Below are 72,089 nucleotides of genomic sequence, written 5' to 3'. Positions count from 1 at the left end.
AATGCTAGCGTTGTCCTTCTGGGCTTCCTTGATCTGACCAACCAAGGTGGGTTGTAGTTCTATGCTAGCTAGGAATCCTTCACTCACAAGTTCAAGTCTGAACTGTTCAAACTCTTGGTGCAAACTGGGCTGTTCGGTTGCGAGCATGGAGTTCAACTGGCACGGCAGTCGACTCAAAGCATCCGCTACCACATTAGCCTTGCCGGGGTGGTAGTGAATCTCCATGTCGTAATCCTTGATCAATTCGATCCATCGGCGTTGTCTCATGTTCAACTCTTTCTGGGTGAAAATATATTTGAGGCTTTTGTGGTCGGAGTAGATCTCGCATCGATTACCCATGAGGTAATGACGCCAAACTTTCAGGGCTAAGACCACGGCTGCAAGCTCGAGGTCATGGGTTGGGTAATTCTGTTCATGTTGCTTGAGTTGTCTTGAAAGGTAGGACACAACCTTGCCTTCTTGCATGAGCACGCATCCAAGTCCAGTCTTGGAGGCGTCGCAATATACATCAAAGGGCTTTGCGATATCCGGCATGATCAGGATTGGGGCTGTTGTCAGTCTACTCTTGAGCTGTTGAAAGCTCTCTTCACATTTGTCGGTCCACTCAAACTTTCTGTCCTTTTTCAACAGTTGGGTCATTGGTCGAGCGATGCTCGAAAAACCTTCTACAAATCTGCGGTAATATCCGGCTAATCCAAGAAAAGCGCGGACCTCGGTTTGTGTGGTTGGGGCTTTCCATTCCATAACAGTTTTGATCTTGGCGGGATCTACGGCAATCCCTCCTGCAGACAAGATATGTCCGAGGAATCCAACTTCTTCCAGCCAAAACTCACACTTGCTAAACTTGGCATACAACTTGTGCTGTCTAAGGGTTTCTAGAACAATCTCCAAATGCTGTTCATGTTCCTCTTCGGACTTGGAGTAGACGAGGATGTCGTCGATGAAAACAACGACAAACTTGTCCAAAAAGTTCATGAAGATCTTATTCATGAGATTCATGAAATAAGCGGGGGCATTGGTCAGTCCAAACGACATGACGTTGTACTCATACAACCCATATCTGGTGGTAAAGGCAGTTTTTGGAATGTCGGTGGCTCGGATCTTCAGTTGGTGGTTGATCCGGGGATTTGAACTATCATAACATGCTTCAAACTGAGGGGTTGAATTTTACTTGTTGATGCAAAATCTTCGGTGACAAAGGAATGAGATGCTCCAGAATCAAACAACACTCTAGCAGGGGTGTGGTTGACAGAAAACATACCCAGCACAACATCTGGTGCTTCCTGGGCTTCTTCGGCGTTCATGTGGTAGAGGCGGCCGTTGCGGTTGTTGGGGTTGTTGGGGGCGAACTTCTTGCCGGTGGAGACACGGCGTTGCTGCTGTGCAGGGGCAGCGGTGTTGCCGGCGAGCTTGGCAAGACGCTTGGGGCACTCGTTGGAGTAGTGTCCCACTACACCACACTCGTAGCAAGTGATAGTGCTCTTGTCCTGCTTGTTCGCAACGGGAATGGCATTGCTTCCGGTTCTGGGGGTGGTGTTGGTGTTGTTGTTGTTAGGGGCTCGGGGTGGAGCGCGGTTGTAGTAGTTGTTGTTGTTATAGTTGTTGTTGTAGCCTCCTGGCTTGGAGTTTCCTCCACTCCGGTTCTGATAACCGGGGTGAGAGTTCTGCATCTGGGGTTTGTTGTTTCTCGGAGTGAATCCTCCGCTTGAGCTAGGGCGAAACTTTTGGGGGTGGCTTGATCCACTCTGACTTGCCCTACGGCGCTTGCGGTTCTCATTTGCTTGGTTTAACTTGCCCTCCATCTGGATGGCGGAGTCAACAAGGGCTTCGAGGTCGGCGAAGGGAATGTTGACGAGGACAGTCTGCATCTCATCATGCAGTCCGTTCAGGAATCTCTCCTTCCTCTTCTCAACGGTGTCGGTCTCATCAGGGGCATACCTTGACAAAGTGAGAAATTTGTCGCGGTATTCAACCACCGTCATGCGACCTTGTTTCAGCTCACGGAATTCATCCCTCATCTTCTTGATAAGACCCGGGGGTACATGGTACTTGCTGAACTTGAGTTTGAAATCTTCCCAAGTCATGAATTGACCTCCGTTCATGGCACGGGTGCTTGTCCACCAAGCGCGAGCTGGTCCAGCGAGATAGTGAGTGGCGAACAACACCTTCTCGTTGGCTTCCACTCCAGCTACTTCCAGATTGTTCTCCATAGTCTGGAGCCAATCGTCGGCGTCGAGGGGCTCCTCGGTCTTGCTAAACACCGGAGGGTTGGTGTTTTGGAAGTTCTTGAGCTTGGATCCGGGATGGTCATGATTTCCATGGCCTTGGTTGGCGATGTTCTGCAAGGCGATGAGGTTGGCTTGGCGCTCGGCTCTTTCGGTTTCCCGGTCTGCAATCAGGGTTTGCAGAAGTTGCAGCATCGCGTCGTTGGTGCGATTTGGAGGGGCCATCTGAAGATGTAGAAGATTATGAGATAAGAGGGAACATTCTATGGTTCATTTTGGGTTAAGTTTGAAAAACATTTGAAAACTTGTAATCTTTTCATGACAACATAACATTCATTCATTCATGCAACACATAGTACAAACTACACACATACTCCAATAGTTTTAAGAACCGTTCTCATGCTACGATACAAGGGACGGGATACAACTCACACCTACTATAAGTGGAACTAGTGCAACTACTCCTCATCATCAATATCGATAGGGACGTAGTCATCGGGTCCTGCCTCCAGGAACTCGTAGTCCTCCTCCTCGGTGTTCTCGTCCTCCTCAAAGTCGTCGTCATCGCTCAGAAAGGCGTCTCCTCCCTGAATGTCGATGCCTCCATCGTCATCCTCCAGCTGACGAATCTGATCCTCCTGGGCCTTGACAGTGGCCTCAAGTGACGCGATCCGGGCGCGAAGGCGGCGAATCATAGCGTCCTTCTTGGCACGCTGCTGGCGGAGGCTCCTGCGGTCGTTGTTGAGTAGCTTGATCGCCTCACCCTGCTCGGTGATGTGAGCATGGGTCTGGTTCGCGTAAGCGCGAGAGGCGTCGAGGTCCCTCTGAGTCTGATAGAGCATGAAGTCCAAGTGATCCACATGGTGCCTCAACTGGGGGTGTAGTGGCACATCCATGGGTCTTCCGTCAGAGTTACGCCTCGCAAGATGCGCAAAGCGTTCCTCACGAAGTGCTTCTGCATTCTGTCCGCACAGACGAGCAAGTGCTTCCTGAAGAGCACGTGCAAGCCCGTCGAGCCAGTTGCTTTCCCTGAAAGAGAAAAGGATCCTCTCCGAGGTGGGAGGCTCCAGCTTGCCCCTCAAGTCGGCAGTGATAATCCACTGCAGTTCCCCTCCCGGCTGGTCGTCCACCTGAATCCCGTGAAACTCGGGGTGTGGGCGGCCAAGGTGATCCGACAGGGAGTCGAGGTCATGCTCGAAGATCAAGCTTCCTCCGTTTCCAAGCTGGTAAAACTTGGTGTTGATGGGTTCATTCGGCTCCATCTGAAAGAGAATTGGATGAGTAGGTTAGAGAGTGCAAAGTGTGGCAAAGTTTTAAGTTGATTCAAATAAGATAGAACATGATTCATCAAATTTTGGCAAAGTCTCAAAGACAAGAGTGTAGTAAATTTTCACAAATAATTTCTTTCATTTGATTTCAAAGTTAAATTTTTCAGAACGCCCATTCTAACTAAGGTCTTCTAAGGTCAAACAATGGCTCTGATACCAACTTGTCAACACCCGGATTTTTAAGTCCGAATGCCTATTATGTCATACATCGCAATCCCAGGAATATTGTTGTTGCGAGGCATAATAGTTAAGTATCACAGTCATCATTCATTACAAACCATAAGTCTTACAAATTGGAATCACATGATCCATATTACACGAATAGTTGATCTATTGATCAACGAACAAACACAAGTTCATAGTTCAACATAGCGGAAGCGTAAGATACAAGGACTCTCTAGTCCACAGGCCAACGCTTGACGTCGGAAGGTGCTTAGTTGTCGTAGGCGTCCTGCTGGTCATCTCCTTGGTCATCTTCATACTCTGGCCATTTGAATAGCCAGGGACAAAGCCGTGAGTACGTTGAGTACTCGCAAACTAATACTAAGGTAAGTGCTAGACATTCTAGAATGGTTTGCTAAGCTCTAGTTTATTTGCATAAAGCTAGTTTTAGTTCACAAAGTTTTGGGAAAAAGCTTATCCAAGAGCTAACTAACTCAAGTGGGAACATTAGTGTCATTCCCACCATTCAAGTGGTGATTTCAATTCAATCCACCACAAGTCATTCACCATCATCCTTTTCAACATCATTTTCAAAGATATGACATCGGAAACTGTATGGCCTTTCCAACCGTCCGTAACCGTGGACGCGGCTATTCGAATAGGTTTACACTCTGCAGAGGTTGCACACTTGTGCCACAACATTTGATTTCATCCGTCGGGATTTCCCCGAATCATCGTAACACAGTACGCGGATCATCAACCATAACTTTTCCCTTACGAATCCTAGTATGAGCACCTCTCCCCATGAGCTTGGCCTCCCAGTGAAGACAGACAGTCAGCCTGGGAACTGCACAGGGCTTGGGCCGGACATTCACCTCATTTCGCATCATATCGTATCTTTTCTTTTGTGGTAGAGGCAGCTTTCGGCATAACCCCGATGACGCTTGTTTAGAGGGAACCCATACTAAGACGCATAAACTTCCAGTTAAGCCCTACCCATAATCAGGTATTGTGGGGGTACTTGATAATTGGAAAGGTATCGCATTCAAACCAACATCATGTTTTATCAAAAATCACCATCTTCTCTTGGTCATATTCACCTTCAAAAAATCATTCAATGGAATGCATCTTCATTCCAAGGTTTTAAAAATCCTTTCAAAGTCACATGGTTCCCATCTAGAGTAGTCAAGTTTTAATTCATTAGCACTAGCTCTAATTCATGAGGGGTGCTAACTTGCTTTGCTTGGGGGAAGACTAACTCACTACTCTAGTAATCAACTTGTACTTTGACCAAAGTTAACTATAAAAGTAACTTATTTCGAAAACAAGTAAAAACTTGTAAACCAAAAACTTGGGATGGGTTCATATAAGAAAAGATAAGAATCATGGTGCCTTGCCCCAAGGGGGCTTTGCACTTTGCAAGAATAATAGCTTGCATAGTAATTTAGCTTGCCTTGGTAGTTCTCAAACTGTTCCTCCTCATCCTCCTCTGGGTAGCAACCTTCTTCTTCGGCGTACTCTCCGGTGCTATCGTCTAAATTTGAATACGAGTATAATTACTCACTAATTCAATGGCTATTCCACACATCACAAATAAACACACATACTACTCTATGCACACCAAATAAATAAACTAGGGTGCATGGGTTGTGGGACTTAAATAGAATTTGTATTCCATATGCAAAAGATAGTTTCCATAGGGTTCTTGAGAAATAATTTCCTCTCATTGAAATCTTCTTAAGATTTAATTTCTCCAACAATCATGGATGAACTCATATTGACCTAAGTCAAATGTTCATCATCATCATTTGGGGAAAATGACTTAAATGAGGTGGATCACCTCATACCATTTAAATAACACTACCTTTGATTTAAATCTCAAGTAATTCATATAAGAGAGTTTGGGACCAGGGGTCCAAACATCCCATGAATCCATGTGAGACAAGTTTAAATGAAGTGTAAGACTTCACACACTTTAACTTTAATAGTTTTGGACAATATCAACTAGTTAAACTAGTCAAAATATCCATTCATTAAACCATGGCATGATCATGCAAAGTGACCACACCATTTTATTGCATAAACAATTTGTGTAAGTCAAATGTGAGCTATTAGAGTTGGAATTAACTTAATATCTATTTTGGTTGATTTTTAAGAATTATTTGAATAGGGAAAAGTCCCTGCCTTGTTATTTTTGTCACATTAATTCTACAGAGAAATTGACCATGAGGCCAGTGGCATGTTGTAGAGAATTTCAGTGGCTGTCTAACAATATAAAATTCACCAAATTTGGTTTAGCCAATTTGGAATGGTTGAATTTCAAAGTTTGGGCAGTATTGGAATTTATTTGAAATAATTAAACTGGTTTTGAATTTAACAGGCCGGCGGGAAACTAAACGGGCCAGATTCAATTTAAACGGCCCAAGGCCAGCCCAGCCACGGTCCAGTGCCACGCGGGCTGCCTGGCAGGGTGGGGTCCGCCTGTCAGCGGCTCATCTAACCCGAATCGGTACGTTTTAAAGTGAGGCGTTGGATTAGAAGTGAATCCGACGGTCGAGGTTCATCGTCTTCTCCGACGAGAACCCGACGCTCTGGCGGCGGACCTAGGGGGTCGGAGGGCTAACCAGTGCTCCAGCGAGGGATGGCAGTGTGCGTGGGGAAGTTGTGGACGACGGCGGAGCTCCTGGTACCGGCGGCTCCTCCTGGAACAGCTCCAATCGACGGCGGCGACCTCCGGGTACGGGCGGCGTCGATCTTCAAATTGGAGCAGCTCCGGCGACGATCGAGTGAGTGGAGTGGTGGCGGAGAAGCTGTGAGAGGTGGGGAGCGAGGTGGTGTGCTTGGTTTGGTCCAGGGAACGCTCTATTTATAGGATTGAGCAAGGGGTGTGGGGCAGTGATGCGGGCGACATGGGCGCGGCGTCTCCGGCGAGCTAGTGAGCTAGGCGAGGGCGTGGCGCTGTTCTGCGGTTCCTGGCGATGCTGTTGGCGGCGACAGTTTGGTCGGGCGGCGTCAGAATAGTTCGCGTTGCTTCCATGTCGTGCGGCGGCAGTGGTGGGATCTTCTTCCCCGTCTACGGCGACGGCGGTCCAGGGTCTGGTTGTGGCCATGTCTGGCGGTGTCGTGGTGATGCTCAACGGCTAGTCAGCGGGGCCAGGGCGAACGCGAGATGGTGGCGCGGCGCGTGGCCAGTACGTGTCCGCGGTGTGCACACGCGCGACGCGAGCGGCGTCCAGGGCGCCATGGACGCGTGCTTGTCTGGCCGGTGCGGTGCTCCTCCTCGACAACGGCCGGTGCTAGGCGACGTAGAGGAGCGAGGTGGCGTGATATGGCAGGGTGGGCAGGGCAGAGAAGCAAGGAGAGGAGAGGGAGCTCGACGAGCTCGGCATGTGGCCGGCATGGCCATGCCATGCTTGCTATGCTTCTCCTCCTAGGGTTTTTAGGTTGGTGTTAGTGAGAGAGGGAACCAGGGGACCAATTGGTGTAGGTTGGGGTAGGTTAGTTAGAGTAGAATCACTATAGCAAATAGTGTCTAAATAGTGTTCAAATTTGGAAATTACAAAATTATCCAAATTTGAAATAATTCAAATGGTGAAATTTTTGAAAAGTGAGTGTTGAGATAAGTTGTAAATGACCAGAGGTGATTTGAGGGGGTGGTGGAAAAAGTAGAATTCAAGAATTGGCCAAAATGGCTAAGTGGAGATTGTTGCACTTGTTAAAATGTTGCAACTTTGGATGAGCATAGCTATTGATCAAGGATGAATTTGGCAGGGTGATCTTCATCAAAGTTGTTCACCTTGATGTTGACTTTGAAATGGTGCAAAGAGTTAGCAAGAATTGGTTTGGGAAAATGGAATTGCAGGGGCTCAAAGTGGTGATCAGACTAAATTTGGCAGATTTGGCCATTATCATATGTGAGTGGGAATTGTGTTTGAAATTCATTTGAATTGTGAAACCTTGATTCCAAAAGTTGTAATAAGTTTTTAATAACATTATTCAACTAATGGTGAAGACCAAATAGGTCTAGGGTCAAAATTTATAAAAATGCCATAGGGCATATGTGAGGGTTTTTAGGGTTTTTCAAATACAAGTAGTAACAATCATCATGGCATATCACTCAAATGCACAAGTCCTATGCATGGTACTATATACAAAAGAAAAGTTTTTGTTGGTTTGAAATTTTGCTTTCTGGAATTCTCTAACTTTCTTTTTATTGAAAATTGGGGTGTTACATTCTCACAGGTCCTATGAGAACACCCTAAGATACTACTTAAGTACGATTACAACTCATAACAAATATAAAGAGAGCTCAACAACTTATTTAGGTAAGTTCTACGTTGCTCGGCTCTATGATGCTAGGGTATGTCACTACTCCTCCACCTCCGTGTCATCTGGTCCGTAGACTATCCCATAGTCTACTCCTTCCACTCCGCCGGTAAGATCAGGTTCTTCGTAGACCAGCTCGTAACTTCCTTCTGGTGCTCCATCGTTGATGGCCTCTACTTCCGGATCATAGTCTAGCAAGGGTGTCGAAAGAAAGTGAGTACAGGGGTACTCAACAAGTTCTAAAAGAGTAAAAAGGTGTTTGATGCACTAGCTACGACCATTGATCAGGAAATCGCAGGTCAATGCATGTTTTGAAATCATTTCTTCAAAAGGTTGCTTTTATTATGAAAACTATGCCCGTCAGTCTTCACAGGTTGACTAGAACTTCGTGGAGTTCCTTTCCTGCCGCGTTCGCAGTTCCCTTCCCGGAACAAGGAGTGACAGCCACAATTTGATACACTCTGCAGAGGTGCGTTACTTTTCCCACAAGAGATCTCACCCTTTTTGCCATCCGCAGGGACTTGCCCCCGTTCACACTTCCTTTGGTGTGAGGCCAGGTATAAAGATCCAAGCCCACACCGCCTTCTCCGCGACTGCAAACCCACCCTTTTGTCCAACCGTACACCCCCAGTAGACTTCCCCCGATAATACGGCTTTACTCACGGTGTACTCCGGACAATCCTTCATAGATGGTAGAGCTTAACATCACTAATGGATGGGGATTTAAAAGGATATCCCAACCTATTGCGGCAGTGCCTCCAACACCCCACCGGCTCTACCAATCCGTTGGCGTGCAGAAGGGAAAAGATACGGCTGGCTTCCCCAGCGCCATTATAGATCTCATGGTCAACGCGGTTTGTGCGGCGCTAGAATCACTGGACGGCATTGGTAATTAATCCTAGGGTGATATAACCCATGCAATGGAACCTCCACCATATCAACACATACCATGGTTCCATTGCCAACCACATAGTCATATTCATAGTTGGAAAGTAACATTTTATTTGCGATGCAGGAATGATAAGTATATAGCTTTGCATTAAAGTAGTAGAAAATAATCAAGTTGACATGAGCAAGGGTGAACTTGCCTGTGGACTGCGAGATAGTGCAGTTCAATGCAGTTGATGGAACCTGGACCTCGGGTTCTGTAAGAAGCATCATTGTCCGGTAAGGACAATGTTATAAAATCCAAATAATGCAATCATGGATGTATTATTTTATGTTGAATCCCTTTACCCCGCTGAGTTATAGCAATTTAGGGTTGCGTTTAAGATTTATGTCTTTGACAGTAACTTGCAATTGATTTAAAAGTATAAACCATTTTAATTCACATAAAGTAACATACTTCAAAGTAAAACTACTTGACTTGGTGATTCCCTTAATCATTCCAAAAATAATTTGAAATCATAGAGTTACCTCTATAGTTTTTGGAATAAAAGGAATATAGTATTTTTCTTGGGAAAAATAACCCTTTCAATAGAAATGACTTGGAATAGTAGAATTTCATTTTGAAATGTTTGAAAATAAGTATTTGAACTTATTTGAGATTTTTCCTTGAATTTTAAATACAAGGAAATAATAGTTTAAAATTCCAAGTTATTATTTAAATTCTTAAAATTCATAATTTTGAATTTGTTTCATAAATTCTATTTCATATTTTATTCTTGTTAAGATTTATTTTTCATTTATTAATCCAATTTTTAATGGATTTTTAGAGTTGTATTTTATTTATTAAAAATTGGTGAAATTCTAGCCTTTTCTAAATTGTTAAAAGACCAAAATGCCCCCTGGCCCCTATTGGGCCAGCCCATTAAGGCTTGTCCCTTATGGGTCGGTGGCGCCGAACGGCCCACCTCACTCACTCACTCGGCCCTCTTTCACTCGTTCGTCTCTAACCCTAATCCTCCCGTGACGCCTGTGGCGATGGCGTCGCCGCCATGGCCGCCGCCGCGCTCCGGCCAGCTCCGAGCTCCCCAGTCATAGCCATCTACCAAATCGGGACCGCCACGTGCAGATCTACCGATCTGTCCGCGTGGTTTCCCCCTTCTCTTCCTCTTCTGGCGAATCGCCTCCGCTCTAGATCTCGTGGAGAATCGCCTATGGCGATTGACGAACTCCGGCGATCTCTCGTCCTCGCCGACGATGGGTGCGCCCCTGAGGTTGACTTGGCGCGGGTGCTGCTCGCAGTACTCGTGCCGTCGCCTCAGGTGCTCTGCTACGGTGGTGTTCGTGTTCGTCGGCGTAACGTCATGCTTGTATTAATTAAGTTATGATGAACTGCTTATGCAGTAATGATTTAAATGACTTGCTTGCAAATGATTTGGCTATTCATGATTGTTTAGCAAGCAAATGAATCTGAATCCATTCTTGGATAATGATGTGCTATAGTTGGTTTTCTTTTAATTGGTGCTAAGTGTGATGTGACCTCAGTAGCCTTGCTACTGATTGGTTGCTCACCTATTTAATTGGATCTTGTGGCTACTCAACCTTTGCTTGCATATTTGGGGATCATACTAGATATGAATGCCAATATGCTTGCCTGATGAAAATCTAGGGTTTACTGATGGTTACTAGCTTAGGGTTTACTGTGTAGTCTATATTAGCTGCTAATCCTTGCAATACATCTACTGGTGCTATCTGTGCATCTGATCTGGCTAGTGTGTGCATCTGTGCATGTTTGCTAGCTTCTGTGTACAAGATCTGTATCTAGATGCTTTCCATGTTTAGTGGCTTTTAGACTGGCAGTAATCCTTGGTGAAAACCAAGTGATGATCTACCCATTTGAGCAGCTGCTCAATCCCATGATTATCTCATGCATATATGATGGATCAGATCCATTGGATCTGTCCAGGAACTTGGTATACCTTGTTCCAGCTCCTAGATTGAAATATTTGGTTGTTGCAGACTTGGGGTTTTTGTGCACAGCCCTTCACCTCCAGTTTCTGGTTGAGCTTCTCAGGTCACCATGATTCCTGGGGCTAAGTGGTTGTGTGTTGGTTTCTGTTCTTGAGTATGAACTAGATGAACTGGTGCTGGTTCTAGCTTCACCCTTACATGGTGAATTCTCTATCTGGTCGACTGTCATGGTTCTAGGGTTTGTGTGCTATTTATATGGTCTCTACTTCTACCCTGACCATGACACACAAGGCCTGGTTACTTTATGACTCACCCCTTGCATTGCCTTGCTGTTGCTTGGTTAGCAACAGCCTTCATATGCTGAAACTTGAGCCCACTGTGGCTTGCTCGGTTCTGGTCTGCCTATGCCTATCTTGTGATGTCCAAGAATTTGGACAAGCACAAGTGTGCAGTGACAGTGTGCACTGTCCAAACTGAATCTCTGTGTTGTTTTGCTAACTGTCCAAACTGAATTTCTAACACTTACATTCTGGCTAGTTCTTGTTCTTTGTTTTGCAGGTTTGAATTATGGCCAGAAGATCATCCTCAAGCCACTTAGTCTAGGTTTTAGTTTAGAATAAACTTGTAATTTTCCTCTTTTTATTTCTGTTCATTATTTCTCAATTCTTGTATCAGGAATATTGTAAAGACTTTGTAATTTGTGTTGTATATCAATAAAGCTCAAGTTTTGGTTTATGAGCTTTTGTATGATGTAATGTTTATATTCTTGATTAAATATTGTATTTGATATTCACTTTGAAATTCAAAGTGATTTGAATTTATAACTTGTGTTTGAATTATGAATTCATTGTTTATATTGTGTGATGTTTATAGTTAAATGTTTTAACACTTATCAAATGCAATCATTCCCCAAAGTAACAAGATACAAAAGAGATCATGTCAAAATTTCCCTAACTCACATTGCCTAACCCTAAGTGCAAAATGAGAGAGAACCTCGATCCCTCTTAGGTTTAGTTGCAATAAGGCGCGAAAATTTCCCCCGTTTTGCAATGAAATGCACATCCCATTTCTAAATCTACCCTTCGTTGTTCCTATGTTCTGGGTTATTACACTAACTGAGGCAAATTTCAGTTTGATTCCTCCGTCGTCGCAGAACTTCCGAAACTCTTTCGAGTCGAAGTTAGATCCGTTGTCTGTGACGATACTGTGGGGCATACCGAACCGACAAGTTATTCCTCTGAAAAACTGAACAGCTGTTTCGGCCTTTTGGTTTCGAACGAGCACTGCTTCGATCCACTTGGTGAATTTGTCGACTGCGACCAGTAAATACGTGTGCCCCCCAGGCGACGACCTCGGCAGTGGTCCAACTTGGTCGAGTCCCCACTGAGCAAAGGGCCAGGGTAGAGGTATTGTCATTAGATCTGTTGCGGGGGCATGCGGTTTTGGGGAAAAGCGCTGGAGGGGTCACATTTCATGACTAGGTCTCGAGCATCCGACGCTGCTGTTGGCCAGTAAAATCCTGCCCTGAAGGCTTTTGCTACGAGGGCCCTGCTTCCTGCATGGTGTCCGCAGGTTCCTTCATGTATCTCGCGCAGTAGTGCTTTTCCATCGTCAATGGCAATACACCTTTGGAGGATACCCGAGATGATGCACTTGTAAAGCTCGCCATTGATCACGGTGAAAGCCTTTGACCGCCTGACGATCTGCCTTGCTTCCACAGAATCCTCTGGCAGCTCTTGCTTCGTTAGGTACGCTAGTAAGGGTTTGGTCCATAGCGGCTCAAGAAGGAGGACTGGCTCCGCTGATGATGGTGTAGGCTCTTCGACAGTTTGCTGCTGGCCCGCCGCTGATTCATCAGTCGATGGTTTTGAAGGTTCCGAAGCTTTCTCCTTTATCGATCGCTGGGCAATGACTTCGTAGAACACCCCGTCTGGGATGGGGGAGCACGTGGACCCAATGTTCGCCAGAGTGTCGGCTTCTTCATTGCTAGCTCCGCCGATATGTTTGAGCTCACATCCCTCAAACTTGGCTTCCATATTTTGGTACAACTGTCGATAAGCGATCATGTTGTCGCTGACCGCATCGCATAAGTTCATCGACTGCTGCACCACTAAGTTTGAATCTCCATAAATTTCTAGGCGAGTTGCCCCGCATGCTTTTGCCATCCTCATTCCGTGTAGCAGCGCTTCATACTCCGCTTCATTATTCGTCGGCAGGGGGAAGTTCATACGTAGTATGTATTTCATCTTATCTCCCTGCGGTGATATCAATATCACTCCTGCTCCTGCGCCTGTGCTCCGTTTTGACCCGTCGAAGTACATTGTCCATGATCCCGACATGTCGGGTGCTGCTGGTGTCTGCGACTGGATCCAATCTGCCACAAAATCTGGGAGGGCATTGCCGAGGATGGCGTGATCCTGAGACTCCCAATCGACTACTTTGAACTCGATCTTCTCTTTCCTGAAATTGCTAGGCGTGCCGAAGACCACATCCAATGACGTCTTTCCAAGAGAATAGGCGGGTCGAGTCGGTATAATGCCGTGAAATCCTGTATCAGATTCTCTTAACATATTGACTGTTAAACCCATTGCTCTCATGGTGCTGGCAAACAATAAGTTCAAACCACTTCCTCCATCCATGAAGACTTTGCTCATATTGTATCCTCCGATCTGTGCTTCAAGAACAAGGGCTGCGTGGCCAGGCCTCGGAACAGCTTTCGGGTGATCCGCCCTGCTGAAGGAAATACTCTGATCTGACCAGTCGATGAAGTCGGGTGTGTCGACCATGGCGACCTCCGCGTACTTTACTTCTCGGGAGAATTTCTTGATCTCTCTCTTCGAAAAGTTGGTTTTGTGGATCATGTTGACTTGCCCGCATGGTTCCGGAAACACCTCTGCCGATGTACGCTCGTCCTGAAGCTCATTTTCTCCTGCTGGTACGTACCGCTCTGGTACGTACGGCTCCGGCATAACTGTAAGATCTTGCCCTTCTCTCCATCGCATGAACTCTTGATATGGCCTCGGTTCTGAGGTCATCGCAGAACTGCCGAATCTCCAGAAAATGTCGACAGTTCCTTAGTAGGTGGCTAGACTTCTTGATGACCCACAAGTATAGGGGGTGTATCGTAGTATCTTCGATAAGTAAGAATGTCGATCCCAACGAGGAGCAGAAGGTGTTGATAAGCAGTTTCGATGAAGGATTCACTGTAAATGCTCACAGACAAGTATTCAGGGGGGTTTGATGTAACAGTTGAATAAAGTACGAGTATGTAAAGTGCGAGAGTAATAATTGCAGCGAGTGGCCCAATCCTTTTTAGCACAAAGGACAAGCCGGTTTGTTTACTTATAATGACCAAACGTTCTCGAGGACACACGGGATTTTAGTCTAGTGCTTTCGCTACATACGGCTAAATAATCTTCATTGTTGTGATAAGTGCTGTGTGGGTGAACCTATGCTAATGTACCGCCCTTCCTAGGACTAATACATACTTGTGATTATACCCCTTGCAAGCATCCGCAACTACAAGAAAGTAATTAAGAAATAAATCTAACCACAGCCTTAAACTCTGAGATCCTGCGATCCCTCCTGCATCGATATACCAACGGGGGTTTAGGTTTCTGTCACTCCGGCAACCCCGCAATTGGCAAACGAATACAAGATGCATTCCCCTAGGCCCATAAATGGTGAAGTGTCATGTAGTCGACGTTCACATGACACCACTAGAAGAATAACACCACAACTTAAATATCACACCATTGAATATTACTCATCCATAGTTCACTACTAACATTTAGACTTCACCCATGTCCTCAAGAACTAAACGAACTACTCACGAGACATCATACGGAACATGATCAGAGGTGATATGATGATGAATAACAATCTGAACATAAACTTGGTTCAATGGTTTCACTCAATAGCATCAACAACAAGTAGAAATCGATACCGGGAGAGTTTCCCCTATCAAACAATCAAGATCAAACCCAAATTGCTATGGCGGTGACGGTGTCCAGCGGTGATGACGGCGGTGATGATGGTGGAGATGATGATGATGGTGATGGCGATGATGTCCAGCTCGATGACGGTGACGATGGCGTCGATTTCCCCTCCCGGAGGGGAATTTCCCGGCGGATTCCTGCCCGCCGGAGAGCTCTTTCTCTCTCGGTGTTCTCCGCCCCGCAGAGGCGGCTGTAACTCTTTGCGAGGTACCCTCTGTGGCTTAGGTCTTCGGGACGAAGGGTTTGGCGAAGAAAAGGAGGCGAAAGGGTCGTGGGCCCTCCACACCACAGGCCGGCGCGGCCAGGGCTGGGCCGCGCCGCCCTAGGGTGTGGGCCCACCCCGGCTGCTCCTGGCTCCTCCTTCTGGCTTCCTTCGTCATCTTGAAAAATAGGATTTTTGGTATAATTTCCTTCCAGAGTTGATCTTCCGAAATATTGCTTTCTGACGGTGCTTTTTCCAGCAGAATCCTGGCTCCGGTGTTTGATCCTGCAATAACGATGAAACATGCAAAATAGATGAAATAACATAAGTAATGTGTCCCAATATGAAATATATCAATGAATAACAGCAAATTATGATATAAAATAGTGATGCAAATTGGACGTATCAACTCCCCCAAGCTTAGACTTCGCTTGTCCCCAAGCGAAACTGAGCTCGATAGACATGACCACATGTTTATGGAGTGAAGAGTCGATAAATAAAATACGGACAAGAAGCATCATATTCATTCACACAGGACATTATAGTAGACAACCTCTTATAACTCATATTGAAACAAGTATAGGGTAATCACAAGTAAAGGTGCATGAGAAATCATGATTGGTGATGGCAAACTTCGTTCTTGGTCGTGAGAACAACTAAGATTATATTTATCTTATTGAGCAGCGCTCTCATGTTAGAGTTTATAAGGCACAACTTGCATACTCAATCATAATGGTCTTCTCATGGTCATTGATAACTTGCAAAGCTATATTCATTCAGATAAAACTTGTACTAAACAAGGAAGAATAAAAGACATGATGTAGCAAATCACAATATTATGGTTTGATCACAACTACTCAAATGCTTGCTTGAGATGGAGGGAAATAGGTTTACTGACTCAACATAAAGTAAAAGACAGGCCCTTCGCAGAGGGAAGCAGGGATTAAATCATGTGCTAGAGCTTTTTCAGTTTTGCAATCATATAAAGAGAATAAAAGTAACATTTTGAGAAGTGTTTGTTGTTGTCAACGACTGGTAGCGGGTACTCTAACCCCCTTGCCAGACAACCTCCTAAGAGCGGCTCCCATATTATTTTCATTTTGTGTGGCACTCCTTCCAACCTTTCTTTCACAAACCATGGCTAACCGAATCCTCGGGTGCCTGCCAACAATCTCATACCATGAAGGAGTGCCTTTTTATTTTAGTTTTATTATGATGATGACACTCCCCCCAACCTTTGCTTACACAAGCCATGGCTAACCGAATCCTTCGGGTGCCGTCCATCAATCACATACCATGGAGGAGTGTCTATTTAATTTAATTAATTTGGGACTGGAGATCCCATTGCCAGCTCTTTTTGCAGAATTATTGGATAAGCGGATGAAACCACTAGTCCATTGGTGAAAGTTGCCCAACAAGATTGAAAGATAAAACACCACATACTTCCTCATGAGCTATGAAACATTAACACAAATAAGAGATACTAAGTTTTGAATTGTTTAAAGGTAGCACATGAAGTATTTACTTGGAATGGCAGAAAATACCATGTAGTAGGTAGGTATGGTGGACACAAATGGCATAGGTTTGGGTTAAGGTTTGGATGCACGAGAAGTATTCCCTCTCAGTACAGGTCTTTGGCTAGCAAGGTTAATTAGCAAGCATAAGAGTCGAGGGAAACAAACAAATATACATGTGATAGAAACAATCATGCATCTTCCTTGTAAGCACAAACAATTTTAACTTCAGAATAATAAGCTATGAGCTAACAAGAAAGACAATGAAACATCTACATGTATTTCTCTTTTCTATTTAAACCTTAAAGTGTTGTTGCTATTGACCCATGCTAAGTTTGCCAAAACCAAATAGATTTATTCAATGCTCCCAAAGTGATACCAATACTAACAACAAGGTGAATCATATAGTAAAGATTGCAAACTAAAATAAGATGTGCAATATGTAAATGATAAGACTTCTCATTAATATTCCATAACGATAACTCACACCAAGGGATACATAGACAACCAACTAAAGGAGAGATACTTCCAAACGCAACCCATCTTATATGATAACTTCCCTACTCATGATATGACACTACTTGACAATAAAAGTAAAAGGTAGTGATAATGTGATACCGCGGCACTCCCCCAAGCTTGGAACAAACCAAGGGGATGCCAATACCGATGATGAATTACTCCTTCGGCGATGGTGGTGATGAATTCCTGACAAGCTTCTCAATAAGCTCCTGAAGCTCGTCAATCCTGTGTATGAGATTGCGAATCATCTCTGAGTTGTGCTCGACGCGGTTAAAGAGTCTGTCTGATGGCGAGTCCCAGCTCTTGGAGTTATTTCCCCACTCTTCAGCTTCAGGCTCCTTCTCTCCTGCAGTGTTAGAGCGATCTATATCCCACTGGCTAGGCAATGCTGCCTTGGGAGTCCCTTCAATTTGATTATTGAAAATTAGATTGTGGAAGGGGTGATGAGTGCCTGATGGAGATGTTCTCGGAGCTAGGTAATGACGTGGAACCGCTCCTCCAGTGCGAATTCTTGCGCTCTTGTTTGCACTAAAAGGGTTGTCCATCACCTTGATGCTTGCGATGGTAGCACGCGGGCTTGCGCGCGAGTCTTCCTCCACCTCTTCTTCATCTTCTTCCTTGACGTCCTTGACTTCCTCTTTCCACCCAAGATCTCGATCATCTTCATCCGGAAACTCCTTGCCCTTGTTCTTGGAAACCATGGTGCTTCTAAACCGAAAACAGATCCTGGCAGAAACAGCTCGAAACAAAACACGTCGAAAACACGATATACGGTCCTCCAGGGGTCCGGGAGATTATATAGAAAATATTTTCGCGAAATAAGGAAAATACCAGATCGAACCAGAGTCGGAAAGGAGAGACGGGGCGGCCAAACCATAGGCCGGCGCGGGCCCAGGTCAGGCCGCGCCGCCCTATGGTGGCACCCCCTCGTGCGTCCTTTCCACTCTGTTTCGAACTCGTAATTTCTCATATTTTCGAAAAACAGCAAAAATATAGTTCGGAAGGTAAATTGCGTACTTTTCATTACCAGTACTGTTACCTATTCAAAGTCGAGTTCTGGCGGACTATCAATTTGCCCTTTGATGAAATCTTCCGGTGTCTCCACTTGAATAATATCGACATCAACATTATAGGAATCACCTGAGATATAATGCTTGAGTCTTTGTCCATTCACCACTTGCGTAGCATTGCCTTGGAGAGAGCTAATTTTGATTGCTCCTGAACGATACACCTCCTCGACAACATATGGTCCTTCCCATTTCGAGAGTAATTTCCCTGCAAAGAATCTGAGACGAGACCGATACAATAGGACTTTATCCCCAATATTAAATTCTCTTTTGATAATCCTCCTATCATGCCATTTTTTAACTTTCTCTTTAAAGAGTTTAGCATTTTCATAAGCTTCACTTCTCCATTCATCTAGGGAACTCAATTGCAACAACCTCTTATCACCGGCAAGTTTAGGATCTTTATTTAATTCTCTAACAGCCCAATAAGCTTTGTGCTCTAGTTCTAAAGGTAAATGACAAGCTTTCCCATAAACCATTTTATAAGGTGACATTCCCATGGGATTTTTATAAGCAGTTCTATAAGCCCAAAGTGCATCCTTCAATTTACTAGCCCAATTCTTTCTAGTTTTATTAACGGTCTTTCCCAAAATAGATTTAATCTCTCTATTTGATAATTCTACTTGACCACTAGTTTGAGGATGATAAGCAGAAGCAATTCTATGATTAATACCATACCTAGCAAGAGTTTTTCTAAAACCTCCATGAATGAAATGAGAACCTCCATCAGTCATAATATATCTAGGTACTCCAAATCTAGGAAAAATAATATCTAAGAGCATTCTTAAAGAGGTCTCACCATCAGCACTTTTTGTAGGTATAGCCTCCACCCATTTAGTAACATAATCAACAGCAACAAGTATATGAGTGTTACCTTCAAGACGGAAAAGGTCCCATGAAGTCAAATCCCCAACAATCAAACGGTTCAATAACAAGAGTATAATTCATAGGCATTTCATTGCGTCCGGAGATATTACCAACCCTTTGGCATTCATCACAAGATAAAATAAACTTTCTCGCATCTTTGAAGAGAGTTGGCCAATAAAAACCTGATTGTAGAACCTTTTGCGCGGTTCTTTCTCCGGCGTGATGTCCTCCATAAGCACTACCATGACATTTACTCAATATCTCCTGTTGTTCATATTCGGGAACACATCTTCGCATAATACCATCCACTCCTTCTTTATATAAGTGTGGGTCATCCCAGAAATAATGCCTCAAATCATAAAAGAATTTCCTCCTTTGCTGAACTGAAAAGGTTGGAGGCAAGTACTTGGAAACAATAAAGTTAGCATAATCAGCATACCAAGGACTGTCTCGCGAGCTCACCTTTATTACAGCCAATTGTTCATTTGGAAAACTATCATTAACAGGAACAGGATCATAAGCAATATTTTCCAATCTAGACAAATTATCAGCAACAGGATTATCAGCACCTTTCCTATCTACAATATGTAAATCAAATTCTTGCAAAAGAAGTACCCATCTAATAAGCCTTGGCTTAGCATCTTTCTTTGTCATTAGGTATCTAATTGCAGCATGATCAGTATGAATAGTAACTTTTGAATCAACAATATAAGATCTAAATTTATCACAAGCAAAAACTACAGCTAATAATTCCTTTTCAGTTGTAGCATAATTTCTTTGAGCAGCATCAAGAGTTTTACTAGCATAATGAATAACATTCAGTTTTTTATCTACTCATTGTCCAAGAACAGCGCCTACAAAGCAAAATCACTAGCATCACACATAATTTCAAAGGGTAAATTCCAATCGGGGTTCAACTATAGGAGCAGCTTGTTAAGGCTTTCTTAAGAGTTTCAAACGCTTCCTTACAATCATCATCAAAAACAAATGGTACATCTTTTTGAAGAAGATTAGTAAGAGGCTTTGAAATCTTAGAGAAATCTTTAATAAATCTCCTATAAAACCAAGCATGACCAAGAACACTACGAATACCTTTAACATCCCTCGGATAAGGCATCTTCTCGATTGCTTCAACTTTAGCTCTATCAACTTCAATACCTCTCTCAGAAATTTTATGTCCCAATACAATTCCTTCATTAACCATAAAGTGGCATTTCTCCCAATTAAGAACAAGATTAGTTTCTTCACATCTCGCAAAACTTTATCAAGGTTTCGCAAGCAGCTATCAAAAGAATTCCCATAGACGGAAAAATCATCCATGAATACCTCTACAATACTTTCACAAAAACCATGAAAAATAGCAGACATGCATCTTTGAAAAGTAGCAGGAGCATTACATAAACCAAAAGGCATGCGTCTATAAGCATAAGTTCCATAGGGACAAGTAAAAGTGGTTTTCTCTTGATCTTTAGCTTTAACAAGAATTTGTGAAAACCCGTAATAACCATCAAGAAAGCAAAAATGAGTATTTTTAGATAATCTTTCTAGCATTTGATCAATAAAGGGTAAAGGGTAATGATCTTTTTTAGTAACTTTATTAACTTTTCGAAAATCAATGCACATTCTATACCCTACAACTACTCTTTGAGGAATGAGCTCATCATTATCATTAGGCACAACAGTCATACCTCCTTTCTTGGGAACACAAAGGTACAGACTAACCCATCTACTATCAGCAATAGGATATATAATACCAGCTTCAAGGAGTCGTAGTACCTCATTCCTTACCACTTCCTTCATCTTTGGAATTAGACGACGCTGAGGTTCAACAACAGGCTTTGCATCATCTTCCATATTAATAGCATGTTGGCAAATAGAAGGAGAAATCCCCTTCAAATCATCAAGAGTGTAGCCAATAGCGCCTCGATGCTTCTTCAATATTTCCAATAACCTTTCTTCCTCAATCTCCGAAAGCTTAGAACTAATAATAACAGGATATATTTTCTTATCATCAATATGAGCATATTTAAGATTATCGTAAAGGCTTTAAATCAAAAACAGGATCTTCCTTTGGTGGCGGTGTTGTACCCAAATCTTCCACCGGTAAATCATGCTTGAGAATAGGTTGACGAAGAAAAATTTCCTCAAGCTCATCTCTTTCTTTCCTAAAAATTTCGCTCTCGCTATCCTCCAAATGTTGCTGCAAAGGATTATTAGGAACAAGAACAATAGATGCACATTGCTCCATTTTAAAATCATTACTAGGCAAATCAGCTTTATAAGGAGTTTTAGTAAATTTAGAGAAGTTAAACTCATAAGATTCACCAGCGAATTTAGTCAAGATTTTCTCTTTCTTGCAATCTATAATAGCTCCACAAGTATTTAGAAAAGGTCTACCAAAAATAATAGGACAATATTCACTAGCAGCAGAACCAAGTACCAAAAAGTCAGCAGGATATTTAATCTTACCGCATAAAACTTCCACATCTCGAACAATACCAATTGGAGAAATAGTTTCTCTATTAGCCAGCTGAATAACCACATCAATATCTTCAAGTTCACAAGAATCAATTTCGTGCATAATCTCCGTGTAAAGCTCATACGGAATAGCACTAACACTTGCACCAATATCACATAATCCATAATAGCAATGATCACCAATTCTAACAGATAGCATAGGAACACTAGCTTGTTTGGGTTTATTAGGATGTGAAACAATATTAGAAGCATCTTCACAGAAAATAATATGACCATCCTCCACATTTTCAGTCACAAGATCTTTAACTATTGCAACAACAGGTTCAACTTTTATTTGTTCTTCAGGTTCTACAGGTTTCTTTTCACTTTTATGAACCGCACTATTTATAACAGAGTACTCCTTCATTTTAGCAGGGAAAGGAGTTTTTTCAATATAAGCTTCAGGAATAACATGATCAGTAGTTTCAACTACAACACATTTATTAATAGATGAATCAATTTTATCTTTATATGGTTCATGATACTTATCAAAGTTCTTCTTTGGCAATTCATAATGAGAGGCAAAAGCTTTATAAAGATTTACAGCAACTTGAGAATCAAGACCATATGTAGCACTCATATTACGAAATTTATCAAGATATCCATAAAAGCTTCAATGCATTTATAATCATAAATTATACCTGATTCTCGATCTTTGTCGTTCTCCCATCCTTCAAGTATTTTCTTGGATTCGATCAAGAAGGTCCCTTTTAAACTCTTCTTTGTTGCGTGTAAATGATCCAGAACAAGAAGTATCCAAAGCAAGGTCTTGTCTTGAAAAGAAAGTCTTGCATAGAAATTATCAATAATAACATTACCAGGAAGCTCATGAATGGGGCATTTGAGCATTAAAGACTTCAATCTCCCCCAAGCTTGGGCAATACTCTCTCCATCATGAGGCCAAAAATTATATATGCGATTCCGATCCTTATGAATTTCACTTGGAGGATAGAACTTAGAATAAAACCGGGCACAATATCATTCCATTCAAGAGAATCCCCATTATCCAAAGAATTTATACCAATGCGCCGCTTTACCAGACAGCGATAAAGAGAATAGTTTCTTCCTCACTTCATCCATAGCAATACCTGCACATTTGAATAAACCGCATAATTCATGCAAAAACAGTAAATGATCACCGGGGTGGACAGTTCCATCCCCTTCATAGCGGTTATCCATAACACGTTCAATAATTTTCATAGGTATTTTATATGGTATCTCTTCCTCACCTGGCGCCTCATCCACTACCATTGCAATAGTAGTAGATTTCCCAAATAAAAATTGAAGAGAAGATCTCTCCATAATGACTTATAGCAGCAGCGAGAAATAAAATCAGCACAACAAGAAGGTTTTCCTTACCAATTCCACTTACCAATAGCGCTTCACTCCCCGGCAACGGCGCCAGAAAATAGTCTTGATGACCCACAAGTATAGGGGGTGTATCGTAGTATCTTCGATAAGTAAGAATGTCGATCCCAACGAGGAGCAGAAGGTGTTGATAAGCAGTTTCGATGAAGGATTCACTGTAAATGCTCACAGACAAGTATTCAGGGGGTTTGATGTAACGGTTGAATAAAGTACGAGTATGTAAAGTGCGAGAGTAATAATTGCAGCGAGTGGCCCAATCCTTTTTAGCACAAAGGACAAGCCGGTTTGTTTACTTATAATGACCAAACGTTCTCGAGGACACACGGGATTTTAGTCTAGTGCTTTCGCTACATACGGCTAAATAATCTTCATTGTTGTGATAAGTGCTGTGTGGGTGAACCTATGCTAATGTACCGCCCTTCCTAGGACTAATACATACTTGTGATTATACCCCTTGCAAGCATCCGCAACTACAAGAAAGTAATTAAGAAATAAATCTAACCACAGCCTTAAACTGCGAGATCCTGCGATCCCTCCCGCATCGATATACCAACGGGGGTTTAGGTTTCTGTCACACTCCGGCAACCCCGCAATTGGCAAACGAATACAAGATGCATTCCCCTAGGCCCATAAATGGTGAAGTGTCATGTAGTCGACGTTCACATGACACCACTAGAAGAATAACACCACAACTTAAATATCACACCATTGAATATTACTCATCCATAGTTCACTACTAACATTTAGACTTCACCCATGTCCTCAAGAACTAAACGAACTACTCACGAGACATCATACGGAACATGATCAGAGGTGATATGATGATGAATAACAATCTGAACATAAACTTGGTTCAATGGTTTCACTCAATAGCATCAACAACAAGTAGAAATCGATACCGGGAGAGTTTCCCCTATCAAACAATCAAGATCAAACCCAAATTGCTATGGCGGTGACGGTGTCCAGCGGTGATGACGGCGGTGATGATGGTGGAGATGATGATGATGGTGATGGCGATGATGTCCAGCTCGATGACGGTGACGATGGCGTCGATTTCCCCCTCCCGGAGGGAATTTCCCCGGCGGATTCCTGCCGGCCGGAGGGCTCTGTTCTCTGTGGTGGTCTCGGCCCCGCAGTGGCGGCGGTCACTCTGTGCGTGGTACCCTCGGTGGCTTAGGTCTTCGGGACGCTGGGTGTGGCGACGAAAGGGAGGCGAAAGGGGTCGTGGGCCCTCCACACCACAGGCCGGCGCGGCCAGGGCCTGGGCCGCGCCGCCCTAGGGTGTGGGCCCACCCTGGCTGCTCCTGGCTCCTCCTTCTGGCTTCCTTCGTCATCTTGAAAAATAGGATTTTTGGTATAATTTCCTTCCAGAGTTGATCTTCCGAAATATTGCTTTCTGACGGTGCTTTTTCCAGCAGAATCCTGGCTCCGGTGTTTGATCCTCCAATAACGATGAAACATGCAAAATAGATGAAATAACATAAGTAATGTGTCCCAATATGAAATATATCAATGAATAACAGCAAATTATGATATAAAATAGTGATGCAAATTGGACGTATCACTTCTCTCGACCATCCTTCGGATCGATGTAAGAGTGGAGGTAACATGGTGCCTCGAGCTGTTCTGTAGCCGATAGATACGGTGAGCGTGTGCGTCCCTTGATTGATAACGTATCGTGGTATCCTTGCTCGATCTGCCGAAGGTGAGGTACTGTTCGTCCTTCCTCCCCATGGTGCGAGTCCCTTCGCCTTTTCCTTCGCCCTATTGCAACGTCGAAACTCCCTTGGTGGTTCTCTTGTATGCTCCTGGATGGAATCCTTAGGGTTGCCATTGGAGGAACGCTTTCTGGAACTGCGGCCTTCAGACCGGGTACGCTGGCCCCGGGGAGGCGAAGGAAACCTCCAGAGTCGATGATGAAGTGAACGCCACCGAAAGTAGCATCCATATCGCCAGTCGATCCTGTAGGTATCAAGTGAGACGCTTCGTGGTGCGGCACGGATTCGAAGGATCCGCAGCGGATTGGATCCCCTGGTTCCGCTGGCGTTGGTGACCCGAGTACGAACGCTGCGGAAGTGACTGGTACTGCCGATGACTTGCCTGGTGCTGACAAGTTTCCCACAGACGGCGCCAATTGTCGAGGGTACTCCTCGGCAATGCCCTCCATTTGGGGCTTAGGGTTAGCGGAATCCTGCAAGCTGACACGAGACATCGGTTCACAGACAAGCGGGGAGAGCGATTTACCCAGGTTCGGGGCCCTCGATGAGGTAAAACCCTTACGTCCTGCATGTCTGTTCTTGATTATGATGATAATGGGTTACAATGGGGTGCCGAATAGTTCGGCTGAGATCTCGTCGAGAGGCTAAGTGCTACGGCGACCTAGCTCTAGATTTTCTGGTGGCTACGGTTGCTATGGTTGATTGTGTGTCCCTCGGCTGCCCCTCTCCTGGCCTTTATATAGGAGGCCAGGTCTCAAGAGGTCTAACCGAGTACGACTAGGTTTACAACAGTTTTAGATCCTATCTTTCCTTGTTCGGCTTCTTCCTTGCCTTGCCCGTCAAGGATTCTTCTGGTGCGCCGTCCAGGTGGCCCATCTTGCCTCCAGGTGTCTTCATGGGCCTCCAATTAATCAATACAGGATAGGGCAATGTCGGTTACCCGAAGGGTAATGCCCACGTCAGCAGTAGTACATCAAGTTCAGATGGTATGCACGGCATTCACTTGTATCCCCGGACTTGCTGATGAGATTCTCATGGAATAGCTTGGCAAGCACAAGATAGGAGTAATACATTCTGGAGATAGTGGGAGGACCGGCTGTGGGTTCCGGAGGATAGCAGAAGGAAATGTCCCCATGAGTGAACTTGTTTTGAGAGTAAATCTTGAAACCATGAGCACGGCCACCAGCAAACCCCATGGCTTCACAGAAATCAAGATAGTTGCAAGTATACTTTTCTTGCCCTGTCATCCAAGTCATTGTGCGAGCGGGGTCATCATGAAAGAACACAGTGCAGTGAAATTGCCTCACAAGGATTGGACAATAGTACCCACCACTTTGTGCATCACCAGGCGTCAAGCACATGAGATCAAACAACCCCATCCTTTGCAAGGTATCAACCACAAAGCGATACTTGGTGGCTTGATGCATAGTAAGAACTTCCTTGTTGATGGCCTTGGGCATCACAATAACACCATTCTTCTTGCACTCTGTAGAGTTGTAGTAATCATCCCACAAATGTTGCTGGGTGTTGGTCCAGAAAAACCTATCTCCATGAGTGTAAGTGCGTTCCTCGAATCGATAGGGGTTATCCTCTCGAAGTCTTCTCTAGACACCAACATGTACTGTGCCAACATTGTACATTGGTACTCTCTCAATAAGTTCATCATCTTCAGCTGCACGTTTATCTTTCTTCCTATTGGCAACTGACTTGTTTCGACCCCCAGTTGAGCTACCTGGAACACTGCCCTGAGCTGTTTTGCTGGTTACGCGAGAGCTAGTGCGGCACCTTGGAGGCCTCACAGGCCTACCTCTCTTCGAAGCAGGACCACGACTATCATTACTTGAACCACGTGTGAATGAGAAATAGAGCAAGGATAGCAGTGGGATAAGTGTACATGTCATCAGAAATAAAAAGGTCAAAGAGTATAGCATATATTCAAGTGTTTTGACGGAGTTGTGCGAAGAACTGGGCAATCCGGCGTATGGTCCGGTCCAACCGGACGAGAGACCGGACGGGCCGGTCTGTCATCCGGTCGACCGGGCTACGCGCCGGACCGGCCGGTTGAACAGTCGGTTGACCGGGCCTGGGGCCGGGTGCTGTCGACTTGTTAGGTTTTGCCCAGAAATTCAACCACAAAATCATGCAAAAACTCATAAACTTGAACATATACTATAGCATTGTAGAGTGGGACATGTGCATAGTGATGTGAGACACTCTAATGGCATGAGGACTTACAAACCCTAACCCTAGCACTAAATTTTCTCAACTTTCCTCAAAAATATACAATGTATGAGGAGGACTTAGAAGGAGAGGGAATGGAAGAGGGATTTACCCGAAGACATGGTCCTGCTTGCTCAAAGGAACAAAGAGAACACCTAGAGAGGGCTTGAGGGCCAAATCCTCAAGATCTCCAAATGTGGCTTGAGAGAGACCAAATCCCTTGGTGGAGATGATTCAAATGTCCCGATCTATGGTTTGGTAGTTTGAGAGGATTCTAGTGGTGGGAAGGCCCTAGGAAGAGGTGGGGATGATGGAGGCGACGCCCATGGTGTTTATGGTGGAGGGGGAAGTGAGGAAGAAGACCCAAAAGGGGTAACCTCCTCTCCACTTATCAGACGCGCGACTAGCGCACAGCCCGGTCGACCAGGCCAGTGACCGGGTGGCCCGGCGGTGAGGCCGGTCCAACCGGACCAGTGACCGGCCAACCCCAATTTTGCCTCTTTTTGCCCCTAATCTTTGTGCAATTGTGTGTGTATACTCAGAAGATGACATGTACATATAGCTAGATAGATAGATGTATGATGAGATGAGCATAGACATGGGGTAGGAAACACAAGGTTTTCTAGGCATACCCATTGGAGTGAAATCCAAACAAGATATAAATAGCAACAATGGGCATGATTCGAAATATATCAAGAATCATAAATCATTTTGAAATAGTTTTTGCAATAAGATCATTTAGCCTTGTATAGTCAAATCAATTTGCAATTGAGGCTTAATGAGGGGCGGGGGATTACTCCCCCTATGTGAAAGCGCAAATGTCATGAGACCTCGAAGAGACATGCTTGGGTCCATATAATGACATTGGTCTATTTATGCTACACACATAGGTATGCATCATACCAAGACATGGTAAGATGACTATCCCCATATGTGATGCACCTCTAAGCTAGATAGCTAGGTAAATGCAAGAATATAGTGCAAGAAGTTATTCAATCTAAGTTTTTAGGATCAAGAATACCAAGTTCTCCTCTCAAGTTTACAAACCGGGCTTCATCTAAAGGCTTAGTGAAAATATCCGCAATTGGTACGCTATTCCCACATGAGTGAGATCAATGTCCCCATTGGAGACATGGTCACGTAGGAAGTGAGGGCGAATGTCAATATGTTTGGTGCGATAGCGTTGAACCGGGTTATTGGCGATCTTTATTGCACTTTCGTTGTCACATAGAAGAGGCACCGTACCAAGAGACACACCATAGTCTTTCAAGGTTTGCTTCATCCATAACAACTGAGTGCAACAAGATGTCGTGGATATGTATTTGGCCTCGGCGGTGGATAGGGCGGTGGAGTTTTGTTTCTCAGATGACCAATTCACCAATGATCAACCAATAAATTGGCAAGCCCCGGAGGTAGACTTCCGATCAACCTTATCACCGGCCCAATCGGAATACGAATAGCCAATGAGTTCAAAGGTTGACCCCTTTGGATACCACAACCCGAGAGTAGGAGTAAGAACAAGGTATCTTAGAATCCGTTTGACCATCAAATGGCTCTCCTTAGGAGCAGATTGAAAACGAGCACACATCTCTACACTTAGCATGATATCCGGCCTAGAGGCGCAAAGGTAGAGCAAGGATCCTATCATGGAACGGTATACCTTTATATCCACATCCTTCTCACCATCACATGAGCCAAGCTGCCCCTTTACGGGCATGGGTGTCTTCATTGGGCTTGCATTGGTCATGTTGAACTTCTTGAGCATGTCCTTCACATATTTTTCTTGAGAGATGAAGGTGCCTTTTGAAAGTTGCCTCACTTGGAAGCCTAGAAAGAACTTCAACTCTCCCATCATGGACATCTCAAATTTCCTAGTCATCAATAGATCAAAAGCTTTGTTATGATTGGGGTTAGTTCCGCCAAATATAATATCATCAACATATATTTGACATATAAATAAGCCACCCCCTTTAACCCGTTTGGTGAAAAGGGTGAAATCGATCGTACCCATGCAAAACCCATCATGTAGTAAGAAATCCCTAAGGAACTCATACCAAGCACGTGGAGCTTGCTTGAGACCGTAGAGTGCCTTATGGAGTAAGTACACATGGTTGGGTCCGCCTGGGTCTTCGAAACCCGGGGGTTGAGCTACATATGCAGTTTCTTTTAGGGGACCATTTAAAAATGCACTTTTCACATCCATTTGATATAATTTGAAATTGTGGAAAGATGCGAATGCAAGCAAAATACGAATAGCTTCAAGACGGGCTGCCGGCGCAAAGGTATCCTCAAAATCCATACCTTCTATTTGGGCAAACCCTTGCGTCACTAACCTTGCTTTATTTCTTATAACAATGCCATTCTCATCTGGCTTGTTCTTGAATACCCATTTGGTCCCAATAACATTGATGCGATGATCCTTGGATCTCTCAATTAGAGACCATACTTCATTTCAAGTGAAACACTCCAATTCTTATTGCATGGCAATTACCCAATCCGGATCAACCAGGGCTTCATGTACCTTGAGTGGGCTCAAAACTAGACACAAAAGCATGGTGTTGACAATAAGTGATAAGTAATGCATGGTGTATACGAGTTACCACTCCTTTTGAGATGCTACCAAGGACTTGATCTACTTTCATGTCACTTGCCCTTGTAGCAGCCTTAATCTTCTGAATGGTTCCTTCATGATCAATGAATTCATCTCTTACTAGTACTTGATCATGAGGGACCACTTGAGCTTGATCATGAGTTGAGGATGTTTCTTGATCATCATCATGGTCTTGCTCAGTGGGATGAGCACTTTCTTCTTGTTCTTCGGAATGTGACCCATCTTGAGTGGAGGATGGTTCTTGAGTTGCACTTTATGGTTCAACTTGAGTTGAGCTAGGCTCCACTGGGGCTGAGCTTGATACTTCTATTTTATCATTTTGATCATCAGTATGAACTTCTGTGGGTCGGATGTGTCCAATGCCCATAAGCTTGATGGCATTAGAAGGATCATCATCACCTGCAGCACATGGATCAACTTGCTCCACTTGGGAGCCATTATCCTCCAAGAACACCACGTCACAAGATACGTCAATAGTCCCAGTGGACTTGTTGTAGTATCTATAGGCGTGGGAGTTCTCCGCATATCCAACAAATGTGCCCTCTATAGTTCTAGTTTCAAATTTACCGAGCTTCCCTTTATTATTCTTAACAAGACACTTGCATCCAGAGACACAAATGTACATGACATTAGGCTTGTTACCTGTGAAAAGCTGGTATGGAGTTTTGTTATGGAGGGGGCGGAGGAAGAGCCGATTGGAGTAGTGGAAAGCTGTAGAGATGGATTCTCCCCAAAAGTTGTGGGGTGATTTGAATTCACTCAACATGGTTCTTGCCATCTCAATGATAGTCTGGTTCTTCCTTTCAACAACACCGTTTTGTTGAGGGGTGTACGGAGCTGAAAACTCATGCTTGATGCCCTCATCATCAACAAACTCTTGCATAGTGTAGTTCTTGAACTCAGTGCCATTGTCGGTCCTTATTTCCTTGATCTCAGATTCATACATTCGTTGAGCCTTCTTGGCAAAGGTGATGAACTCTCTATGGGTCTCATCCTTAGACTTGAGGAGAAAGACCCAAGAGTATCTTGAGTAATCATCGACAATGACAAGTCCGTACTTGATCCCACCAAGAGTATCATAATGTGATGGCCCAAAGAGATCCAAATGAAGGAGCTCCAAAGGCCTAGATGTGGGGACGATGCTCTTGATAGGATGTTTCTTCTTAAGTTGCTTTCCTGCTACACATGCACTGCATACATGATATTTCTCAAAATAAATGCCGGTTAGTCCAACAATGTGCTCACCCTTTAGGAGTTGTTTAAGATTTCTCATGTTAACATGACCAAGGCGGGGATGCCACAAACAACCTTCGTCATGCTTGGCCACCATTAGACATGTGGAGGGAGAGGAGCTCTCTTTCGAGAGGTCAACCACGTAAAGGTTGTTCTCCACATATCCAACAAGGAACAATTTGAGATTGTCACTCCTAAAGACTTTCACACAAAAATTTGTAAAATATGAATTGTAACTGGCATCGGCAAGATGATATAAAGAAAGCAAGTTATAGCCAAGGGATTCAACAAGCATGACCGTCTCAAGGCACAAGTTCTTAGAGATTGCCACCTTGTCGTACCCAAGTACCTTTCCCTTTGAGTTGTCACCAAAGGTGATGCTTGACTTCTTGTTGATATCCTCGATGAATTGATCAAGCACACCTCTTCCTCCGGTCATATGATTGTTGCATCCACCATCAAACACCCATTTTGGACCACTAGAGTAATACTCCTACAAAATCAAGTAGAGGATTTAGGAACCCATCGAGTAATGGGTTCCTTTGTAATGGCAACAATATCTTTTGGTACCCAAATTGAGTACCCTCTATAAGCATAGCCATTACGAGGGCCAACATAGTTAGCATAAACATCACCATAGTAATCAACAAATAGTTCATAGTGATTGTTAGGTCCCGTGCGGTCGCCACTAGTGGCTTTGCCAACATTAGTGACCTTCTTGTTCTTCTCTTGAGCGGGCTTCTCCTTCTTGCAGTTGTTCTTTTTGTAGGACTTGGAAACATATCCAAGTCCAAACTTTTGATTGTTTGATCTTTGCTTATTCAAGAGGTCATCCAATCCCATCTTATTCTTGGCGGTGGTGAACTTGGTTCGGACGATAACCGGAAGGTAGATTATTAGTCATAGACGCAGTTGGATTATGTTCTATGTATTATGTTGTAATGCCCAAATGAATCTCATAGTAATCATCTTGTCATGTATGGTCTTTATTCTGTCAATTGCCTAGCTATAATTTGTTCACCCAACATGTTATTTATCTTTATGGTGAGACACCTCTAGTAAACTGTGGGCCCCGCTACTTTCTTTTACACTGATAAAACCATCACGTTCTGTTTACTTACTGCAAACATTCTTCTCTTTAATTTCACTTCAAACAAACATCTCTTTCCACACTATACGGTTAATCCTTTGTTTTCAGCAAAACCGGTGAGATTGACAACCTCACTGTAAGTTGGGGCAAAGTATTTTGGTTGTGTTGAGTGAAGGTTCCACATTGTTGCTGATGCCGGTAGTGCGCCCTGCCAGAAGTCAGATAGAAACACCTTCAAAAGTCACGTCTTTCTCATACTAGTCGATTAAACCTTGATTTCTTACTGAGGAAAAACTTGCTACTGTGATCATCATACCTTCCTCTTGGGGTTCCCCAATGGCGTGCATTTGCGCAACATCAGTGCTGTTGAGGGAAAGCGCTCCGGGAAGAGGGTTCATGCCAAGGTTATGTGGTATGCTCCTATAATACCACGACTGAAACGTTTGTTCACAAATAAAGAGAACGCTAGGTTGTTGCGATGGTAAAAGGAAGACCGTAAGAAAGAGGCGATGTTGAGACACCCTGCTCATGTGTCATAGTGGAGAAAATTTATAGAAAGTACCCGTACTTTGTAGAGGACGCAAGGAAACTTAAGGTTTTGTCTAAGTACAGATGACATGAATCCATTTGGAGAGCAGAGCTGCAGTCATAGTACTTGGCATGTGACTATATATCTATAACCTTCCTCCTTGGTTGTGCATGAAGCGGAACTTCATTATGATGCCAGTGCTCATCCAAGGCCTGAAGCAACCCGGCAACGACATTGATGTTTACCTGAAGCGATTAGTTGAAGAACTTCTAAGTGTGGGCCATAACATGTGTACGTGTGTGGGACGAGCATAAACGGAAGGAATTTGACCTACGAGCGCTGCTTTTCGTAACATCAACGATTGGCGTGCTCTTGGTAACCTTTCAGGACAGTCAAACAAGGGATACAATGCATGCACACACTACTTAGATGAGTCTGGCAATGTATATTTGGATAAATCTAAGAAGACCGTGTACCTGTGGAATCGTCGATTTCTTACGCGTACCCATCCCATAAGAAAGAAAGGCAAGCATTTCAACGGTGAGGCAGATCATCGGAAAAAGCCTACCCACTGTCATGGTGCTGATATATTTGGTATGGTCAAGGATCTGGAAATAATCTTCGGAAAGTGTCCTAGCGGACAGTCTATTCCGAATGACGTTGCCAGATACGCATCCATGTGGAAGAAGAAATCTATATTTTGGGAGCTACCCTATCGGAAAGTCCTAGAGGTTCGCTCTTCAATCGACGTGATGCACCTGATGAAGAATCTTTACGTGAACCTGGTAGACTTCTTGGGCGTGTACGGAAAAACAAAAGATACACCAGAAGCACGGGAGGACCAACAATGTATGAAAGACCCAAGAAAACTGCATGAGACAGATAAAGTACATCATTACTCCAGCTACGCTCTTACAAAAGAAGAGAAGGAAATCTTTTTTGAATGTCTAAGCAGTATCAAGGTCCCGTCTAGCTTCTCCTCTCTAGCAGCTTAAATGATCTCTAGGCTTCCATTACTCATAGTGGATGTCGTTTTTTACCTTCCTGCTAATTTTGTAATGACTGTTATGGTGATGATATATTTTTTTTTCTTTTTCGAAATGGGGAAAAAGCCCCAGCCTCTGCATCAATCGATGCATACAGCTTTTCGAAATGGTGATGATATATTTAGGCTGAGACTTTCCCCTTGCATTATGAAGCGGTCCTGTTTCGGGCACAAGTTCGATCTAAGCATAATAGCACTTGTGTGATCTGAAGTTAGTGGGTGCAGAGATACTGAGCAAGGCGAACTTTGATCTAACAAAAAAATAGTTTGGCTTTCCTCTTTGTAAGTATCGTCCTTGTTTTTGAACTCTAGCTTTAGTGCTTTGGTTAGCAGTCTCGATGGTGTAATGAGCTCGTATGGTTTCTTTTGTAATAAATTGGATCCGGGGACAGGTCCCTGTTCGTCTAAAAAAAAGTAAGATTGGGGAATCTCACTTATGGTCTCAGCTAATAGTGATCCAGGGTATGTACATGTTTCCGATTTGTGTTGTAAAACTAAAATTGCAGATCTTGTTCACACTTGTTTCTAGGAAGATACTGAGCAAGGGAATAAACTGTAGTGGGAGCAACAAAACTTTGTTGTAGGAAAGATTTCTTCAGAAACGTCTTGGGATTTTGCCTCATAAATCTGTGTTTCCTCTGTAGCCTGTGCTGCACTAGTGCAATTTTCTCTGCTAGTTTACGATATTTTGGAAGTATAGTACATGTATCAGCTGTCTTGAAATACCAATGTACCTCTTCTTCCTATCGATGTTGATTAGAGGATTATGGTGGAATGATGAAAAGCAGCGGTGGTGGTGCCGTGGTGGAGAGTTTGTAGATAACCTCAACATGCCCCTCGTATCCATGGACTGCTTTATTTCCTTCTGAACTTATCCCATTCATCTCTCAACGGTGTGCTGTCTGCAACATGTTTCTACTGTAACTGTCTATGTACCTTCTACCCCTAGTAATTAACAGGTCTTTGCTGTGGTTTGTTTTAACCTGCATGCGTGTGCTTAATCTGTAGAATTTGCCATGCATGGGCAGTACATATAACCAATGATTTGGTCGTCATGTTTATGTTATAACCTATCTTATTTCCGATTCTTTGATGAAACCTTCTCTTTCTCTGTTAGGAATTCTTCTCTTCAACCCTGACAAGAATAATACACTCTTTCTCTGTCAGGAATTCTTCTTCTTCAACCTCAACCCTGGCAAGAATAATGCAGTATATAGCCTTTACTAATCACCAACTTTGTAATTGAATTTGACCCATAGAAACAACACATCGTTGAGCTGGCTGTTGCAAAACATGCAGACAAGTAGAACATCAAATATTTTCTTTGTGCAGATAAGCAAAGATCTTAACACAACTCAGGACTAGTTGATGCCAGATAAACCTTAGAAAAACAGAATGGGCTATTTGATTGAACAAAGAACGAAGAGTTACAGTATTCCCATGTACATCAGTTTGGACGACACTCCAGTTCAAAGTCCACAGCGTTCCATACATACACCCAGTACATCACGCTTCACGCAGAGAGGGCTGAACCAAGAAGCGCTAGATGCAGCCAGTTGCTTAGGCATCTCCAACGCCGGCGATCCATCCCGCGTCTGCGCGTTCGGATGGGTCGAAACGGACAAAAACGCGGTCCAGCGCGCGGACCCATCCCAAAAACGGATGGCCGCGGCGGCGTCTGGGAGGACCCAAACCCGACTCAAATCTGGGACGAGTTTGCGTGGCCGTGAACGCCGATGGCTGGCCGCGCGTCCACCCCTGGCCCGCGTGTCATGGACATAACAAATATTTTTCATTAAAAAGTACCCTTTACATTTTTTTTAGCCTACTACTTCTATCCTAATATGTACGTGCCGGCTCGCCGTCGGGGCCGTGGATTTCACTCGACGCGGACGGCCTGTACGCGTGAGGATTCCACTCCAGCTACGAGTTGGGTGGCGCGGCGGAGGACTTCATCCTCCTCCTTTCCGCCCGCGCGCCTCGGGCGCGCTCGCGCTCCGCCTCCTGAGGCGGCACCATCCGCTTCCCGCATAGCTCCAGTTCCTGCAGGGCGGCACGTTCCACAGCGGTGCGCGCCTCCAGGCGGACGCGGCCGGCGGCCTGGGCCTCGTGGTTCCCGTTCCACCGGCGCATGCGCTCTTGTCGGTCGCGCTCCGCCGACGCAGCAGCCTCCCGGGCGCGCCGCTCGGGCGAAGGCATCTCGATGAGGTGGCGAGCTGCTCGAGCAGCTCGTTCTTCTGGCCGAGGAGGTCGCCTAATCGGCGGCGGCCGGCCCGGCAAGTCGCCTCGTGCTCCTTCGTCACGCGCGTGAGGTCGGCGAGACGCTCCTCGATGGCGGCGTTGATGTTGGCCAGCGCGAGGTCCTCCTCGTTCACGGGCTCCTCCTCCGCGGCGGTCGTCCCCTCCTCCGCGTCCTCGTACCAGCCGTCTGCGGTCTCATGCCAGCCGTCCGCGGCCGCCTCCACCATCTCCGCGTCCCCTTCCTTCTTCGCCGCCGCCTCGGCAGCGACGCGGAGCGCGTCGTCGTCGGCGACCCACCGCGCGTTGGCGCGCTCCTCCTCCTCCGTCCGCGGGAACCTGGCCCGAGCGGCGAGGGAGAGCTTGGCCCACGTGGCCTGCAGGGTGCGCGGCATGGCGCCGGAGAAGGTGGAGGGGGAGAGGACAGCGGAGAGGGTGTGATGCGGTCTTTGGCCGCCGCCGTCTTTTATAGCCGGCGGCCTGGCGGGAAACTTGGGCGCGAGCGCACGCCAAAGGGTTTTTCGCGCTCGCCGGAACATTGGTGCGCGCGGGAACTTACCCGTGCGTTCCACCGTCCACCATTGCTGTCCCATCGAGGCCTCCATGGCACAGTGCCGCGCAAGGAAGACGAACCACGTGGCGTCTGTTTGGGTCGCCGCGTTGGGCGCAGCGTGCGACCCAAACGGACACGCGGACGCGGGCCGTTGTCCGCGTGTCCGCTCGGCCACCCAAACGGCCCAAAACAGATGGTCCAGCGCGTCTGTTTGGGTCGCGCGGTTGGAGATGCTCAGTAGAATTCTGACAGAACAACAAACAACCTACTCCGTAACTAAATTCAACAGACACTGAACTATTTCAGGTTCATGGTGAGCTTGAACTATAGAATATATGCTGCCTGAAATTTCGTCGAATAAGCACCTGCTTTGCAACTCTTAGGATTATCTTGAGCTACGAGCAGATACATTGAAGTAGAGGTGAAACAAACTCCATAGCCTTAGCCTAGGACCAGTAAGGCTGGTGCCAACGTGGGCTGGGGCAGGGGCGGTACCGCCCACGACGGGGCGAGAGATGGGCGAGACGGCAGCGCGGGGCGGTGGATCCACCGCCCGGCGATAGCGCCCGCTACCGCCCGGCTGCCGCCCGCGCTGGCGCCGAGAGGGGGGCGAGAGCGCTGGCAGGTCGGGGCGAGAGCGCGGGCGAGAGGGAGGGGGTAACGGCTAGCTAACGTGGCACGATCTGATTCGTCCACGTCAGTTGGCCGTTGGGGTAGCCGTTGCTGGCTCAAAAAATTCGAAAAAAAAGCCAAAAACCCCAAAATTTCATCCCCACCCCCTATAAATACCCCCCATATGGTTTCACTCACTCCACACCCATTTCATCTCATTCATCTCCTTCACTCTCTCAAATCTTCTCCACCATGTCTGGTTGGACTCCAGATTTGACCTCGTTCACGGATCTCTTGCAGCCCGACGGGTCACCAGCCTTACACCTAGATGATGTCTCTCCGACACATCGTCGCTCCAATGTCGGTTCTTCGCCGCTTCCACGAGTTTTATACTCCTCCGGCACACAACCTCCGGGGCCATATGGGCTATACGCTCCACCTCCGGCGCCATATGGTTCATACCATCCGCCTCCGTATCCATACCCCCCACCACCTCCACATGCTCCACCTACAGGTAGCGGGAGTGGGACTGTACCTCCTTACCCACCACCTTTGTACGGTTCATACGCTGCCAAGAGAAGCCGTCTGGGAGTTTCTGGTGAGTATAGCTCTAGCGAGGCGACGATGGAGGAGGAGCGTCCAATGGGCCGCGATAGGGCCAAGGCCGCGGCACGTAAGGATAGGAGGAAGGGGAAGGAATCCTCATCAAGCAGTGAGTGAAGGGATTCGTTGCATAGAAAACAAAAAATTTCCTACTGCGAGAACGCAATCCAAGCCAAGATGCAATCTAGAAGACGGGAGCAACGAGGGGATGAACGAGACTCACCCTTGAAGATTTCCAAAGCCTACAAGATGAGGCTCTTGTTGCTGCGGTAGACGATCACTTGCCGCTTTCAAAAGCGCGTAGAAGATCTTGACGGTGCCACAATCGGGCAGCACCTCCGTACTCGGTCACACGTCCGGTGTTGATGAAGACGACGTCCTTCTACCCGTTCCAGCGGGCAGTAGAAGTAGTAGCTCCTCCTTGAATCCAGCAGCACGACGGCGTGGTGGCGGTGGCGATGGAGATCTCCGGCGGAGCTTCGCTAAGCGTTGCGGAAGAGGGGGAGGAGTGGGGCGGCTAGGGTTTGGGGAGAGGGTGTGGCCGGCCTCCTTGGGGTGCGGCCAAGGTGGTGGTGTTGTGGTGGCCGGCCCCCTCCCCTTGGCCCCTCATTATATAGGTGGAACCCCCAAGTGTTGGACTACAAGTCTTCGAATAAGACCCCAACCCAAAACCTTCCATGTGTAGGGAAACCGACCCAAGGTGGGACTCCCACCTCAAGTGGGATTCCCACCCTTCCATGAGGGGGGTGGCCGGCCCCCTTGGTGGAGTCCACTTGGGACTCCACCCCTCTAGGGTTGGCCGGCCATGGGTGGTGGAGTCCCTCCGGGACTCCGCCTTCCAAAGTGATTTCTTTCGGACTTTTCTAGAACCTTCTAGAACCTTCCATAAATTCACCGGATCATTTTCAAACTTATAAAATGACTTCCTATATATGAATCTTATTCTCCGGACCATTCCGGAACTCCTCGTGATGTCCGGGATCCTATCCGAGACTCCGAACAAAACTTCGAACTCCATTCCATATTCAAGTTCTACTATTACGACATCAAACCTTAAGTGTGTCACCCTACGGTTCGCGAACTATGTAGACATGGTTGGGAACTCTCTCCGACCAATAACCAATAGCGGGATCTCGAGATCCATAATGGCTCCCACATATTCAACGATGACTTAGTGATCGAATGAACCATTCACATACGATACCAATTCCCTTTGTCACGCGATATTTTACTTGTCCGAGGTTTGATCATCGGTATCTCTCTATACCATGTTCAACCTCGTCTCCTGACAAGTACTCTTTACTCAACTGTGGTCTGTGGTCTCTTATGAATCATTCATATGCTTGCAAGCTATTTATACGATATTCCACCGAGAGGGCCTAGCGTATATCTATCTGTCATCGGGATGGACAAATCCCACTGTTGATCCATATGCCTCAACTCATACTTTCTGGATACTTAATATCACCTTTATAACCACCCATTTACGCAGTGGAGTTTGATGTAATCAAAGTACATTTCCGGTATAAGTGATTTACATGATCTCATGGTCGAAAGGACTAGGTAACTATGTATCAAAAGCTTATAGCAAATAACTTAATGACGTGATCTTATGCTACGCTTAATTGGGTGTGTCCATTACATCATTCATATAATGATATAACCTTGTTATTAATAACATCCAATGTTCATGATTATGAAACTCTAATCATCTATTAATCAACAAGCTAGTTAAGAGGCTTACTAGGGACTCATTGTTGTTTACATAATACACATGTATCAATGTTTCGGTTAATACAATTATAGCATGGTATATAAACATTTATCATAAACGCAAAGATATATAATAACCACTTTTATTATTGCCTCTTGGGCATATCTCCAATAGTCTCCCACTTGCACTAGAGTCAATAATCTAGATTACATTGTAAGGTACCTAACACCCATGGCGTTCTGGTGTTGGTCATGCTTTGCCCTAGGGAGAGCTTTAGTCAACGGATCTGCTACATTCAGATCAGTGTGTACTTTGCAAATCTTTACTTCTCCTTCTTCGATGTACTCGCGAATCGAATGATAACGCAGCTAGATATGCTTCAACCTCTTGTGTGACCTTGGTTCTTGTGCATTGGCGATGGCACCCATGTTGTCACAGTAGATGACTAGTGGGTCCAATGCACTAGGAACCACACCGAGCTCTACAATGAACCTCTTCATCCATACCGCTTCTGATGAAGCCTCTGAAGCCGCTATGTACTCTGATTCTGTTGAAGACTTCGCCACCGTGCACTGCTTCGAGCTTGCCCAGCTTACTGCAGCACCATTCAATATAAACACGTACCCAGACTGAGACTTAGAGTCATCAGGATCAGTGTTCTGGCACGCGTACAGCACGCGACCGTTGGGAACCCCAAGTGGAAGGTGTGATGCGTACAGCAGTAAGTTTCCCTCAGTAAGAAACCAAGGTTTATCGAACCAGTAGGAGTCAAGAAGCACGTTGAAGGTTGATGGCGGCGGAGTGTACTGCGGCGCAACACCAGGAATTCCGGCGCCAACGTGGAACCTGCACAACACAACCAAATTACTTTGCCCCAACATGACAGTGAGGTTGTCAATCTCACCGACTTGCTGTAACAAAATATTAGATGTATAGTGTGGATGATGATTGTTTGCAGAAAACAGTAGAGCGAGAATTGCAGTTGATTGTATTTGATGTAAAAGAATGGACCGGGGTCCACAGTTTACTAGTGGTTTCTCTCCCATAAGAAATAGCATGTTGGGTGAACAAATTACAGTTGGGAAATTGACAAATAGAGAGGGCATGACCATGCACATACATGTTATGATGAGTAGTGTGAGATTTAATTGGGCATTACGACAAAGTACATAGACCGCTATCCAGCATGCATGTATGCCTAAAAAGTCCACCTTCAGATTATCATCCGAACCCCCTCCAGTATTAAGTTGCAAACAACAGACAATTGCATTAAGTATGGTGCGTAATGTAATCAACAAATACATCCTTAGACATAGCATTGATGTTTTATCCCTAGTGGCAACAACACATCCACAGCCTTAGAACTTTCTGTCACTGTCCCAGATTTAATGGAGGCATGAACCCACTATCGAGCATAAATACTGCCTCTTGGAGTTACAAGTAACGACTTGGCCAGAGCCTCTACTAATAACAGAGAGCATGCAAGATCATAAACAACACATAGATAGATTGATAATCAACATAGCATAGTATTCCATATTCATCGGATCCCAACAAACGCAACATGTAGCATTACATATAGATGATCTTGATCATGTTAGGCAGCTCAAAAGATCTAACAATGATAGCACAATTAGGAGAAGACGACCATCTAGCTACTGCTATGGACCCAAAGTCCAGGGGTGAACTACTCACTCATCACTCCGGAGGCGACCATGGCGGTGAAGAGTCCTCCGGGAGATGATTCCCCTCTCCGGCAGGGTGCCGGAGGCGATCTCCTAAATCCCCCGAGATGGGATTGGCGGCGGCGTCTCTGGAAGGTTTTCCGTATCGTGGCTCTCGGTACTGGGGTATTCGCGACGAAGACTTTAAGTAGGCGGAAGGGCGGAGTCGGAGGGCTGACGAGGGGGCCACACGCTAGGGCCGCGCGGGCCCCCCTTGGGCCGCGCCGCCCTAGTGTGGCGTCGCCTCGTTGCCCCACTTCGTTTCCCTTTCGGTGTTCTGGAAGCTTCGTGGAAAAATAGGCCCCTGGGCATTGATTTCGTCCAATTCCGAGAATATTTCCTTACTAGGATTTCTGAAACCAAAAACAGCAGAAAACAGCAACTGGCTCTTCGGCATCTCGTTAATAGGTTAGTGCCGGAAAATGCATAAATATGACATAAAGTATGTATAAACATGTGTGTATCATCATAAAACAAGCATGGAACATAAGAAATTATCGATACGTTCCTGATACGTCTCTGACGTATCGATAATTTATTATGTTCCATGCCACATTATTGATGATATCTACATGTTTTATGCATACTTTATGTCATTATTATGCGTTTTCCGGAACTAACCTATTGACGAGATGCCGAAGGGCCAGTTGTTGTTTTCTGCTATTTTTGGTTTCAGAAATCCTAGTAAGGAAATATTCTCGGAATCGGACGAAATCAACGCCGAAGATCTTAGAATCCCCGGAAGCATCCAGAACACCCAAGAGCCGTCAGAGGGGGGCCACAGGCCCACCAGACCATAGGCCGGCGTGGCCTGGGGGTGGCCCGCGCCCCCCTATGGTGTCGTCGCCTCGTTGACCTTCTGACGCCGCCTCTTCGCCTATAAGAAGCCCCTCGACCTAAAACCTCGATACGGAAAAATCCACGGTACGAGAAACCATCCAGAGCCGCTGCCATCGCGAAGCCAAGATCTGGGGGACAGGAGTCTCTGTTCCGGCACGCCGCCGGGACGGGGAAGTGCCCCCGGAAGGCTCCTCCATCGACATCACCGCCATCTTCATCACCGCTGCTGTCTCCCATGAGGAGGGAGTAGTTCTCCATCGAGGCTCGGGGCTGTACCGGTAGCTATGTGGTTCATCTCTCTCCTATGTACTTCAATACAATAATCTCATGAGCTGCCTTACATGATTGAGATTCATATGATGATGCTTGTAATCTAGATGTCGTTATGCTAGTCAAGTGAATTTTACTTATGTGATCTCCGGAGACTCCTTGTCCCACGTGTGTAAAGGTGACAGTGTGTGCACCGTGTGGGTCTCTTAGGCTATATTTCACAGAATACTTATTCACTGTTATGAATGGCATAGTGAAGTGCTTATTTATATCTCTTTATGATTGCAATGTGTTTTGTATCACAATTTATCCATGTGCTACTCTAGTGATGTTATTAAAGTAGTTTTATTCCTCCTGCACGGTGTAATGGTGACAGTGTGTGCATCCGTGTTAGTACTTGGCGTAGGCTATGATTATGATCTCTTGTAGATTATGAAGTTAACTATTGCTATGATGGTATTGATGTGATCTATTCCTCCTACATAGTGTGAAGGTGACAGTGTGCATGCTATGTTAGTACTTGGTTTAGTCGTGTTGATCTTTCATGCACTCTAAGGTTATTTAAATATGAACATTTAATTGTGGAGCTTGTTAACTCCGGCATTGAGGGTTCGTGTAATCCTACACAATGGTGTTCATCATCCAACAAAAGAGTGTAGAGTATGCATTTATCTATTCTGTTATGTGATCAATGTTGAGAGTGTCCACTAGTGAAAGTATGATCCCTAGGCCTTGTTCCTAAATACTGCTATCGCTGCTTGTTTACTGTTTCTTGTGTTACTACTGCTGCGTTACTACTGCTTGTTTACTGTCCTGGGCAAAGCACTTTTCTGGTGCCGTTGCTACTGCTCATACTTATTCATACCACCTGTATTTCACTATCTCTTCGCCGAACTAGTGCACCTATTAGGTGTGTTGGGGACACAAGAGACTTCTTGCTTTGTGGTTGCAGGGTTGCTTGAGAGGGATATCTTTGACCTCTTCCTCCCTGAGATCGATAAACCTTGGGTGATCCACTTAAGGGAAACTTGCTGCTGTTCTACAAACCTCTGCTCTTGGAGGCCCAATACTGTCTACAAGAATAAAGGCTCCCGTAGACATCACATCCCCAAGCTTAGTTCCTACTCGTCCCGAGTAGGTAAACAATAACAAAGATAATTTCTGAAGTGACATGCCATCATAATCTTGATCAATACTATTATAAGCACATGTAATGAATGCAGCGATTCGAAGCAATGGTAAATACAATGAGTAAACAATTGAATCATATAGCAAAGATTTTTCATGAATAGTACTTTCAAGACAAGCATCAATAAGTCTTGCATAAGAGTTAACTCATAAAGCAATAAATTCAAAGTAAAGGTATTGAAGCAACACAAAGGAAGATTAAGTTTCAGCGGTTGCTTTCAACTTGTAACATGTATATCTCATGGATAGTTGTCAACATAAAGTAATATAATAAGTGCAATGTGCAAGTATGTAGGAATCAATGCACAGTTGACACAAGTGTTTGCTTCTAAGACAGAAGGAAGTAGGTAAACTAACTCAACATAAAAGTAGAAGAATGGCCCTTCGCAGAGGGAAGCATTGATTGCTATATTTTTGCTAGAGCTTTTATTTTGAAAACATAAAGAGAGCATAAAAGTAACATTTTGAGAGGTGTTTGTTGTTGTCAACGAATGGTAGTGGGCACTCTAACCCCCTTGCCAGACAGACTTTCAAAGAGCGGCTCCCATGAAATTTTATTTTTGGGTGGCACTCCTTCAACCTTTCTTTCACAAACCATGGCTAACCGAATCCTCGGGTGCCTGCCAACAATCTCATACCATGAAGGAGTGCCTTTTTATTTTAGTTCTATTTAGATGACACTCCTCCCCACCTTTGCTTTCTCAAGCCATGGCTAACCGAATCCTCGGGTGCCGTCCAACAATCACATACCATGGAGGAGTGTCTATTTGTAAATTTATGAAGGTTAATTAATTTGGGACTGGGAATCCCATTGCCAGCTCTTTTTGCAAAATTATTGGAAAAGCGGATGAAGCCACTAGTCCATTGGTGAAAGCTGCCCAACAAGATTGAAAGATAAACACCACATACTTCCTCATGAGCTATAAAAAATTGACACAAATAAGAGGTAATAACTTTTGAATTGTTTAAAGATAGCACTCAAGAAATTTACTTTGGAATGGCGGAGAAATACCATGTAGTAGGTAGGTATGGTGGACACAAATGGCATAGTGTTCGGCTCAAGGATTTTGGATGCATGAGAAGTATTCCCTCTCAATACAAGGCTTAGGCTAGCAAGGTTATTTGAAACAAACACAAGTATGAACCGGTACAGCAAAACTCACATAAAAGACATATTGCAAGCATTATAAGACTCTACACCGTCTTCCTTGTTGTTCGACCCTTACTAGAAAATATCTAGACCTTAGAGAGACCAATCATGCAAACCAAATTTCAGCAAGCTCTATGTATTTCTTCACTAATAGGTGCAAAGTATATGATGCAAGAGCTTAAACATGAGCACAACAATTGCCAAGTATCACATTATTCAAGATATTATACCATTTACCACATGTAGCATTTCCCGTTTCCAACCATATAACAATTTAACAAAGCAGTTCAACCTTCGCCATGAACACTATGAGTAAAGCTAAGGACATATTTGTCCATATGCAACAGCGGAGCGTGTCTCTCTCCCACACAATGAATGCTAGGATCCACTTTATTCAAACAAAACAAAAATAAAAACATACATACGCTCCAAGTAAAGCACATAAGATGTGATGGAATAAAAATATAGTTTCACTAGAGGAACCTGATAATGTTGTCGATGAAGAAGGGGATGCCTTGGGCATCCCCAAGCTTAGATGCTTGAGTCTTCTTGAAATATGCAGGGATGAACCACCGGGGCATCCCCAAGCTTAGAGCTTTCACTCTCCTTGATCATATTGTATCATCCTCCTCTCTTGATCCTTGAAAACTTCCTCCACACCAAACTCAAAACAACTCATTAGAGGGTTAGTGCATAATCAAAATTCACATGTTCAGAGGTGACATAATCATTCTTAACACTTCTGGACATTGCACAAAGCTACTGAAAGTTAATGGAATAAAGAAATCCATCAAGCATAGCAAAACAGGCAATGTGAAATAAAAGGCAGAATCTATCAAAACAGAACAGTCTGTAAAGACAATTTTTTTAGGTGCACCAGACTTGCTCAAATGAAAATGCTCAAATTGAATGAAAGTTGCGTACATATCTGAGGATCACTCACGTAAATTGGTTACCTACAGAGACTACTGCTCAAATTCGTGACAACAAGAAATCTGTTTCTGCGCAGTAATCCAAATCTAGTATGAACCTTACTATCAAAGACTTTACTTGGCACAACAATGCAACAAAATTAAGATAAGGATAGGTTGCTACAGTAGTAACAACTCAAATATAAAATAAAAGTGCTGTAGTAAAATCATGGGTTGTCTCCCATAAGCGCTTTTCTTTAACGTCTTTCAGCTAGGCGCAGAAAGTGTATATCAAGTATTATCAAGAGACGAAGCATCAACATCATAATTTGTTCTAATAATAGAATCAAAAGGTAACTTCGTTCTCTTTCTAGGGAAGTGTTCCATACCTTTCTTGAGAGGAAATTGATATTTAATATTACCTTCCTTCATATCAATAATAGCACCAACAGTTCGAAGAAAAGGTCTTCCCAATATAATGGGACAAGATGCATTGCATTCAATATCCAAGACAACAAAATCAACGGGGAAAAGGTTATTGTTAACCTTAATGCGAACATTATCAACTCTCCCCAAAGGTTTCTTTGTAGAATTATCAGCAAGATTAACATCCAGATAACAATTTTTCAATGGTGGCAAGTCAAGCATATTATAGATTTTCCTAGGAATAACGGAAATACTTGCACCAAGATCACATAAAGCATTACAATCAAAGTCATTGACCTTCATCTTAATGATGGGCTCCCAACCATCCTCTAACTTCCTAGGAATAGAAGCTTCACGTTCTAATTTCTCTTCTCTAGCTTTTATGAGAGCATTTGTAATATGTTTTGTAAAGTCCAAACTTATAGCACTAGCATTAGGACTTTTAGCAAGTTTTTGTAAGAACTTTATAACTTCAGAGATGTGGCAATCATCAAAATCTAAACCATTATAATCTAAAGCAATGGGATCATTGTCCCCAATATTGGAAAAAATTTCAGCAGTTTTATCACAGGCAGTTTCAGCAGTTTTAGGCAGTTTTGTAAGCTTTGTATTAGGAGTAGAAACATTGTCAACACCAATTATTTTAAAATTGATAGTAGGAGGTGTGTCAACATGTGAAGCATTTTCATTGCTAGTGGTGTTAATAGTCCAAACTTTAGCTACATTGTTATCTTTAGCATTTTCTTCTTTTTCCCACCTAGCACGCAATTCCGCCATCAATCTTATATTCTCATTAATTCTAACTTGGATGGCGTTTGCTGTAGCAAATGACTTAATATCTTTATCTTCATTAGGCATAACTTTCAATTTCAAAAGATCAACATCAGCAGCAAGACTATCAACTTTAGAAGCAAGTATATCAATTTTCCCAAGCTTTCTTCAACAGATTTGTTAAAAGCAGTTTGTGTACTAATAAATTCTTTAAGCATGGCTTCAAGTCCAGGGGGTGTATTCCTATTATTGCTGTAAGAATTCCCATAAGAATTACCATAACCGTTACCATTATTATAAGGATATGGCCTATAGTTGTTACTAGAATTATTCCGATAAGCATTGTTGTTGAAATTATTATTTTTAATGAAGTTCACATCAACATGTTCTTCTTGAGCAACCAATGAAGCTAACGGAACATTATTAGGATCAACATTAGTCCTACCATTCACAAGCATAGACATAATAGCATCAATCTTATCACTCAAGGAGGAGGTTTCTTCGACAGAATTTACCTTCTTACCTTGTGGAGCTCTTTCCGTGTGCCATTCAGAGTAATTAATCATCATATTATCAAGAAGCTTTGTTGCGGCGCCTAGAGTGATGGACATAAAAGTACCTCCAGCAGCTGAATCCAATAAGTTCCGAGAAGAAAAATTCAGTCCTGCATAAAAGGTTTGGATGATCATCCAAGTAGTCAGTCCATGGGTTGGGCAATTTTTAACCAAAGATTTCATTCTTTCCCATGCTTGGGCAACATGCTCATTATCCAATTGCTTAAAATTCATTATGCTACTTCTCAAAGATATAATTTTAGCAGGAGGATAATATCTACCAATGAAAGCATCCTTACATTTAGTCCATGAATCAGTACTATTCTTAGGCAAAGATAGCAACCAATCTTTAGCTCTTCCTCTTAATGAGAAAGGAAACAATTTTAATTTTATAATGTCACCATCTACATCCTTATACTTTTGCATTTCACATAGTTCAACAAAATTATTGAGATGGCAGCAGCATCATCAGAACTAACACCAGAAAATTGCTCTCTCATAACAAGATTCAGTAAAGCAGCTTTAATTTCAAAGAATTCTGCTGTAGTAGCAGGTGGAGCAATAGGTGTGCATAAGAAATCATTATTATTTGTGTTTGTGAAGTCACACAACTTAGTATTTTCAGGAGTACCCATTTTAGCAATAGTAAATAAAGTAAACTAGATGAAGTAAATGCAAGTAACTAGTTTTTTTGTGTTTTTTTTAATATGGCAAACAAGACAGTAAATAAAGTAAAGCTAACAACTAATTTTTTTTTATTTTGATATAATGCAGCAAACAAAGTAGTAAAGAAAGTAAAGCAAGACAAAAACAAAGCAAAGAGATTGGAAGTGGAGACTCCCCTTGCAGTGTGTCTTGATCTCCCCGGCAACGGCGCCAGAAATTTAGCTTGACACGCGTACAGCACGCGACCGTTGGGAACCCCAAGTGGAAGGTGTGATGCGTACAGCAGTAAGTTTCCCTCAGTAAGAAACCAAGGTTTATCGAACCAGTAGGAGTCAAGAAGCACGTTGAAGGTTGATGGCGGCGGAGTGTAGTGCGGCGCGACACCAGGGATTCCGGCGCCAACGTGGAACCTGCACAACACAACCAAATTACTTTGCTCCAACGTGACAGTGAGGTTGTCAATCTCACCGGCTTGCTGTAACAAAGGATTAGATGTATAGTGTGGATGATGATTGTTTGCAGAAAACAGTAGAGCGAGAATTGCAGTTGATTGTATTTGATGTAAAAGAATGGACCGGGGTCCACAGTTCACTAGTGGTGTCTCTCCCATAAGAAATAGCATGTTGGGTGAACAAATTAAAGTTGGCCAATTGACAAATAGAGAGGGCATGACCATGCACATACATGTTATGATGAGTAGTGTGAGATTTAATTGGGCATTACGACAAAGTACATAGACCGCCATCCAGCATGCATCTATGCCTAAAAAGTCCACCTTCAGGTTATCATCCGAACCCCCTCCAGTATTAAGTTGCAAACAACAGACAATTGCATTAAGTATGGTGCGTGATGTAATCAACAAATACATCCTTAGACATAGCATTGATGTTTTATCCCTAGTGGCAACAGCACATCCACAACCTTAGAACTTAATGGAGGCATGAACCCACTATCGAGCATAAATACTCCCTCTTGGAGTTACAAGTAACGACTTGGCCAGAGCCTCTACTAATAACGGAGAGCATGCAAGATCATAAACAACACATAGATAGATTGATAATCAACATAGCATAGTATTCCATGTTCATCGGATCCCAACAAACGCAACATGTAGCATTACATATAGATGATCTTGATCATGTTAGGCAGCTCACAAGATCTAACAATGATAGCACAATTAGGAGAAGACGACCATCTAGCTACTGCTATGGACCCATAGTCCAGGGGTGAACTACTCACTCATCACTCCGGAGGCGACCATGGCGGTGAAGAGTCCTCCGGGAGATGATTCCCCTCTCCGGCAGGGTGCCGGAGGCGATCTCCTGAATCCCCCGAGATGGGATTGGCGGCGGCGGCGTCTCTGGAAGGTTTTCCGTATCGTGGCTCTCGGTACTGGGGTATTCGCGACGAAGACTTTAAGTAGGCGGAAGGGCGGAGTCGGAGGGCTGACGAGGGGGCCACACGCTAGGGCCGCGCGGGCCCCCCTTGGGCCGCGCCGCCCTAGTGTGGCGTCGCCTCGTCGCCCCACTTCGTTTCCCTTTCGGTGTTCTGGAAGCTTCATGGAAAAATAGTCCCCTGGGCGTTGATTTCGTCCAATTCCGAGAATATTTCCTATATATGAATCTTATTCTCCGGACCATTCCGGAACTCCTCGTGATGTCCGGGATCCTATCTGAGACTCCGAACAAAACTTCGAACTCCATTCCATATTCAAGTTCTACTATTACGACATCAAACCTTAAGTGTGTCACCCTACGGTTCGCGAACTATGTAGACATGGTTGAGAACTCTCTCAAACCAATAACCAATAGCGGGATCTGGAGATCCATAATGGCTCCCACATATTCAACGATGACATAGTGATCGAATGAACCATTCACATACGATACCAATTCCCTTTGTCACGCGATATTTTACTTGTCCGAGGTTTGATCATCGGTGTCTCTCTATACCTTGTTCAACCTCGTCTCCTGACAAGTACTCTTTACTCGTACTGTGGTATGTGGTCTCTAATGAACCATTCATATGCTTGCAAGTTATTTAGACGACATTCCACTGAGAGGGCCCAGAGTATATCTATCCGTCTTCGGGATGGACAAATCCCACTGTTGATCCATATGCATCAACTCATACTTTTCGGATACTTAATCCCACCTTTATAACCACTCATTTACGCAGTGGCGTTTGATGTAATCAAAGTACCTTTCCGGTATAAGTGATTTACATGATCTCATGGTCGAAAGGACTCGGTAACTATGTATCGAAAGCTTATAGCAGATAACTTAATGACGTGATCTTATGCTACGCTTAATTGGGTGTGTCCATTACATCATTCATATAATGATATAACCTTGTTATTAATAACATCCAATGTTCATGATTATGAAACTCTAATCATCTATTAATCAACAAGCTAGTTAAGAGTCTTACTAGGGACTCATTGTTGTTTACATAACACACATGTATCAATGTTTCGGTTAATACAATTATAGCATGGTATATAAACATTTATCATAAACGCAAAGATATATAATAACCACTTTTATTATTGCCTCTTGGGCATATCTCCAACAGTGAGGTAGCAAGTAAATCCTTCGCGATGAAGAACATGTGGAATGGTTTAGTGAAGGCTAAGCTACTCAAGCAATGGAACAAAATGAAAGACCGATCAACCGCCGACATGAACGAAGCTGAAAAGCGCAAACATGCGAAGGCCATCCAGATGGTGGAAAAAGAGCTTGGTCTGGAAGATGATGACGACGAGGAGGAGGAGGAGGAGGAAGAGGATTAGAATTTATTTTTTATTTATTATGTATTTTTTAAAATTTATTATGCAATTTTATTAATTATTATGTAACCGGTAACATTTTGAGTTGAATAAAATAATTTTCTTGCATTATTTTGAATGTCTAAAAAAATCGAGTGAAATAACTTAATCTGAAAAAGAAATGGTGATGTGGAGAAGAGAGAAGTGAGAGCTGGCACTATAGCCCGTGCACTGGCACCGTGGGGTGAGAGTAGGGTGAGAGTGAGGATAACAACTGACGTGGCGAGACTATAACATGTGATGCACTGGCACCAGCCTAACTCAATAAGGTTCTCATATGGTTGTACTAATAATGTTTAAAAGCCCCATATATATAAGCTGAAATTGATGTGGTTTCTTGGTCTGAGAATGCTAGCCAAACAAATCAAGTGGAATACTACATCATCATCACCATCAGTAAGCAAAGTGCCCAATTGAGACACCTCGAGCTGCTTTTTGCCTGTCAGTCAACCCTACACCCACCCAGTGGCAACTGGATCAAGCTGCTCGGCACAGCATAGTGGCAGTGGTTGGTGAGCAGAGCTCGAGCAAGCAAAGCGAGCGAGCATCCATTCCAAGCGAAATCCATGGCGGAAGTGCGCGTGCTGGAGCGGATCCGCGTGGCGCCGGCGCCGCCGACCCCCTCCGCCGCGGAGCTCCCCATCACCTTCTTCGACGCCGCCTGGCTCTTCACCGGCCCCGTCGAGCGCCTCTTCTTCTACCGCCACCCCGACCCGCGGTCCACCCTCCCGCTCCTCGCCTCCTCCCTCCCGCACGCGCTCCGCCGCTTCTTCCCGCTCGCCGGCACCCTCAGCCTCGCCGCAGGCCACCGCTTCGCCTACGCCCACGGCGACGCGCTCGCCCTCGTCCTCGCCGAGTCTTCCGCGGACGAGGACGACTTCGACCGACTCGTCGCCACCGGGCCCCGGGACCTGCGCAAGATGCGCGCTCTCGTGCCTGGCTTGCCCCCGCCGCGGGAGGACGGGGCATTCGAGGTCGCGGCCGTGCAGGCCACCGTGTTCCCCGGCCGTGGCCTCTGCCTCGGCGTGTCCGTGCACCACGCCGCCTGCGACGACGCCTCCGCCACGCTCTTCGTCCGGACCTGGGCCGCCGCGTGCCGCCTCGGCGGCCTCGATGGTGCTGACGTGCCGCCCGCGCCGGTGCTCGACCGCTCCCTAGTCGCCGACCCCGACGACCTGCTCGGCAAGACGCTCGCCGGGATGAGGGTGCTCGCGTCCGGCCCACCCCCGCCGCCGCCGCCGCCCGCGCAGGAAACGGAGATGCCGGCACCGGTGATCGCGTCCTTCCCGCTGACGCGCGACCAGATCGACGGGATCAAGGACGCGGCGTCAGAACCTGCAGGAACGCGGCCGCGCCCGTCGTCGTTCGTGGCGGCGTCGGCGCTGGCGTGGGTGTGCCTCCTGAGGAGCCGTGCCGTGGGCGTGGACGGCGCGGCGCGCAGCCACATGCTGTTCTCCGCCGAGTGCCGGTCGAGGCTGTCGCCGCCGCTCCCCGCCGAGTACTTCGGCAACTGCCTGCGCCCATGCTTCGTGGAGGCCGCCACGTCGGAACTCACGAACGGCGACGGTGGCGTGGCGGCTGCGGCGGCGGCCATCGGGTCGGCGATCAGGGAGATGGAGCGTGGCGTGCTGGAGGGCGCGGAGGGGTGGCTGGGGAAGGTGCTGTCGGTGCTGCCGGAGCGGCCCATGTCGGTGGGCGGGTCGCCGAGGCACGGCGTGTACGAGGGCACAGACTTCGGGTGGGGCAGGCCGTGCCGGGTGGAGATGGTGTCCATCGAGAAGACGCCCGGGACGGTGTCGCTTGCGGAGGGCCCCGACGGCGAGGGCGGCGTCGAGGTCGAGGTCGGGGTCGTGCTCCCGCCGGACGCCATGGAAGCCTTCGCTTCTTGCTTCCGCGACATGGTCCGCCTCAGCGGCAAGAGCGTCTGAATTCTGGCATGCATCGTGTTGCTGCTGTGATTATGTATGGCCAAACTGTGTGTGAATTGTGATGTCGACCTCGCGCACGCGCCGGCGTGCGGGCTTGCTTTCGCCGCCCTGGTGCACCCCTTTCGTCGTCAAACTCCGTCTGAATTTTCGTTTTGAGGGCAACTGTTTCTCTCTTCATCATCCGTCTTGTCAGTCACTTACCAACATTTTCGTTTTGTTAGCTCAAACCCAATATTGTCTGAAATTTGGTATAAATAAATAACATCTGTGATATGTCTGTCAGAAACTAACATCTATCTGAATACTTGCACTCTCTTTTGATGACTACTAGTGGTTGGGGCGCCTCCTCACCGGTGAGGTGCAGTCCAATCATGTAATCAACAGCTTAAATCTTTCCATCCAATTTCAGTAAATTGAAGCCATCTGGACACCAACAATCTCATATTAACGTGTTTGTCCTCCCTCACCAATAACTGAGATTGAGGTTGCGCTTGGTTCCTGATTGATTTCCAAAATCTGTAACTTGAAAAAATTAATTTACAGCAATGTCCGCCAGAAAACAACAAGTACATTTGATTTTTTCTTGACGGAAAGATAACATAGATACCAGGTTGAAACGATTCCATAACTATTTCGCACAGATCGAGCTAATGGTGTACACTAACAAAAGGCGCCCACACAGCAAACTGAGGCCAGCAGCTGATTCTGAAAGAAGCAAGGAAGCTAGAACAACAAAGGTGATGTGGGTCAGCAAGAGGTTTCCTGTCAGCCGTCACAGATAAGAGCAGCTCCTCAGTTATTTCTCCATAGAACCGTAGAAGTGGCATGGACTGTGAATCGAGATTTGTCTGTAATCCAATGAAAGAGCTGGTCTGTGAACGTAGAGACAGACGTAAGTGAGGAAGGAAATCGGAAAGAAACAAGTACACGACATTTTTCTAAGGGTAAAATAAGTACAAGATATTTGTTGTATACCTTTCATGAACTGCATGTATTGAGGGCATGCATGTCATCATATCCTATGATTGAAGAGCGGGCAGCCTCTGCGGCAATCATGAACCTACAAGAGAATGTAAGAACAAAAAAGAATGAAGCAGATAATGAATTACCAATTTCCTATTGGACAAAATACATGTGTGGCCCTAACAAGTTTACTGCCAGCAAGCACATTATGAATATTGTTTATGGGATTCTTAAATAACTCCGTAGTACAAAAAATCATCAGGGTGGTTGCAGCAGTAGCCTGAACTACAAGCAGGTGCTGACAGAAACTCATTGAAAATTCCACTGAATCAAATAGTCCCTACATCATACCAGACAAGTAAATATTAAGTGGTACGTACTTTCCAAGATATACATATTGTCAAACAAAGCAATTATCAACAAACAATGCATAAAAACTGACACACAGAGACCAATTACATTGGCAGATAGAGAAGATAATATCCACAATTGAGGGTCAAATGTTAGCAGAAAACTATGTAAATACATGAGCTTGTTGGACAACCATGGCACCGACCACAAATACAGCCAACCAAGTACATGTTCAATCTGATTATTTATTTCCTTTAGGTTTCAGCTGAACAATATTTCTTTATTTGAATGTAGAAACACGGCTAACACAAGGCAAAAATATGCTAGATATGATACTATCTAGATGTGATGTTGAAACGACATACATAAGTACTATACTATTTGGAACAAACATCTTTTTTTTGAGAATTTTGGGGAGACTAGATGATTAACATGGTGCTGACACGTAATCCTTTTCTGCTCTTTACTTTTGAGTGTGCACTGTTTTGGTGCTCCGTGAGAATTGCAGTGAGGCTCAGAATCTCAGATTTCATCGCTATGTTAGCACACAGGCAAATGTGTTCGTTCCTATTTGGGTTCTTTTTATGTGGTTTTAGCTGTGACAGGTCTGGGTTGTCCTGGCCCGCATGCTATCTAAACACGTGTCCCTTCTTCCTTCTTGAAAAATCTATGCCCTTCTCGACAGCTCGCTTTTGTCCCCACCGCCCACGTCGCTCCTTCCTTCCTCGGACCATTCCGCCGCAAATGCCAGCAATTCGACTGCGCCGCCTGATGATGCTCCCTATCCGCCCATAGCCTCGCCAGCCGCCATAGCACAATCCATCGTCGGTGAAGTCAACCACCGCCCACTCCCGGCTCCCCGGATCCTCCTACCATGGAGCGAGCTCGCGATCTGCCCCGGACAGACCCAACCACCTACCCCTTTCTCTTCCCGGCGAGGATGCGCGGCCGGTGAGCCTGGGAGGCTGGGATGGAGCACGAAGAGGGAGATGATCCATGAAGTGCAGGCCCCAGCCGTACGCCAAGGCGCTCTGCTTCTCCGCGCCCTGCCTCCGGAACCGCCTCCTCGTGCTCGCCGCGAGCGTGAACTGGCCGGCGCCGCCCCACGCCGTCCCGCTCCCTACGTAGGGTGATGGGTCCTCCGGGACTCCGCCTTCGACCCACAGGTCCGCGCCCCGCTGTGGCAGCAGTCAACAGTGCGAGGTCGAAATCGGCGCCGGCGTCCACCTCCATTGAGAAGAGGATGGCAGGCGGCGCGCCGTGCGGGGTGAAGCTTCTGCATACCCTGAACGTGGGTGGTCGCTGTGCTGTGGCGGCGGGGTGGCGCTGCAGTCACGGGTCTTGACAAGGAGCGGAGTGGGGGCAGCGGCGGTGAAGGATTTGAGGTGACGACGTCCTTCCACGCCAGTGTCGAAGATCTCCAGGCAAATGTGATGGGGCACCTGCGCGACACCGCGTACCATCACGTCACGGCATGCTCCAGTCCTCCCATTGGTATGGACCCTCTTCCCCGATTGCAGTTTTTTATGGACTTCACATGAAGTCGATTAATTTCTATTTTTTCTAATTAGTTGACAGATATTGGGTGTTCCTCAATCCTCATCTAGGAGAGCGATCCTATCTTCTTCAGTGGGGGATCCCCCATCACGCGATTCACACCGAGTCTTCCGCATCAGCAATTGTCCACGTCTTTTTGCGGTGAGTATTTGGACGGCAGCTTGAAGTGCCCTCTCCTTGCAGACATGAGCTGACAAACAAAATGTATTACATATTTCTGTAGCAAGCAACAGTGGGAAGTAAGTTGATCAGGCCCGTTGTAGTGGAGTTGGGCAACTGCTCTCTTTGCCTTGCTGCCATCTTGCTCCACAAATAAATTTTCACGCTGCTCATGTGTTCTGGCAAGTTCAGTTTGCCGTTTGAAGCTGGTGGCAAGAAAATGTGGCTGTACGTACAGAGTAGTTCGCCAAATCCCTTCCTCAGCGTCATCAGCTGCAGGAAACAGTATATCTAGACAGTTGTTTATCTTTTGCTTTTAAGCATTATCTCCTGTTAAACATGGTCATCAATTACTTAGCCTGTAAGGAATACATATATTTTCTCACTTATTTTTTATCAAAGAAGTCATATAGTTGCATGGTTTGATTAACTTCACAAGGGACTATTGTTTCAACAACCAGTAAGTGACACAAGATATTTTCTCTCTTTTCGACTGGAATAAAGTCATGGATGGTTATTTTGTGTTTGCTTCAAATCCCTGAATTTTTTATTCTTTTGCGACCATGAACTATTGATTTGCATGAGTAGAAATTTAGCCAGGTGTACTGTAAGTGCATTCTTTGTTTGTGGACAATACTGCTATTTGATTTTTAGTTAAAGGATAGGTATTCCAACTCCCCTTCTTATTCTGAATTTTTAGAAATGCATTCTTTTACTCCACGGTCCACGCTCATACTGATATGCTCCTCACTACCTGATGTGCTTATAAGCAAGAAATGTGTAGTTAGTTGACAGGTTCATCTGAGAACCTGCCACTCCCATTTGTTATATCTTTGGCAAGCAACCATCGTTGGAAATATTTTACATCATAAGAAGTGCAAAGTGAAGTAGACAAGCAGAACTTGTGGTTTATTTTATGTACATCTGCTCAAAAGCAAAGTGAAGTACAGAAGTTGCTGATGAGTGCAGCACCTGTTGTTTTCTTTATAGAGAAATTGAGCTAGACAGGTCTTTAAAGAGAGGTACACAAATCCTTTCCCTAACACATTCTGTACTTTACCCTATTTTACATATAGATTTATTTTGAGTGTGCATATAGTTCCTTTCACTGTTTGCGTTCACAAATGGGATTAGGCAGTTATGTAAATTCTAGCTTACACTAACTGTCGTAGCTTATGTTATCTGCAAGAACTTCTACTCCATCCATATGTCTTGGTAGTGCTAACAGAAACATCAGTCTTACCCCATGTTATCAACATACGAATGCCATTATTCGTAGATAGCGAGATATATAGGAAATATGGGCAATTAAGTTATTCTCTAGATTTTTCCTTTATCCACTATGGGATTTCAATCATGTCTTTGTTACAAGGAACCCCCACAACAATAGCTATATGCTCATATTTCATATTTGCATAGCCACCAACGTTTGCGCCTCTTCTCCTCGAACTTCGGCGAATTGCTTGGCTGCATGCCCGTCAAACACGACTACCAGCTGCGCATCTATTCGCTCCTCGCAGGGTGTCATAGGACAACCCCTTCCTTTCCACATATACTAATAACGCAATTCTTAGGCTCAGGAAAAAAAATTAGTATCCATGATTGTTTCATCGAACAGTATCAACTTATAATCTCACATGTTTTATTGAGCAAATGTTGCCACTGGGAGTTATGCTTTACATAACCACACCTGGTACTACAGGATCTACAAGCTGTATTGCAGAGTGTTGCTTCTTCTACACTAATTACTAAATTTGGTTAATATAGTACATGCCAGTAATATAAGTAAGAGTCGTAAGACACATGTGTATATCTATAGTTTTTATTATGTCCTCCAAAAAAAACTCAATATAAAATCTGAAGATGCTTTGGTGAATCTTTAGTAAAAAGATAAGCAATAATTAGGTGTAGAATGGTCATTGAAAGGACACGGATGTCGCCTAGAGGGGGGTGAATAGGCGGTTTAAAACTTTTACGAGATGGACTTAACAAATGCGGAATAAAACTAGCGTTTACTTTGTCAAGCCCAAAGCCTATATACTATGGTTCACCTATGTGCACCAACAACTTATGCTAAGCAATACAAGCAACTTATGTGATAGCAAGATATATAACTTCAAGCACGATGGCTATCACAAAGTAAAGTGCATAAGTAAGGAGCTCGGGTATAGAGATAACCGAGGCACGCGGGAGACGACGATGTAGCCCGAATTTCACACTCTTGCGAGTGCTACTCTCCGTTGGAGCGGTGTGGAGGACAAGTCACTCCAAAAGCACGATGGCCACCGTATTCTCCTCGAGAATTACCACCAAGAGGGATGTCCTCGAACCACTATGTAACCTTAGGGAGGTTACCGAACCCGCACAAAGCTTGGGGCTATCTCCACAACTTAATTGGAGGCTCCCAACAAATTGCCACAAACGCCTTGCCCTTGAAGAATCTCCACAACTTAATTGGAGTCCCCAAGAACACCACTAAGATGCCACAAAGGCCTTACCCTTGAAGATTCTCCACAACTTAATTGGATTCCCCAAGAACACCACAAAGATGCCACAAAGGCCTAGAATTCGTCTAGAGTTCCAAGAACCCACGAGTAACAACTTTCTTGTTTTCACCTCCACGAATCACCGTGGAGAACTCAAACCGATGCACCAAATACAATGGCAAGAACACCACAAAGATGCTCAAGTCCTTCTCTCTCAAATTCCAACAAAGCTACAAAAGCTATTGGGGGAATAAGAGAGGAAGAACAAATGAATTCACAAAGAACACCAAGATCAAGATCTAGAGGGTTCCACTCACAAAGAGATGGATTTGATTGGTAGAAATGTAGATCTAGATCTCCTCTCTCTTTTCCCTCAAGAATATGCAAGAATCATGAGAGGAATCAAGAACTAGGACAAGCTTTGAAGTACAACAATGGAGGGGAGAGAGAGAAAGTGAACCAACCAGCCCAAGGAGGAAGAAGGGGGTCTTATATACCCCCTCCCAACGAAATATGACCGTTTGGGACCTCCCAGGCCGGAAAATCCGCCCCCGGGCCGGATTATCCGCCCCTCGAAAATCGCCCCTGGACTGGGCCGGATATTTGGCCGGATATTTTCCCAGTTTTGGTCATTCGGGCCGGATTATCCGCCCCCCCCCCCCCCCCCCAAGAAAACTGCAGAAACACCAAAACTAAAACGGGCATAACTTTAGCATCCGGACTCCGATTTTGATGATCTTGGGCTTGTTTTGAAGCTAGGAACAAGCTCTACAAGATCATGCAGGAAACCATCATAGTCCAACAAGGGAGGATAGAAACAAATGATGAAATGTTTGACCTATCTAAAAAAGACACACCGGTAAAACCTCCAATCTCGAAAATGCAACAAGTTGCCCGTGCAAAAACCATTCTTGATGAACTAGAGCTTGTCATGAGAATAAGAACAAGCTCTAAAACATAACATGGATAAGATCCAAATAAAACCAAGAAAGATGATGAACCTAACTCGAAAACGCAACAAATGATCTATGCGAAATCCGTTTTTGATGAACTAGAGCTTGTCATGAGAATAAGCACAAGCTCTAAAACATCACATGGATAAGTGATACGTCTCCGACGTATCGATAATTTCTTATGTTCCATGCCACATTATTGATGATATCTACATGTTTTATGCACACTTTATGTCATATTCGTGCATTTTCTGGAACTAACCTGTTAACAAGATGCCGAAGTGCCAGTTGCTGTTTTCTGCTGTTTTTGGTTTCAGAAATCCTAGTAAAGAAATATTCTCGGAATTGGACGAAATCAACGCCCAGGGTCCTATTTTACCACGAAGCTTCCAGAAGACCGAAGAGGAGACGAAGTGGGGCCACGAGGTGGCCACACCCTAGGGCGGCGCGGCGCGGCCCAAGCCCTGGCCGCGCCGACCTGTAGTGTGGGGCCCTCGTGTGGCCTCCTGACCTGCCCTTCCGCCTACAAATAGCCTTCGTCGCGAAACCCCCAGTACCGAGAGCCACGATACGGAAAACCTTTCAGAGACGCCGCCGCTGCCAATCCCATCTCGGGGGATTCAGGAGATCGCCTCCGGCACCCTGCCGGAGAGGGGAATCATCTCCCGGAGGACTCTACGCCGCCATGGTCGCCTCCGGAGTGATGAGTGAGTAGTCTACCCCTGGACTATGGGTCCATAGCAGTAGCTAGATGGTTGTCTTCTCCCCATTGTGCTTAATTGTCGGGTCTTGTGAGCTGCCGAACATGATCAAGATCATCTATCTGTAATTCTATATGTTGCGTTTGTTGGGATCCGATGAATAGAGAATACTATGTTATGTTGATTATCAATTTATGTCTATGTGTTGTTTATGATCTTGCATGCTCTCCGTTACTAGTAGATGCTCTGGCCAAGTAGATGCTTCTAACTCCAAGAGGGAGTATTTATGCTCGATAGTGGGTTCATGTCTCCGTGAATGCGGGAAGTGACGAGAAATCTCTAAGATTATGGATATGCTGTTGCCACTAGGGATAAACCATAGCTCCTATGTTAGAGAATGTAGTGACTGATTACATAACCCCCAATACTTAATGCAATTGTCCGTTGTTAGCAACTTAATACTGGAGGGGGTTCGGATGATAACCTGAAGGTGGACTTTTTAGGCATAGATGCATGCTGGATAGCGGTCTATGTACTTTGTCGTAATGCCCAATTAAATCTCACTATACTCATCATAATATGTATGTGCATGGTCATGCCCTCTTTATTTATCAATTGCCCAACTGTAATTTGTTCACCCAACATGCTGTTTATCTTATGGGAGAGACACCTCTAGTGAACTATGGACCCCGGTCCAATTCTCTTTACTGAAATACAATCTACTGCAATATTGTTCTACTGTTTTCTGCAAACAATCATCATCCACACTATACATCTAATCCTTTGTTACAGCAAGCTGGTGAGATTGACAACCTCGCTGTTTCGTTGGGGCAAAGTACTTGGTTTGTGTTGTGCAGGTTCCACGTTGGCGCCGGAATCCCTGGTGTTGCGCCGCACTATATCTCGCCGCCATCAACCTTCAACGTGCTTCTTGGCTCCTACTGGTTCGGTAAACCTTGGTTTCATACTGAGGGAAAACTTGCCGCTGTACGCATCACACCTTCCTCTTGGGGTTCCCAACGGACGCGTGCTGTACGCGTATTAAGCACTTTTTCTGGCGCCGTTGCCGGGGAGATCAAGACACGCTGCAAGGGGAGTCTCCACATCGCAATCTCTTTACTTTGTTTTTGTCTTGCTTAGTTTTATTTACTACTTTGTTTGCTGCACTAAATCAAAATACAAAAAAATTAGTTGCTAGTTTTACTTTATTTGCTATCTTGTTTGCTATATCAAAAACACAAAAAAATTAGTTACTTGCAGGTACTTTACTTATTTCATTATGTTTCCTTTTAATTTTACCGTAAAAAAACATGCCGGTAGGGCGCGGGTCTATAATTGGGAGAAATAATATAGAAGAATTTTTCAACCATGTTAGTACCGTTGATGATTTTGAAGATAGACACTTGGTAGACATTGCTCCTACTTATCAAATTGTCGCTGCTGCTTTAGTCCGTATGATGGAAACAAAATTTGTTAATCTCAATCCTATAATCCAACACATGTTTCTTACACTCGGTGATATGGAAGAAGGGGAAAAGAAAGATTTTGTTTTAGAAACCCTTCTTAGAGAATTTGGTGGTATAGCAAGGGAGGCTAGAAAGGTCTTTGCTAAATATGATATGCTTGGTTCTTGCACCAATTTTGTTAGTCTCCTTGAAAAGATGGACATGGATAGAATAAAGTACACTAATAATATTAATGATGGTGGGGAGATCAAAGCACCAATACCATGTAAGCTCCTAGCGATGAATGATGCACTAGAAAATAACTATGCTTGGCTTGTTCCGGAAAATTTATTTGATGAGAGTAGCAAGCCTAAAACTAATGAAAAGGGAGACGCCAAAACTTATGTATCCAATATACTATGCTTGGCTGAGAAAATTCCACACCCCGCTGAAGATGCACCACCCTTTGATAATACTTGATACACACTTTCTGCGCCTAGCTGAAAGGCGTTAAAGAAAGGCGCTTATGGGAGACAACCCATGTGTTTTTACTACAGTACTTGGTTTTTATTTTGTGTCTTGGAAGTTGTTTACTACAGTAGCAACCTCTCCTTATCTTAGTTTAGTGTTTTGTTGTGCCAAGTAAAGTCGTTGATAGTAAAGTTCATACTAGATTTGGATTACTGCGCAGAAACAGATTTCTTTGCTGTCACGAATCTGGGCTGTTTTCTCTGTAGGTAACTCAGAAAATTATGCCAATTTACGTGAGTGATCCTCAGATATGTACACAACTTTCATTCAATTTGAGCATTTTCATTTGAGCAAGTCTGGTGCCTCGATAAAATTCGTCAATACGAACTGTTCTGTTTTGACAGATTCTGCCTTTTATTTCGCATTGCCAGTTTTGTTATGTTCGATGGATATTTTGATTCCATTGACTTTCAGTAGCTTTGTGCAATGTCCAGAAGTGTTAAGAATGATTATGTCACCTCTGAACATGTATATTTTGATTGTGCACTAACCCTCTAATGAGTTGTTCTAAGTTTGGTGTGGAGGAAGTTTTCAAGGATCAAGAGAGGGAGATGATACAACATGATCAAGGAGAGTGAAAGCTCTAAGCTTGGGGATGCCCCGGTGGTTCACCCCTGCATATATCAAGAAGACTCAAGCGTCTAAGCTTGGGGATGCCAAAGGCATCCCCTTCTTCATCGACAATATTATCAGGTTCCTCCCCTGAAACTATATTTTTATTCCATCACATCTTATGTGCTTTTCTTGGAGCGTCGGTTTGTTTTTGTTTTTGTTTTGTTTGAATAAAATGGATCCTAGCATTCACTTTGTGGGAGAGAGACACGCTCCGCTGTAGCATATGGACAAGTATGTCCTTAGGCTCTACTCATAATATTCATGGCGAAGTTTCTTCTTCGTTAAATTGTTATATGGTTGGAATTGGAAAATGATACATGTAGTAATTTGCTATAATATCTTGGATAATGTGATACTTGGCAATTGTTATGCTCATGTTTAAGCTCTGCCATCATATGCTTTGCACCTATTAATGAAGAAATACATAGAGCATGCTAAAATTTGGTTTGCATATTTGGTTTCTCTAAGGTCTAGATAATTTCTAGTATTGAGTTTGAACAACAAGGAAGACGGTGTATAGTCTTATAATGTTTACAATGTGTCTTTTATGTGAGTTTTGCTGCACCGGTTCATCCTTGTGTTTGTTTCAAATAAGCCTTGCTAGCCTAAACCTTGTATCGAGAGGGAATACCTCTCATGCATCCAAAATACTTGAGCCAACCACTATGCCATTTGTGTCCACCATACCTACCTACTACATGGTATTTCTCCGCCATTCCAAAGTAAATTGCTTGAGTGCTACCTTTAAATTTCTATCCTCTACCTTTACAATATATATCTCATGGGACAAATAGCTTAAAAACTATTGTGGTATTGAATATGTACTTATGCACTTTATCTCTTATTAAGTTGCTCGTTGTGCGATAACCATGTTCACTGGGGACGCCATCAACTACTCTTTGTTGAATTTCATGTGAGTTGCTATGCATGTTCGTCTTGTCTGAAGTAAGAGCGATCTACCACCTTATGGTTAGAGCATGCATATTGTTAGAGAAGAACATTGGGCCGCTAACTAAAGCCATGATCCATGGTGGAAGTTTCAGTTTTGGACAATATCCTCAATCTCATATGAGAAAATTAATTGTTGTTACATGCTTATGCATAAAAGAGGAGTCCATTATCTGTTGTCTATGTTGTCCCGGTATGGATGTCTAAGTTGAGAATAATCAATAGCGAGAAATCCGATGCGAGCTTTCTCCTTAGACCTTTGTACAGGCGGCATAGAGGTACCCCTTTGTGACACTTGGTTAAAACATGTGCATTGCGATGATCCCGGTAGTCCAAGCTAATTAGGACAAGGTGCGGGCACTATTAGTATACTATGCATGAGGCTTGCAACTTGTAAGATATAATTTACATGACACATATGCTTTATTACTACCGTTGACAAAATTGTTTCTTGTTTTCAAAATCAAAGCTCTAGCACAAATATAGCAATCGATGCTTTCCTCTTTGAAGGACCATTCTTTTATTTTTTTTGTTGAGTCAGTTCACCTATTTCTCTCCACCTCAAGAAGCAAACACTTGTGTGAACTGTGCATTGATTCCTACATATTTGCATATTGCACTTGTTATATTACTCTATGTTGACAATATCCATGAGATATACATGTTATAAGTTGAAAGCAACCGCTGAAACTTAATCTTCCTTTGTGTTGCTTCAATGCCTTTACTTTGAATTATTGCTTTATGAGTTAACTCTTATGCAAGACTTATTGATGCTTGTCTTGAAGTACTATTCATGAAAAGTCTTTGCTATATGATTCACTTGTTTACTCATGTCATATACATTGTTTTGATCGCTGCATTCACTACATATGCTTTACAAATAGTATGATCAAGGTTATGATGGCATGTCACTCCAGAAATTATCTTTGTTTATCGTTTACCTGCTCGGGACGAGCAGGAACTAAGCTTGGGGATGCTGATACGTCTCCGACGTATCGATAATTTCTTATGTTCCATGCCACATTATTGATGATATCTACATGTTTTATGCACACTTTATGTCATATTCGTGCATTTTCTGGAACTAACCTATTAACAAGATGCCGAAGTGCCGATTCTTTTTCTGCTGTTTTTGGTTTCAGAAATCCTAGTAAAGAAATATTCTCGGAATTGGACGAAATCAACGTCCAGGGTCCTATTTTGCCACGAAGCTTCCAGAAGACCGAAGAGGAGACGAAGTGGGGCCACGAGGTGGCCACACCCTAGGGCGGCGCGGCCCAAGCCCTGGCCGCGCCGACCTGTAGTTTGGGCCCCCCGTGTGGCCCCCGGACCTGCCCTTCCGCCTACAAATAGCCTTCATCGCGAAACCCCCAAAGACGAGAGCCACGATACGGAAAACCTTCCGGAGACGCCGCCGCCGCCAATCCCATCTCGGGATTCAGAGATCGCCTCCGGCACCCTGCCGGAGAGGGGAATCATCTCCCGGAGGACTCTACGCCGCCATGGTCGCCTCCGGAGTGATGAGTGAGTAGTCTACCCCTGGACTATGGGTCCATAGCAGTAGCTAGATGGTTGTCTTCTCCCCATTGTGCTTAATTGTCGGGTCTTGTGAGCTGCCGAACATGATCAAGATCATCTATCTGTAATTCTATATGTTGCGTTTGTTGGGATCCGATGAATAGAGAATACTATGTTATGTTGATTATCAATTTATGTCTATGTGTTGTTTATGATCTTGCATGCTCTCCGTTACTAGTAGATGCTCTGGCCAAGTAGATGCTTGTAACTCCAAGAGGGAGTATTTATGCTCGATAGTGGGTTCATGTCTCCGTGAATCTGGGGAAGTGACAGAAATCTCTAAGATTATGGATGTGTTGTTGCCACTAGGGATAAAACATTGGTGCTATGTTCGAGGATGTAGTTACTGATTACATTACGCGCAATACTTAATGCAATTGTCTGTTGTTAGCAACTTAATACTGGAGGGGGTTCGGATGATAACCTGAAGGTGGACTTTTTAGGCATAGATGCATGCTGGATAGCGGTCTATGTACTTTGTCGTAATGCCCAATTAAATCTCACTATACTCATCATAATATATGTGTGCATGGTCATGCCCTCTTTATTTATCAATTGCCCAACTGTAATTTGTTCACCCAACATGCTGTTTATCTTATGGGAGAGACACCTCTAGTGAACTATGGACCCCGATCCAATTCTCTTTACTGAAATACAATCTACTGCAATACTGTTCTACTGTTTTCTGCAAACAATCATCATCCACACTATACATCTAATTCTTTGTTACAGCAAGCTGGTGAGATTGACAACCTCGCTGTTTCGTTGGGGCAAAGTACTTGGTTTGTGTTGTGCAAGTTCCAGGTTGGCGCCGGAATCCTGGTGTTGCGCCGCACTACATCTCGCCGCCATCAACCTTCAACGTGCTTCTTGGCTCCTACTGGTTCGATAAACCTTGGTTTCATACTGAGGGAAAACTTGCCGCTGTACGCATCACACCTTCCTCTTGGGGTTCCCAACGGACGCGTGCTGTACGCGTATCAATAAGGTCCAAATAACAACCAAGAAAGATGATGCAAGGATGCAAAGGTTTGAGCTCTCTCCGAACGATACGATCAAGTTACTCACTCGAGAGCCCTCTTGATAGTACGGCAACTAAACTATAAACCGGTCTCCAACTACACTATGAGACCGGTGAGAAAGAAACCCTATCAAGAGCAAACCTTATACTTGCGCATTCCACTTGAGCTCGATGACGACGATCTTGACCTCAACAAGATGGAACGCCTTTCTTGCTTGTGCTTGCTTGACGAAATCTTGTGGATTGCTCCCCCATAATCCACCATGGGAGAGCTTCTTCTTCGGCGCATCTTCACATAACCATGACCACCATGTGGATTGCTCCCCCATAATCCACCATGGGAGAGCTTCTTCTTCGGCACATCTTCACATATCCATGATCACCATATGGATGGCAAGACTCAAGCAAAGGATCTCTTCGAGATGGCTCATCTTGAACTTGCACTTCATTTCTCCATGGCAAGCTTCAAGCTTATGAACTCTTCGAGTTGGCTCATCTTGAACTTGCACTTCTTTTCTTCATTCTTCATCATGTTGATGTCTTGAAGTAACTTGGGGGGTCACTTCATCTTCATCTTCAAGACATACTTGACACTTGATATCCTTCATCAATTTCTTCTTCTTGCAACCTTGAAGCCAACATATGGTTCAAGAATTGCCTATGGACAACTCCTACAAATATAACACAATGCAAACATTAGTCCATAGGGATTGTCATTAATTACCAAAACCACACATGAGGGTTCCATGCACTTTCAGTCATTCCAACACATATCCTCGAATCACCTCTGCAATTAAGCCATTTATGTTCAAACAACGGTTTCACAATTGCTTAAATATGGGAACATGTGTAAATCCTATTTTAGTGATCTCTTTTAATTTGCAAGTATTGTAGAACATAAATGTATGAGATATAGGCACTCACAAAAATGAGATTAATTGGTATGACCTGGTGATTCATACACATCTTCTGGACTAAGTTAGTTTCTAGGATGCTGCAACCAGTTGACAAATTTTGCGGTACATGTTCTGAGATCTAGGACTTGTACATTCTGGCCTTTTAACATCACATCTACATTTCAGTTGACAGAACATGCACATTATACATCTTAATAAGTGATGATACACATAAGGGATGTGGATGAGCTCCTCAAGAATTAATTTGAGATTAAGCAGACCTCAAGATTGGTCGATTTTCCTCTGTTCCACCAGTGTCTCGGTATTTTCAGTTAGTCATAGCGTGAGGATTTTTGGATGCCGGTTATGAGAACAAAGACTTAACCAAAGTAATTCGGAAAAAAAAAGACTTAACCAAAGTACTACAAACAGAAAGAGAGGTTGGGATTATGCAAAAATATAGTATTGGGTAACTTTATATAAGCCCACAGAAAATATTATGTTTTAAGGAAGTTAGGTGATAAGCAAAAAAAGTTCAAAATTGCTTGAGTGATAATACGTCCTCTGCTGTGATAATACTCTCTCTGCAACATTACAGACTGAGATTATTTCTTTAACATAAGAGTGGAATTGCTCTTGAATTCTGACCAATATTTTAGGATGTAATCCACTCGCATTGTGGTTGCCTAGGTGAGTGCTCTCTTTCCTTTCACCTCTTTCACTATGCACAAGGACCTTCAGTTTTAGTCTTTTAGATGTATGTACTCAATTTTCTGTCATATGAGTAAATCATAGGGAAATCTGGGACGTCTCCTTATCTTGAGATAAACCATGATGTATGATACGCGTACAGCACGCGTCCGTTGGGAACCCCAAGATGAAGGTGTGATGCGTACAGCGGCAAGTTTTCCCTCAGTATGAAACCAAGGTTTATCGAACCAGTAGGAGCCAAAAAGCACGTTGAAGGTTGATGGCGGCGGAATGTAGTGCGGCGCAACACCAGAGATTCCGGCGCCAACGTGGAACCTGCACAACACAACCAAAGTACTTTGCCCCAACGAAACAGCGAGGTTGTCAATCTCACCGGTTTGCTGTAACAAAGGATTAGATGTATAGTGTGGATGATGATTGTTTGCAGAAAAACAGTAGAACAATATTGCAGTAGATTGTATTTTAGTATAGAGAATTGGACCGGGGTCCACAGTTCAGTAGAGGTGTCTCTCCCATAAGATAAACAGCATGTTGGGTGAACAAATTACAGTTGGGCAATTGACAAATAAAGAGGGCATGACCATGCACATACATATTATGATGAGTATTGTGAGATTTAATTGGGCATTACGACAAAGTACATAGACCGCTATCCAGCATGCATCTATGCCTAAAAAGTCCACCTTCAGGTTATCATCCGAACCCCCTCCAGTATTAAGTTGCTAACAACAGACAATTGCATTAAGTATTGCGCGTAATGTAATCAGTAACTACGTCCTCGAACATAGCACCAATGTTTTATCCCTAGTGGCAACAGCACATCCATAATCTTAGAGATTTCTGTCACTTCCCCAGATTCACGGAGACATGAACCCACTATCGAGCATAAATACTCCCTCTTGGAGTTACAAGCATCTACTTGGCCAGAGCATCTACTAGTAACGGAGAGCATGCAAGATCATAAACAACACATAGACATAACTTTGATAATCAACATAACAAGTATTCTCTATTCATCGGATCCCAACAAACGCAACATATAGAATTACAGATAGATGATCTTGATCATGTTAGGCAGCTCACAAGACCCGACAATTAAGCACAATGGGGAGAAGACAACCATCTAGCTACTGCTATGGACCCATAGTCCAGGGGTAGACTACTCACACATCACTCCGGAGGCGACCATGGCGGCGTAGAGTCCTCCGGGAGATGATTCCCCTCTCCGGCAGGGTGCCGGAGGCGATCTCCTGAATCCCCCGAGATGGGATTGGCGGCGGCGGCGTCTCAGTAAGGTTTTCCGTATCGTGGCTCTCGGTACTGGGGGTTTCGCGACGGAGGCTTTAAGTAGGCGGAAGGGCAGGTCAAGAGGCGGCACGAGGGGCCCACACCCTAGGTCGGCGCGGCCAGGGCTTGGGCCGCGCCGCCCTATGGTGTCACCACCTCGTGGCCCCACTTCGTCTTCTCTTCGGTCTTCTGGAAGCTTCGTGACAAAATAAGACCCTGGGCGTTGATTTCGTCCAATTCCGAGAATATTTCGTTACTAGGATTTCTGAAACCAAAAACAGCAGAAAACAGCAACTGGCACTTCGGCATCTTGTTAATAGGTTAGGTCCAGAAAATGCACGAATATGACATAAAGTGTGCATAAAACATGTAGATATCATCAATAATGTGGCATGGAACACAAGAAATTATCGATACGTCGGAGACGTATCAGCATCCCCAAGCTTAGTTCTGCTCGTCCCGAGCAGGTAAAACGATAACAAAGATAATTTCTGGAGTGACATGCCATCATAACCTTGATCATACTATTTGTAAAGCATATGTAGTGAATGCAGCGATCAAAACAATGTATATGACATGAGTAAACAAGTGAATCATATAGCAAAGACTTTTCATGAATAGTACTTCAAGACAAGCATCAATAAGTCTTGCATAAGAGTTAACTCATAAAGCAATAATTCATAGTAAAAGCATTGAAGCAACACAAAGGAAGATTAAGTTTCAGCGGTTGCTTTCAACTTGTAACATGTATATCTCATGGATATTGTCATCATAGAGTAATATAATAAGTGCAATATGCGAGTATGTAGGAATCAATGCACAGTTCACACAAGTGTTTGCTTCTTGAGGTGGAGAGAAATAGGTGAACTGACTCAACAATAAAAGTAAAAGAATGGTCCTCCATAGAGGAAAAGCATCGATTTCTATATTTGTGCTAGAGCTTTGATTTTGAAAACATGAAACAATTTTGTCAACGGTAGTAATAAAGCATATGTATCATGTAAATTATATCTTACAAGTTGCAAGCCTCATGTATAGTATACTAATAGTGCCCGCACCTTGTCCTAATTAGCTTGGACTACCGGATCATCGCAATGCACATGTTTTAACCAAGTGTCACAAAGGGGTACCTCTATGCCGCCTGTACAAAGGTCTAAGAAGAAAGCTCGCATTGGATTTCTCGCTATTGATTATTCTCAACTTAGACATCCATACCGGGACAACATAGACAACAGATAATGGACTCCTCTTTTATGCATAAGCATGTAACAACAATTAATAATTTTCTCATATGAGATTGAGGATATATGTCCAAAACTGAAACTTCCACCATGGATCATGGCTTTAGTTAGCGGCCCAATGTTCTTCTCTAACAATATGCATGCTTAACCATAAGGTGGTAGATCTCTCTTACTTCAGACAAGGCGAACATGCATAGCAACTCACATGAAATTCAACAAAGAGTCGTTGATGGCGTCCCCAGTGAACATGGTTATCGCACAACAAGCAACTTAATAAGAGATAAAGTGCATAAGTACATATTCAATACCACAATAGTTTTTAAGCTATTTGTCCCATGAGCTATATATTGCAAAGGTGAATGATGGAATTTTAAAGGTAGCACTCAAGCAATTTACTTTGGAATGGCGGAGAAATACCATGTAGTAGGTAGGTATGGTGGACACAAATGGCATAGTGGTTGGCTCAAGGATTTTAGATGCATGAGAAGTATTCCCTCTTGATACAAGGTTTAGGCTAGCAAGGCTATTTGAAACAAACACAAGGATGAACCGGTGCAGCAAAACTCACATAAAAGACATATTGTAAACATTATAAGACTCTACACTGTCTTCCTTGTTGTTCAAACTCAATACTAGAAATTATCTAGACCTTAGAGAGACCAAATATGCAAACCAAATTTTAGCATGCTCTATGTATTTCTTCATTAATAGGTGCAAAGTATATGATGCAAGAGCTTAAACATGAGCACAACAATTGCCAAGTATCACATTATCCAAGACATTATAGCAATTTACTACATGTATCATTTTCCAATTCCAACCATATAACAATTTAACGAAGAAGAAACTTCGCCATGAATACTATGAGTAGAGCCTAAGGACATACTTGTCCATATGCTACAGCAGAGCATGTCTCTCTCCCATACAATGAATGCTAGGATCCATTTTATTCAAACAAAACAAAAACAAAAACAAACCGACGCTCCAAGCAAAGCACATAAGATGTGATGGAATAAAAATATAGTTTCAGGGGAGGAACCTGATAATGTTGTCGATGAAGAAGGGGATGCCTTGGGCATCCCCAAGCTTGGACGCTTGAGTCTTCTTAGAATATTCAGGGGTGAACCACCGGGGCATCCCCAAGCTTAGAGCTTTCACTCTCCTTGATCATATTGCATCATACTCCTCTCTTGATCCTTGAAAACTTCCTCCACACCAAACTTAGAACAACTCATTAGAGGGTTAGTGGACAATAAAATTTAACATGTTCAGAGGTGACATAATCATTCTTAACACTTCTGTACATTGCATAAAGCTACTGGACATTAATGGATCAAAGAAATTCATCCAACATAGCAAAAGAGGCAATGCGAAATAAAAGGCAGAATCTGTCAAAACAGAACAGTTCGTATTGACGAATTTTATCGAGGCACCATACTTGCTCAAATGAAAATGCTCAAATTGAATGAAAGTTGCGTACATATCTGAGGATCACTCACGTAAAATGGCATAATTTTCTGAGTTACCTACAGAGAAAACAGCCCAGATTCGTGACAGCAAAGAAATCTGTTTCTGCGCAGTAATCCAAATCTAGTATGAACTTTACTATCAACGACTTTACTTGGCACAACAAAACACTAAACTAAGATAAGGAGAGGTTGCTACAGTAGTAAACAACTTCCAAGACACAAAATAAAAACAAAGTACTGTAGTAAAAACATGGGTTGTCTCCCATAAGCGCTTTTCTTTAACGCCTTTCAGCTAGGCGCAGAAAGTGTGTATCAAGTATTATCAAGAGACGAAGTGTCAACATCATAATTTGTTCTAATAATAGAATCAAAAGGTAACTTCATTCTCTTTCTAGGGAGGTGTTCCATACCTTTCTTGAGAGGAAATTGATATTTTATATTACCTTCCTTCATATCAGTGATAGCACCAACAGTTCGAAGAAAAGGTCTTCCCAATATAATGGGACAAGATGCATTGCATTCAATATCCAAGACAACAAAATCAACGGGGACAAGGTTATTGTTAACGGTAATGCGAACATTATCAACTTTCCCCAAAGGTTTCTTTGTAGAATGATCAGCAAGATTAACATCCAAATAACAATTTTTCAATGGTGGCAAGTCAAGCATATTATAAATTTTCTTAGGCATAACAGAAATACTTGCACCAAGATCACATAAAGCATTACAATCAAAATCTTTAACCTTCATCTTAATGATGGGCTCCCAACCATCCTCTAGCTTTCTAGGAATAGAGGCTTCGCGCTC

General features: G+C 44.2%; 1 protein-coding gene and 1 long non-coding RNA gene across 2 annotated transcripts; both read left to right on the top strand.

Annotated features, from left to right (window-relative positions):
- The first annotated feature begins 50,814 nt into the window (after positions 1-50,814).
- LOC127336031 (malonyl-coenzyme:anthocyanin 5-O-glucoside-6'''-O-malonyltransferase-like) lies at positions 50,815-52,547 on the top strand. Its single transcript, XM_051362773.2, has one exon. It carries the CDS (start codon positions 51,009-51,011, stop codon positions 52,368-52,370), a length of 1,362 nt encoding a protein of 453 aa, XP_051218733.1. The 5' UTR covers positions 50,815-51,008; the 3' UTR covers positions 52,371-52,547.
- A 1,816-nt stretch (positions 52,548-54,363) lies between these two features.
- On the top strand, positions 54,364-55,839 carry LOC127336032 (uncharacterized). The gene is made up of 3 exons (XR_007873145.2): positions 54,364-55,178; positions 55,256-55,382; positions 55,465-55,839. It is a non-coding gene; the product is annotated as an uncharacterized lncRNA (long non-coding RNA).
- The last annotated feature ends 16,250 nt before the right edge of the window (positions 55,840-72,089 follow it).

This window comes from Lolium perenne, chromosome 2, assembly GCF_019359855.2.
Source record: "Lolium perenne isolate Kyuss_39 chromosome 2, Kyuss_2.0, whole genome shotgun sequence".
Taxonomy (NCBI): Eukaryota; Viridiplantae; Streptophyta; class Magnoliopsida; order Poales; family Poaceae; genus Lolium; species Lolium perenne.
The sequence above is the reverse complement of the archived record's forward strand: the minus strand, read 5'-3'. Positions and strand labels throughout refer to the sequence as shown.

Bases quoted from the DNA above. Each gene is read 5' to 3' on its own strand.
- LOC127336031 (XM_051362773.2), top strand. From the start codon at position 51,009: ATGGCGGAAGTGCGCGTGCTGGAGCGGATCCGCGTGGCGCCGGCGCCG.